Consider the following 54,760-nt stretch of genomic DNA (forward strand, 5'->3'; position numbering starts at 1 on the left):
GAAGTATTTCAGGACACTTATTCGAAATATATAATAGAGATTTTTTTTCTTTTCTTTTTTTTTTTTTTTTTTTGTGAGAGTGTACGTGTGTGTGTATGTGTGTGTACTCACATTCACACAGGGCCTAAACAAGCAATAGCAAGTTAGATGAGGGCTTCAACTCTTCAGAAAAATCTCATTATATGAAGAGTGAAGTGGCTCTGTAGGGAGCATTATGGAAATATCTGGGTTTGATTTAATGAGGCTCTTCACATTGGTGGAATATCAACTTAACAGAGAAAAGTCTACCCGGGGCGTCCAAGTTACCAAAATGAAAATTGGCAATTGAGATGATAAGAAAGTGGCTTTCTTGTGCGAAATCACTTCAGGTAACAGAGATAACATTAAATAACATACATTCTATGCACCAAGAACAATGTTTTATGTACCAAGTCTCTTATCTGTCTCTTCTAATGACTTCCCTTAGCGGGTTGTTAGTACTTGACAGCAGGTCTCTGTGCGGGGAACTTTTTTCCAATTCCACATTCAAAGGAGGTCCATCAGAGAACATGATTGGCAATTTTCGTCATAATCTGCACATTATTAGCATCAAAATTGACATGGCAGTAACACTGGTGGTTTTTGATGTGCCTTTCTTCAAGTTCAAGGAAGTCCCTCCAGTAGCAGTGGTTTGGTATAGCAGGTCTCAGTTACCCAGTGGTGGCTTTTCAGAGGCAAAGGCGCGATAGAGATGCGTGAGAAATAAATCCAAGAGCCGTTTTACCGGGAGGAGAGAGAGAGAGACGCTAAGAAAAAATAATTAAATTTAGAAAAGTGTCTGGAAGGTAAATGCTTCAGGACAACAGCCTACACCTAGAGAGATTCAAGTATTTCCCAGATAGCGTGGATTATGGTAGTTAGAAAGCGTGATCTTAAAAAATGCCTCTCCCCAATCCTGTCAATCTCACACTTCCCTTCCCGTTACTGGCCCGGCCGCGGCAGCCTCCTTAGCTACCTCTTGTCGTCCAGAAATACGCGAGACTTTTCCCATATAGTCGAACTCAAACCGAAATATTAATAATAATTAAAAAAAAAAAAAAAAAAAAAGCCAGAAACACATTCCCTTCCGCCGGCTCCCCCTCCCTGCACCCGCCGGCCCGGCCGCCCGCAGCCCCGCGGAGCCCGGCAGCGCCCACCGCGGGGCAGCCTCCGCGGGGGCGCAAGAGCCGCGGAGCGCCCTCCCGGCCGGGCCCCGCGCCCCTCCGCGGCGGGGCGGTCAGCAATAAAAAAATAGACGGAACTTTTCGGCCGAGCCCCGGGGGCGCCCCACGGCCCGGGCCTCCCCCCCCCCTCCCCGCCCCGGCCCCCCCCTTACAAAACGCCCCCCGCCCCCGGGCCCGGGCCGGGGTAGTTATCTGGTGAGCGGCGCCTCCTCCCGCTGGTCCGGCGAGGCGACGGCGGCCTTGCTGAGCACGGCGGCCGAGTAGGGCAGGAAGCCGCTCTCGGAGCGCTGCCCCGCCGCCGTGCAGGGGAAGTCGGCGGCGGCGGCGCCCCGCGAACCCAGCGCCGAGGCCGCCGCCGCCGCCGCCGCCGCCGTCTGGCTGCTGTGGCAGCTGAGGCAGGAGCAGGGCGCCGAGCCCCCCGGCGGCCCCGAGCCCGCCGCCGCCGCTGCCGCTGCCGCCGCCGCCGCCGCCGCCGAGGCGGCCGCGCTGCTGTTGAGGCCGGCGGCGGCGGCGGCCGGCGCCTGGTAGAGGCCGGGGTGTCGGAAGCTGCAGAGCAGCTCCGGGCGGGAGTAGGGGTGCGAGAGGGCGCGGAAGGTGTCCAGAGGGCGGATGGAGGTGGCGAAGGGCGCGGCGGCGGCCCCCGAGGCGGCGGCGGCGGCGGCGGCGGCGGTGACCCCGACGTGCGGGTAGTAGTGGAGCGGGACGTGGGAGTGGAAGGGGTAGGGCAGGCTGCCCGTGGCCGCCGCGTGGGTCATCATGTAGGTGTAGAAGCTGGGGTCGGCCGGGTGGGGCCAGGACATGGCCAGGCGCTGCCGCTTGTCCTTCATCCGCCGGTTCTGGAACCACACCTGCGCGGGGAGACAAGCACAGCGCGGCCTCAGCTCCGCGCCGCTCCGCGCCCCGCCTCACCCGCTCCTCACCGCCAGCACCGGCGGACGCCCACCGACACCCACCGCCGCCCACCGACACCGCGGCCTGAGGCTACGCCTCGGCCGCCTCCCTTGTAGGCGAGCCCGCTCCTGCTCGGAGCGATCGCCCGTGGCCTGGCCCGAGGGGAGCGGTGGGCACCGTCCCCCTCGGCCCCGGGAGGACCCCTCCGATCTGAATAAACGTTTTTCCCTTCGAGTCGTCCCTTTCCATCCCCTCCCCACCCAGGACTGTGACTTTACGGCGTTGACGAGCTCATCCCCCCGTGTTTAATAGCTGCGTTTATTTTCTCTCCCCTCTCCTCTTTAGGAAATACGCTAACGCGATAAAAACTGACGAGGAAAATAAATAATAATAACAACGACATTTAAAAAAAAAAAAAAAAAAAAAAAGAAAGTTTTCGGTGCGGAGGAGCAAACGGGCGCAAGGGAAGCTCACAGCTAAGGGCCCGGCGAGTCCTTCGCCCGGAGAGCGGAGCCAGCGGCCGGCCCGGGGGGGGGGGGGTGGGCCGGGCACCGCGGCGGGGCCGCGGCGGAGCGCGGAGCGCGGCGTACCTTGATGGTGGTCTCGGGGAGGTTGAGGGCGGCGGCCAGCTCGCAGCGCCGCGGCCGCGACACGTAGTTCTCCCGGTAGAACTCCTTCTCCAGGCGGGCGATCTGCTCGCGGGTGAAGGCGGTGCGGTACCGGCGGACCTGGTCGGCCCCCGCCGCCGAGCCGCCCAGCGCGCCGCCGCCGTGCAGGCTGCCGAGGCCGGCGGCGGGGGCGGCGGCGGCGGCGGGGGTGCTGGGCGCCGGGCTGCTCTCCGCGTAGCCTGCGGGGCGAGCGCACAGAGGTGAGAGCGGGCCCGTCCTTAAGGCCAGCTGTCATCCGTACAAATCGCTGCTGCTAACAGAATCGATAAAGTGGGATTTTGGGGGGCTGGCTGGGGGTTTGGGGGGGGGGGGTTGGGGTTTTTTGTTTCCCTTTTTTTTTTTTTTTTGAGTCACTTCATCACCGCGTTATTCACAGCAGATGGGGTGGGTTTGGTGATCGCAGGGCAGCCGAGCCCCGGGAAGAGCGGGCCAGGGCACGGCCCGGGGCTCGGCGCGGCTCCGCCAGGCTGCCGGGAGCCCGGGCTCGGTTCTAGCCTCTTCCCCGTCGACTGTGGTTCTTATTTTCGTTTGAGACGTACGAAATAAGAGCAGCCGTAAAAGCCTTTTTTTTTTTTTTTTTTTTTTTTTTTTCCTCCAGCGTTACGTCGAGGATCCCTTCCTTTCGCTGGCACATTTGACAAAAAAAGGCATGCACTGTGGCCCCTAGGAAATCCACCGCTCACCTGGCTCCCCCTCCCCAATTACAGCAATAATAACAGCCACCGTCCATCACCATACCCCACAAAGCCTAGGGAAGGAGATGAGGCCGTTTCAAACCCCCTGTTACAAGCAGAGGAAAAGTGAACAATGTCCAATTACACCGAGGTGGACACAGACGGTACGTTGCATATACACAGGACAGAGGAGTACACACGCAGACAAATATGAACAGTTTCCTCGCATTCCTCTCTCTCTCTCTCTCTCTCTCTCTCTCTAATTTAATCTATGTATGTATATACACACATATACAGTTGGAGAGCTCCAAGAGCACGAGGAAAAATAAGGAGAAAGCTTTCCCTAAATATAGGTGGGTGGATATTTGTGCCCACATATATTCTGAAGATATATCTTCATACCAATGGATTTGGGCATGCACACACACACACACACGCACGCACGCACCCGCACAGGAGCTGCCCGGGCAGTCTGTCTCGGCTATCGGGATAGCGCAGTAATTACAATAATATTTTACAGCCTGGAGCTCTATATTCGCAGAAAAGAGAGCGCCGGTGCAGAGGCGAGCAACTTTGGCCGTGGCCGTGGGTTTGCTTTGGTTTTTAAAGCCGGTTGGCAAAGTGCGGGGCTTAGATGGAGATGATAAAGGAAGAGTTACCTTTGTTACTGTTTTCCTTCAGCTGGGAGGAAGTCAGGCTGGCTGGGGAGCGGAGCGCGGAGCAGCCCACCTCCACATCACTGTTCATATCTGCCTCTTGAGCAACTTCGGAATAAAGGCTGATTTTCTTCCTGCTTTCCGACGGCGGGATTTCGGAGGAGACGGTGCTTTCACTGCTCGGGTGCTGAAGATTGAATAAAGTGTCTATTTCAAATTTGCCTTTGGTGGAGATGTCCCCTATAGCGCTGTGCAGGGAGGCGGCAGTCAGTCTCGGGCTGAGGCGACCACTGTGCGGAGAATTTTCAAGGGCCTCCAGCACCGCATTTCCAGCTGAGTCTGACAAATTCGAGAGCCTTTTGCCAGCTGTAGGGCTGTGCAGCCCTCTCTCCATCAGGATCATCTCTTTTCTTATTCTTTCCATCATCTCAGCTTTATAAAAAATGTCAAAGTTGCAGGGCTGGTCCTGTACTAATGATGAGCTGCAGCAGGGGCTAATTCACATTCAGCCCGGCAAGTGTCTCTAAATATTATTATCTCTTTTTGAGGGAGGCGTAAAAATTGTGGGATGCCAAAGCGAGGGAATGACTGGTCAAAATGACCCATACATCCTTTCTAGCCCGAAATGTCATTCATCAAAAAGTGGTGCTCGTCATTAAGGTACGAATGACGCTGTTCGAATAATCATTTATTGTAACAGGTTTATAAGCAAATAAATACAAGCTCCTGTCAGTGGATAATGAAGGCGGCTTCAGAGCAGACAAATATATCCAGGTGGAAAGAAAGAAAGACAAGAAGTGAGGAGTAAAGCTCTTGTCCTTAGCTTGATCAGATCTTGCTTGAATTGCTCTGGGGTTTGGCCTCTGGGGTGGAATTGACAGTCTGATTAATAAAATGAGCTGTGCAACATTTCCCCCTTCATTTAGGTGCATCATTATGCTCTGATTTTTGTTTTGTTGCCTTTTAGGTCCTAATGATGCAGCTTCTTTCTCATTTGTCCTCGGACAGAACTGCACGCTAAATATTAGATAATACTTTCCTTTATTATTATTTTTGAGGCGGATTTTAGATCACAACGCGAGGAAATGCTAGAAGGGGACCCGAGGACCGAGAACCTCCTGTCGCTGATATCTCTTTACTTTTCCCTCCCATTTCCAGACCACGTTAGTACTTTTATTTAGGAATTTATACTGACACCCCCACGTACCCCCTCACACGCGCGAACCTTATGCCCAGACTTTATAAGACTGCTGCTACCGGCACGCACCGACTCGAGTGCACCTACAGCAGTTGCCTGGAAATTAAAGTATTTATTACAATCTAGGATATTATAATTCTAATTTTTTTATTATTATTATTCGTTGCGTCCTTAAATGCGATCTCCTTTCTGCTTTCTATAATCCTGATTATCGACGAAGCTAGCCTGCTATTTTTCTCCCTTCTGGGACAATACTGGCTGTTGTGCGGCATGACGGCGGAGGGGGGGCGCGGAAATAACCGAAGGACGTTAAATATATTCGTGATTTAAAACACGCCGCGGCCGTGCCATTTCATCCTCTCGGCAGGTTTCTCTCCAGCCCTCTGTTTCTTCCCTCCCCACCGCCAATAAAGTCTACGCATTTAAATATTATAAAATAATAATAGAAATAAGTGATGGGGGTTTATTGCCTCCAGGCTCCGAGCTGGCAGAGACAGCACCTCTAGCACCCTCTCTCCAAAGTTACCTGTGGCTCAGTTAGCTCGTCCCTCTGCTCTTTGCCGGGTGCCGCGGGGCGCCGCGCCGCCGCGCTGCAGGGGACACGGGCTGCCGCGCTCGGCAGACGTGACAGTCGGAAAGTCTCCCTTCAATGATAACTTTGCTAGTAATAATGACGCTGACGGCAACCATTTAAACGAAGATAAATCCTTTGTCGTTAGCATCTCTGGAGTGCGCTTCAAGAGCTGCCCAACCTTTATTCTCGCCGCGATTTTTTTTCACCCACATCATCTAGTATTTAGATCCTGGGAATCTGAGTTTCATCGCCCGGAGAAACACCCCAATGTTTCCTGTGATTAAACGTGGGTTTGATTTTTTGCGAGGAGAGCTTGTCGTGCTCGTGTTAGTCACACACATCTCCTAAGTTCTTGTGCTCTTGCGCATGATTCATAGCTCGAAAATGGGATACTTGTCAGATTATTTTTTTTTTTAATAACGTGTTAAAGTCTCCCTAAACATTCCACCGAATATTTAGGAAACATTCTAGGCGTTGTTTGCAAAATCCAGCCTTCAATTAATGAGCGTTTTATGTCAGCCCTTTGAAATGTGAATTTAGACTGCAGTGTGGTGTCCTGCGTTTTACAGCCCCAAACCCAGACAAAAGTAAATATCAACTTCTCCTCGCCCGCGGGCGCGGCGGCGGAGCGGGGCGGCGCGGAGGGGAGCGGAGCGGGGCGCATACCGCGGAGCGCGGGGGCCTCCCCCCCCGCCCCTCGCCGGGCCGGGTACCGGGGCTTTGCGCGGCCCTCCCGGCGGGCCGGAGGGGGCCCCCACCGCTGCGACCCGGCTCGGGTTTTACTGAGCGTGGCCAAGCGGTCGCTCCGCGGGCGGCAGCGGCACCGGCCCGCCCGGGGGCCCGCAGCCCCGCAGCCCCGCAGCCCCGGAGCCCCGGAGCCCTGCCCGGCCCGCAGCCCCGCTGCCCCCGCCGCGCCGGGCTCCGCAGCAGCCGGCGGCCCCAGCAGCCAGGCCCGGCGGGGCGGGAGGCGGAGCGGAAGCCTGTGGCCGGGTTTATTGCTGTCGTTTGGCGCCCTCGTCTGTTTTCTTAAAGGCTGTAACAGGGCGAGCATCTTTCCCCCTGCTCTTTCGGAAACCGCAGCCGAGATACCACATCTCCGAGGCACTCGTGTGTGCACACAATCAAAGCCGGCACAGCTTTAGACTCCAGAAATGTTACGGCACCACTAAAAAGGAGGGAACGCTTTTTATGTTATGCAGAGAGGATGGAAAAGACTACATGAAAAGCCCCAATGTGAGAAAAATAAGTTACATGCAAGTGCGGCTGTGAATGATCTTTATTAGTGTTATGTTATATTTTGCACCTTTTAAATAATACTGATACCTTAGGTCATGTACAATGTCTCTTAAAATATAGCTACATTCGTATGCAAGGGAAATAACATGTTTTAAGAGCCGTTAATAATCTTCCACTAAGTAGATGTAACAAAACCGTTCCCTGCCATGCAGTTAATCAGTTCACCCCAAACCGTCAACCCACTAATAAACTAGTCATATAATATTTATATTCCCAGCAAACTAGATTAATTTACTGCATTTATGTTTATCGGGGTTGCTGTTGTTTTGATTTTTTTTCCAAAGCAATAGCACAACCTAAAAATCTCTCGGCATATGTTTATAGTTCTTCAAAATCAATAGCTCAGCCTAAAGAACCTCCAGCATTAGAATGACATGAGTGGGCAAAGGGGGAGGAAGTTACAGAGACCGCCGAAATATGCAAGGTTTTGTCAGAGGTTGTTTACTCAGTTGTTCTTGTAAGTTTAAATAGCTGCTTAGGCCTATGGCCAACTTAATTTCATTTTTACCTTGAAAGTTATTGCTCGAGACATCAAAGAATATTTCAGCGCTCGTTTATTAAATCTTACCCGGGAAAAAGAGGTCACGCAACTTAATTGAAATGAATTTCGTATTAAATCAGCCAAACAACATCTCGGCCAGCTTTTCACCACTCAGAGCGTGCTTGGGAAGATGGACAGGAATATCTGCTTCCCCCTCCCCGGCGGGGACGGCTGCCAGCAGGGGCCCGGGGCGGCGCGCAGCGCCAGCGGGCGATCCGCGGCAGCGCAAAGTCTACGGGAGGTGTCCCGCGGGGTGAGAGCAGGCGGCGGTGCGCTGGTGCCAGGCCCCGCGGGGAGTCGGCCCCGACGGGGGCCGGGGGACCCTGAGGCGCGGGGGGGGCCGCGCAGCGCCCGCGCAGTGCCCGCGGTAGCGCCGGCGGCAGGCACGGCGGCGCCACCTGGCGGCTCTGCGGCGGCACTGCGCGGCGGGGCGGCGGGAGCCGCCTGTCCTGCCCTGCCTGCCCTGCCCGCCCTGGCCTGCCCGTCCTGCCCTGCCTGCCCTGCCCGTCCTGCCCTGCCCGTCCTGCCCTGCCTGCCCTGCCCTGCCCTGCCCGCCCTGGCCTGCCTGCCCTGCCCGCCCTGGCCTGCCTGCCCTGCCCTGCCCGTCCTGCCCTGCCTGCCCTGCCCTGCCCGTCCTGCCCTGCCTGCCCGCCCTGCCCGCCCTGGCCTGCCTGCCTGCCCTGCCCGCCCTGCCCTGCCTGTCCTGCCCTGCCCGCCCTGCCCGCCGGGGGTCTCTTGGCAGCTCAGCTCCGCGCCCGCGCAGCGCCTGCACCCGCTCGCACTCAGCCCGGGCTCCCCTCTTCGCTTCAGGCTGTCTTATCAGTATCGAGTCGGTCTCGGGGCGTCTACCTGCGTGTTCAGCCCTAATTCTCCGTGAAATGTCACCGGAGAGCAGTGAAGGACACGAACGGAGAGTGTCCGAGTCACTCAGGCCCTTCGGCACCGTCTCACCCTACTCTACCCATGCTGAGATCCCGCGGGCGCTCGCTTTGCGCGGCTAATGATTACACAATGTCTTCTAGGGCTGCCTTTGCACACAAATATGTTTTAATTTAAACGACGGAGCGTTACTCCGGTCGGAAAGCGACTCGGTCGATGTTTCACCTTAGGTGGTAGCTGCAGCAGGTCGGCGAGCTCGTCCCAGGTCGGGGTCCCCGAGGTCCCCGTGCCGGTTCAGAGGGGAGGTGGGAGTCAGGGAGCGGCCAGCACCAGCCCGTGACCCGAGAGCTCAAGTTCAACAACGCCCGCGGTGCTCAGCCGCCCGTCAGCGCTGCACAGAGGCCACGCAAGGAGCCCCAAGAAAACTTTCTCCGACTCGATTTTTTAAGGCTAAAGTAAATAAAGAGATGAGAAGCTGTGGCACAGATCTGGAGGGGGAAAAAAAAGTTTTAACAATTTTTCCCGCGTTGCTGTTAAATCTTTTCATTATCGTAACTGGCTTTTTTTTTTTTTTTTTTTTTTAAAGGGGTAGGGGAAAATGAAAGCTCTTCTGTTCTGTTTAGCTATTAAAAGTCCACGCAAGTTAAAAGGTAACAACGGAACGCAGTGGGCATGGGGGAAGGTTTGGGGAAGTATAAATCGATTGGTTTTCTCTTCGTTTTTCTCCGTTTGTCCTGGACGACCTCTTCCTTTTGGGTTTGTCTGGGTTTTTTTTTCAGCAAACACTAACAGGAGAAGCAACTTCCTAAAGACATACTTACCATCGACAAATTCTGGCGAGAAAGCTGATGAAAAAACTGGGTTGTTTTCCCTGGGAGAGACCAGGCTTAGGACAGACAGCAAATACTAAAAGCCTGTACTAAAATCTTGAGTGGACTCCTAACTGTGTTAAATCATAGCAAATGCATTTGAGGAAATTAGATAATTTCAGGGCAAAAATCTTTTTTCGGGGGGAGATCACAGCCACTTTCGGCAGCGATGCTATCTAGCTCGTGTGTCACACAGATTCCAGGGCAATGTGTCAATGGAAAACGCGGTGCGGCTCCGCGGGGCTCCGCGGGGCCCTGGGCACCCGCGGAGCCGCTGCCGGGGCACGGCAAGGACTGTCGAGCTGGCAGAGGCCCGGCCAGCGCGGCACGGAGCCCTGCCTGCGGCGGAGCGGGGCCCCGGTGGGGACCGGCCAGGCCGGGCCGGGCCGGGCCGGGCCGGGCCGGGGAGGCGGCGGGCGGGTCCGCGCCGGGGCCGGGGCCAGGGCCGCAGCAGGGCCCCCGCATGGCCCTCTGGATCGAGGGTGCGGGACGCGTCCTGCCACTTGTAAACAGGGCGGATGCTCCCAGAGATCGGACCTCGGCTCATGAGCTCATTATTTTTATTCCTGTGCATAATATCCTGTCGTGCAAGGCAGTGCTGGTTTCTACACCCTCCACAAAACGGCTCATTATGGAATTGAAGTTCTTGGTCATAAACCCGCCCAAAGACAAGGTTTTCTGGGACACCGTGGGGCTCCCGCTGCAGCAGAGGTCTCGGCAGGGCTGAGATCCTCTACGGGCGTCTCTGCGGCTGCACCGTGGTTTGCTTTGATGTAACGGAACTCAAAAACCTCCGAACTCCTGTGCTTTAGGTGCTCCTTTCTTTCGGCGGCCTTATTTAAAATGTCGTGACGAGAGAGAAAATTTCACCGCATTTATTGCAAGAAGAATCACAGCGGGTGATGGGAACACAACTGGAAAGATGTCCGGAGAAATAAAGTCTCTCGTTCTCTGGACTTCACTGTGTTAGCAATGTTTTCACTAGGAAGCTGCGTGCAGGGACGTAAAAGGATGAGAAACTTGTGCCTCGACAAAGCGTCCTCCTAATTATGTAAGGTTTCATGTCCTGAGAGTAAATACTGATTAGGCTTATAACCCAGCGAAACACGTAATTACGTCTGGCTCACTTCTTAGCTGATTATGAAAGATTAATAGCAATTAAGTGGTTAGAGCTAATGAACGTGAACTCGTGCTTGCCATCCGGTTGTTGCTGTGACCACTGGCACCCGTTTGTCATTCCTCATCCCGCTCCCAGAAACGACCGGCTACAAAGCAGGGTTGAGGGACGGGCGGCTGCTGCGCGACCTGCCGCGCTCCCGCTCGGCCCCTCCGCGCCCGCGGCAGCTCAGCAGCCCGGCCCCCCCCCCCCCCCCCCGCTCCTGCCCGGGCAGCTCAGCAAGGGTAGCCCCGTCCCCGAAATCGTGTTAGCACCGACTTTCACCTCCACGGCGGCTGCCTCTCTTCTCTCCTGCGCCTGAACCTCCGCTGGGACAGTAAACACGGCCCCAGCCATGAGCTTTTCAGCGGGCGCGGAGTTTCCCTGCTCTTCTCAGCGGAGCTGCCGCCTTTCCCAGCAACTTGTTGCCCTCCGCGCCCGAGAGAGGGTTAAGTGACTGCAATAAACAACCACGGAGTCAGCCCAGAGGGGCAGGGGCTGGGGCTGGGGTTGGGGTTGGGACTCGTCTTCGGAGCTTTCTCCATTTCCAGCTCTTCTCGCTCCTGGAATTTCCATCCCGGCTCAGCGGGAGAGTCGAGAGAGACGACAGAAGGATTTGCCAAAGTCTTGGGAAGTCACCCCCAGAACAGCCGTCAGCATAAGCAAACGCTGCGTTTTAACTAGACTGCCTTACCACGACATGAGCTGACACTGCAAGGGGAAAAAAGCCACATCTAATGAGTGCCAGGTTTAGCATCTTGCGCTACTCACAAACCCTGTGCCTTTTCCTGGCTGGTAGTAATATCGGGGGGGGGGGGCTAAAGTTTGGGGGGGGGGGACTGTTTTCCGTGAACCGAGAGCTCAATGGAGCCAGGGGACTCCTTCTCCCCTATAACAAAGCCCTTCTACTCCATACCTCGCCGGGAAGGAGGGAGGTTGGGAGGATAGGACACAAAGACCGTGTCGGGATTTTCCCCCTGCCGCAGACACAACAATGAGCCGGGGAAGGTCGCGCCGGGGATCCGGTCAGACCCCTGCCCGCGGCTTCAAAAAGGGCCCCTGCCCGCGGCTTCAAAAGGGCCAGCGGAGGAGCTGCCCCTTTTGAAGCCGCGGGCAGGAGGAAGGGGGGATGAAAGCGACGGGGGCGAGGCTGGCCCGGAGGGGCATCACCGGCCGCCCAGCCCCTCCCTAGCGCCGGGGCCGCGGCGGGGCGGGAGCGCGGCGGCGGGGCGGGGGTGGGAAGGGGGGGGGGGAGCCGTCGGTGCGGACCGGGGGGCTGCGCGGCGAAAGGGGCAGTGCGGGCAGCGGGAGGGTCACATGTTCCGACGGCAGCCTATGAGCAGCCCCCCGGGCTGCGGCAAACTAATCTGGAGCCGGCCGCCCCCACCCCCGTCCCCCCTCCCAACCTGGACTTCGTTTTTATAAACGTACCGCCAGGATCCAACCTGTTGGAGGCAAATAACCATTTGCATCATGCCCGGCCGGGGACCGAGCCGCCGCCGCCGCCGCCCGCGATGTGCAAGGCCATGAGCAAAGCAGCGAGCTGGGAGATGGACGGACTGCGCGGCGACAGCAGCGGCGGCGGCGGCGGTGGCGGCGGCGGCGGCGGCGGCGGCAGCGGAGCCCCCGGGCAGTGCCGTAATTTTCTCTCCTCGCCCGTTTTCGGGGCGGCGCACACGGGCCGAGCGGCCGCCGCCGCCGCTGCCGCCGCCGCCGCCTCGGGGTTCGCCTACGCCGGCGGAGGGGAGCGCTCGGGGGCGACGGCGAGGCCCGACCCCCCGGCCAAGGACTGCCCGGGCTCCGCCGCGCCGGCCGCCGCCCCCGCGCTCGGCTATGGGTATCACTTTGGCAATGGATACTATAGCTGCAGGATGTCCCACGGGGTTGGGATACAGCAAAACGCCCTGAAGTCTCCCCCCCATGCCTCCATTGGCGGCTTTCCCGTGGAAAAGTACATGGACGTCTCCAGTCTGACCAGCACGAGTGTCCCTGCCAATGAAGTCTCCTCCAGGGCGAAGGAAGTGTCCTTCTACCAGGGCTATACAACCCCCTACCAGCACGTTCCTGGGTACATAGACATGGTCTCAACGTTTGGCTCTGGGGAACCGAGACACGAAACATACATATCAATGGAGGGCTATCAGTCTTGGACTCTGGCTAATGGCTGGAATAGTCAGGTTTACTGTGCCAAAGATCAGACACAGAGCTCACACTTCTGGAAATCGTCCTTTCCAGGTACGAGAGGGAGAGAAATGGTCTGACCTGAAACCCCCCCGCGCCTCCTCCGCCTGCCCGTCCCCTCCCCCGCCCCCCGGGCTGCAGGGGCGGCCTGCCGAGGTGGACACGCTGCACAGACACGCACAGAGCGGAGAGAGAGGGGGGGACGGTGGATTTTTCCTTTTTCCTTTCCCCCCCCCCCTCCCCCCCCCCCCCGCCCCTTACCCCCGAGGAAGCCTCACCCTCTGCTTTCCACCCCGCGGGACAGAGCCCAGAGCCCCCCCCCGGGGCCCCGGCCCGTGGGCTCCGGCCGCCCCGGGGCTCCTTCTCCTGCTGCTTCCCTCGGCGGCCGCGTTTGTATTCGCGTTTGCAGCTTGCAGGACGAAGGCTTGCGCTCCTCTGCCTCTCTGGCCGGCGAGTGACGCGGCCCCAGAGCACTTAAGAGACTGCGAGTAGTGAGGGCACAGAGGCACAAACCACATGCAAACAAACCCGGGGAAACACACACCAAAGCGATTTCTGTGTGTGCGCTGCCAGGACCGACCTGCTCCCGGCTCCCCAGCCAATGCCCCCGCCGTCCTGCGTGCTCGCTAGCGATGCATGCCTCAAAAGTGATGACAGTCCATCAAGGTTTTGGTGCTTTACTAACGGGCAAATAATGTGGCAGTGTAAATAATAATAAACTGTAAACAACCCGGCATTATTTATTTGCCCGTGAAAACCAGTGCCCAGCAAGTATCGGTTAAGCTTTAAACGCCTGTAATAAAATTCTAATTTTTCACCTAATGTCTTTTACAATAGGGGACGTTGCACTAAACCAGCCTGATATGTGTGTCTACCGGCGTGGGAGAAAGAAGCGAGTGCCGTACACAAAACTGCAGCTTAAAGAACTCGAGAATGAATATGCCATTAACAAGTTCATTAACAAGGACAAGAGGCGAAGGATATCCGCAGCCACAAACCTGTCTGAGAGACAAGTTACCATTTGGTTTCAGAACAGGAGGGTGAAGGATAAGAAAATAGTCTCCAAACTGAAAGACAATGTCTCTTGATCTATTAGTTGCGGACAGTGATGGATATATAAACTCAATTTACGACCAGCTAAAGACTTTTGGAAAGACTTGAAAATATATTTAATTTTTTTTTTCTCCTTCCAGCGGTGGCGAAATTTAGGGATTTGTTTTCCATGAAAGTCAGCGTTTTTCTCTCATTGGAAGGGAGTGTTGACAAATTTTGAATTATAGTTCTGTTTCTTCCTTTTGAAAAAATAATAATATTAATATTAATTATATTTTCTGTTCTTCCCTCTAGGCCAGTATAAACGAATTTAAATATGTTGAGCGGTTACAGTTATAACTTTCTTAAATGCTTAACTCTTTGGGGGGGTTTCTGTATTTTTTTTTTCTCTGAACAACAACCAGTGCCAAAAAGTGTCAGTTTTGATTTGGTATCGTAAACTTAAAAACACGCCGAGTGAAAAAAAAAAAAAAAAAAATCAATCGGAAGATGGAAGGAAGCCGGGGTCCGGACCCGTGGCAGCACCGGGCTGCAGTCAAAACCCGCCGAGCCCACCGGGACAGAATTGTGAATTGCGTGGAGGGGTAACGTCTGTAGCCGGATTTTTAATTGCTTTTCGAGAGAGGGAGAGTCTCTCTGAGCTGTTGCGGGGCACAACGCAGAGTCCCAGGCACGTAGCACCGCGCTCCCCGCTTCCGCAGGTTTGGGTTTGGCTTTTTGTTTGGGGCTTTTAGTTCTTTTTTTTTTTTTTTTTTTTTTTTTTTTTTTTTTTTTTTTTTTTTTTTTTTGCCACGGTCTCGTTTTCAGTGCAAGGATTTCATATTCCCCGGTTACAAAGGATCCGTCGGTTCCCGGGAAGGGCCGCTTCGAGCCCGGCTGGGCGCTGCCGGCCGCGGGGGCTGCGCGGCTGGGCGCTCCGCGGAGGCGCAGCTCGGGCACCTCGGGGAAGCTCCTTCGGCGGGTCCGCTGGACCGGGTCGTCCTGCAGCCGGGGGACAGGCCGACGCTGCAGAGGTGTGTATAAACCTGCGCAGACCTTGTGTAAAATGCCCGCTCTAGCGCTCTAGCCTGTTTATCCGGACAAGCACAAGATTCTTCTCCTTCCTCCCGCCACGGCGCTTAAAAAAAAAAAAAAACAAAAAAAAAACAAAAACCAACCAAAAAAAAACAACAAAAACACAACAAAAAACAACCTCCTGGTCGGAGAAGTGAAGTTCACCGCTAACTTTTAATTTACAAAAAATAAACGGGTGTTAATGACAGAAGCAATAAATAAGGAATTTCAAAAGATGCCATAATTTATATAGGCCGAAAGGCTATGATTTTGTCGATTTTTTTTATTATTTTAAACCTAGTGTGCATGTTATGATATACACAGGGTGATCAGACACGCTAGTCAACTACTAGGAGAGAGAAACGATATCCTCTCTGTTAATGTGCCTCGTCTAATTATTAAAATGTGTGTGTTCCGAACTAGTATTATTTATTATAATATACTATTGCTCTAAACACTTTGATTACCAGTGTATGTGGGTAAGACATACGGTAATACTATTTCTCCATAAACCATATCTTTTTCTTTTCTTGTCTTAAAGTCTGCTTTTACTTTGTGTTGGAAATATGGGCTGAACTTCCAAGCTGTTAACGATGTTGCCAAACTGTTCCCGAACCGTCTTTAATAAAACGATTTCTTTTCGATATATATAAAAAGAGAGGAAGAAAATCGCCTTCTTTTTGCAGCGGGGCGTTTCGCGGGCTCTGGGCTTGCCTGGGATGTTCCCAGGGCCACTTACAGGACGCGGTTCCTGGGTAAGGAGAGGTAGATACGATGCGAGACACGTTAAAGGAGGGAAAGACGTACCCGGGAGCGCCTTGCCGCTGGGGAAGGGGTTCTGGGGAGAGAGAAATGCTGCCGGCGAGAAAGACCCGGGCTGGCAGGCAGGGGAGGGTCTGCCTTCCCCCCCTCGCCCGGCCCTGCCACCCGCTGCCCGGTGGCCGAGGGCGGCCCGGCGCCCCTTTGTTTTCCCCTCCCAGCCCGGCGCGGCACTTGCCCGTGCCCCGGCGGGGCTCCGCGGCGGCGGGGGCGGCCGGCCCGGGGCAGCGCCCCTCCGTTCTCTCCGCAACCGGCAGGCTCCATTTGGGGATTATCTTCCTCCCCCCTCCCTTCTCCTTTCTCTTCCTTTTGCAGTTCACGGCTTTGGAGGCGTTTCTTTTCCCCGAACGGACGAAAAAAAGTAAATTTCGGAGCACTTTAGATTTTATCGCAAAGTGCATTTTTGTTTAATTCTGGGAAAAGAAAAGACTTGTGGGTCACATCATTTAAGTACCTGGAACAGCCCTCTCTGCTGATGCAGCCTTGTTTTCTCTGAATGTTTTAAATTCTTTTTTCCCCCCCCACCTTCCTTGGGACCTCCCCCCCCAACCACACATACTTCGGTCCTATTAATTCTGAAGAAGTTTTTCCTCCCAACGAGCCTCCCCGCAGAGGGAAGGCCGGGCACTGCCAGAGCTGTTGTGTTTCCCGGCCGCTTAGCTGTCGCGGGCTTTTCCCTTCCTCCTTCCAGGCTTAACCTTTGGCTTTGCCGGTCTCCGGGCTCTCAGAAGACTCAGCTTTGCCATGGCCAAAGCTCCCTTCCCAGGGCAGGAGGAAACTCGAACTGGCTGGCAAATCGGTACCAGATGGAGAGGAGTCGCCTTTTAATTTCGTAACAACGTGCAGAAACATTAAGAAACCAGCAGCTACAGCCAGGAGGAAGGCGAGGCCGAGGCTGCGGGCCGCGGCACATCGGCCCGCCCGCCTGCCAGTGCAGCTTCAAAGGGTTTTCCCATCCTGGAGCTGGGGCACTGACGAGCGTTATTCAAAATCCCCATGCCCCCAGCCTGAGCTCTGCGCAGGACCCGGGAGGGCCCCGGCGCTCCGCGCCCCCCTCTCCTCGCCCGCGGGCGCGCATCCAGGCCGCCGCCGCGCAGCCCCAGCCGCAGCCCGGCACAGCCGCCCGCGTTTAGAGCAAAGATCACAACGATTAGCCTGAAATGTAGCCGGCATTATTATGGATAATTAATATGTACCTCGACAAAGTGAACTGCAAATGCGCAGCGGCACAGTGATGCATTGCAGGCCGGGCGGACCGCCTGCCCGGCAGCTACCATGGAGCTCGGCTTCTGTCAGGCAGCGCGATTTCCCAGCCATGTCTGAGGCAATCCTGCCATCTCCTGGACAACCCCCGGCATAGGCAGGGGAAGCCTTCACCTCGCTCCAGGAGCCGCGTTTCCGAGTGATAAATGAGCGAGGGAGACTACTCGGTCACACGCAGAGCAGCCTTCGTCTGTAAACTGGAAGAATATGCCAGTGAAATTATAGCGTGTGGTCAGCTCTGATGCTCAGGCCGACCCGGCTGCCTATTTAAAACCAAACCAAAACAAGCAAACGAACAAAACAAACCAAAAAAAAGAAGAGCGGAAAGGAGCGTGTGAAAGCAGCCCTCCGGGTCGCTCTGTTCCTCAGCGGTGATATTTCCTGTACAGACACAGGCAGGGGGGACACCCGCGGCATTAAAACGCCGCCCCCCAAACCAGAAGCCGGCTGTGGCTGGAAAAACCAGCACAAATCCGTCCGAGGCTCTCCGCACCGCGGCAGCGGCCAGCCGCCCCTGGAACACGATGTTTCTGTCAGTTCTTTTCCCTACAGATTTAAACATAAACATCGCTTTCCGCAGCTGTGAGTGTCTCCAGCTACTCCAGATTTTGCTTTTCATATTTTTTCGCGGTATTAATTAGCAGTTACAGAATGAGTCGAGCATTAATTGAAAGCTCTGTTTTCTCTAACCCCATAAAAGTTAGTTTGAAGTGTCACCTTTCTTTCCGGTAACTGGGAACTCACATCCATTCCTTGTGTTTATTGCGGGCAAAAATATAGTCTTTGAACACAAAAATGTTCCTTCTGTCTTCCGAGAACCGAAAATCAGAATCAGCTTTTTGGTAAAAGACGGTTATGAAAATAAACTATTACCCATCCTCTTGGGGAGAAAGAAAGCAGAAAACAAGTAAACTAATAAGAGGGAGATTCAATTGGTAGACATAACTCAAACAATAAAAATTAAAGGCAGTGGTCAGTAATATCCTCCAGCGGTGCTTGTGTGGTCCTGTGTGGTCTAGGAGAGAGCAATCATTTAAAGATTTCTTCCAGGGCAATGAAATTACTGCAGAATTTACCCCAATTTCCCATTAAACAGAAAGATGAATTTGATTAGGAGAATGTCAGGAGGGGCAGCGTCTCTGATCTCGGCGTAGAAATAAAACCAAGATTAAAACTATGATTAACAGGACAATAACCCGGAAAAAATAACCCTACCTGTTAACTAGGTTCGAGGTTTTTTAACCGAGGTAATGAAAAGTGGCAAAGTGCGGGCACTAAGGCTATGCTTGAAGCGGGGCTCGCTCAGAACGGGGGCGATCCTCTTGGAGCAGAGGCCGAGGACAGGAATGCCCGGTCAGGGTGACCGGTGGGCCTCCCAAGTCTCCGGGGGAGCGGCGGGGAGCGCGGTGCCCACCACCGCCGCGAAGCTCGGCCGGGCTGTCGCGGGGGGCTCCTTCCCGGGACACCCAGCCGCTTGGCCCATCGCGGGTGCCTTTGGTTGCAGCTCAAGGAGCCCCGGCTTGCCTCCGTGAGAAGTCCACCGTCTCCCGACCTTCACGGTTTGGGCAAGGACACGAGAAACATCCTGTGAGGATGCTCTCACATATTATTTTCTTCGTACTTCACCCGGTGCTACGGGAAAAATGGGAGCTATAACGGAATAAGTGGGTTATTGTTTGATCTCTCAAAAATGTAAAAATATGTGTAAACCCCAAAAATAACACTGCAAGGGATAATTTTCTTGTCAGGGGAGAAAAAATTCTTTATACGCAACTTGGGAGAGAGCAGCAGGATACCCAGCTGAGGCTGACGCTCCTCTGCCCACTGCTGCACTCACATCCTCTCTGCTGCAGAGCAGGCTCGGACATTTTCTTCATTGCAGTCTATCGATTCCATTTATTTAACTATCTATTTATTTTTTATCTCGGCGGGTTTCCTCGAGTCATTTCTTGTTGTTGCTGTTATTCTCGGTTTGTTGACGTTTGTTTGTATTGTAAAGACAAACTAAACCCCGAGTTTTAGAAGCGTTGTTTAAAAACTTGTCTTCGGAGAGAAGATGAAAGGTAAAAGGGGTAAAAAGGGCAGACCTGCGGACCTAAGAGAATACTAGTCATTAGTGTACCAGAATGACGATCCTGGTAATATCCGATCAATTAAGATTTTAATTGCAAGCATATGCGGATGCATATCATGTTGCTGGCGATTAAAACAAACGCGTATATAAAACGGACAAAATACGCGTTCTGCGCACATGTACAAGGTGTACTCGTCTGTACAGAGGCAGAAATACACACGCGTGCCCTAACCAGTCCCATCTCCTTCCTCTTGGTGGGAAGGAGCCATCGTGGGTTATTCCCAGCCCGCAGTGCACAGTCTAATCGCGGGTGTAGTTTTCGCGTCGGCAGCTGCCCGGTGCGGGGCGGCTGGCCCTGAGGGTGCTGCCAGCCGGGAGCTGCCATGGCCCCTCGGCAACTCTGCAAAGGTTTGTTTTCCCCCCCATTCTTCCCTCAGCGCCGCAGCTTTGCCAGCCAGCCCCGGCCACTTTTATAGAAGAGGAGACCATGTTTTCCCCTCCCCCTTGCGATCTCGGCATTTTCATATTTCAAGTGCTATCATAAGACTTTTTAAAAGGGGGGGGGGGGGGGGGGGGGGGGGGGGAAGAGAAGCCAAAAAAAAAAAAAAAAGGGGGGGACTCTGTGGCTCGGTGGCTGGAGGCGGTGCTGAAATTACCGGCTTTGAAGAACCTGTCTGCAAAGTTTCGTCCAATCGTTTCAGCCTTTCCGCTTATTCCCTGTTGTAACTAAATACTGCTGTAAGAACAGCTGAAGTCCTTTGTTGGAAATGTGTGATCGCAGTCTCTACAGATCTGGCTACGTTGGTTCTCTCCTGAATTTGCAATCTCCAGATTCCTTTTATTTTCCTAATTTGCGGGCTAATGGCAGTCAATTGGCGGCTCTGCCCACCATTTCCTACCCCCGGAGCTCGATCCCGTGGACTTGCTCAAGTTCGTGCGCAGCCCAGCCGCAGAGCCACGCGTTCGGCGGCGCGGCGCAGCCGTACCTCCCCGGCTCCGTTCCAATCAACATCAGCTCCAACGGCAACAAAGAGTGCCTGGAAGACAACAATAAATATTACGCCCACGATGCGAGCTCCAAACAAGAGGAGAGATGCAGGCAGAGGCAATCTTTTGCAAATGACCCAACCGTTACTCACGCAGCCAACTTAAAGCCCGTAAAGTATGACCACTCGAGCCTGCAGAGAAGTTTGCATGGCTCGGCTGCTCTTTTTGAAGTGAATTCCTGCACTTCCAGCTTAAAGGAGGACATCAAGAATTCCGTCAACTTGAACCTGACAGTTCAGCCCGCAGCAGTCCAGTCATGCCTCAGACCTTCAGTGCAGGATGGTATGCCTTAAATATCTCGCTTTAGTTAGAGGCGACCTAGCGATATTTGCTTTCTAAGAGATGCCTGTAATTGCTTTGTAACCCCCCTGTAACCCATTCGGAGAGATAATCGCTTAATCCGACTCGGAGGTAGATAGAAATTGTGCTGTCAAATGTGCTTTGCCCGATTTGCCGACCTAGTTTACCCCTGTTATCTTGCGGGTTTTTTTGGTTTGTATTTTTTTTTTTTTCCCATATTCTCTTTAATACCCAGACCCGATCCACTAAATTATCGACGTGTTTGTTGTAGGTTTGCCTTGGTGCCCCACCCAGGGGAGATCAAGAAAGAAACGGAAACCTTACACAAAACAACAAATTGCTGAATTGGAAAACGAGTTTCTCCTCAATGAGTTTATTAACCGACAGAAGAGGAAAGAACTATCAAACAGACTGAATTTAAGCGATCAGCAAGTTAAAATTTGGTTTCAGAACCGGCGGATGAAAAAGAAAAGAGTAGTAATGCGAGAGCAGGCGCTTTCTATGTACTAGAGCAGAGTCCGCCCGTTCCTGCATTAACTTGTGCCTGGAGTGTTCGCCCCTAGAGTAGAGCGTATTCGCGAGTGTGTGTTTTTACCATTTAAACCAAGGTCTCGAAACGCGTAGGACCCCTGCGTAAATTGGCAAACGCTGAGTTCTTAGCCAAAATGAAGAAGACAAGCCGGACCAGCATGGAAACCTGTATTATCAGCTTTTTATCTTTCTTTCTCCATTTATATAGATTTTTCTCCTGCTTCTTACCCTCTCTTTGCCCGGAGAACGAGCGGTGCTAAACTAAAATCGATTTATTTTATCTGTATGTAAACACCATTTTGCAGCAAAATAAAGGAATAACGCCTAGTAAAGACGTCAGCTCTGTGAGTCCCGGCCGCTCCCTTCAGCTGCTGCCCTGCACGCCAGGGCGAGCCTGCGGCGCCGGCTTGTTTTGTGGTTTGGAGTAACCTGCTCGAGCAGCCACGGGGGAAAGTGGTTGACAAATAAACCTTTTTCTTTCTTTTTCTTTCTTCCTTTTTTTTAAAAAAAAAAAAAATTCTCCACACACACACACCCCACACACACACTCGGAGCTACAGATCGGGCCGCAGCCCAGCGGCGAGGGCACGTGACACCCGCGCAAGGCCTGCGCGTAACCTGCGCGCCGGCTCCGCGGTTGGCGGTGGCCGCTCCCGCGGCTCCGCGGGCGGCTGCCCGCCCCGACGGCAGGGGCGGGGGGGAGCCCTGTGTGCCCGCCGCCTCGGCGGGGGGGACGCCGCGGGCTGGGCTGCTCCCCGGGCCCAGCGGCGAGGTTGCCCTCCCGGGGGAGGGGGGGGAGCAGCCTTCTGCCCCCTTCCCCCGCCTGGCGGGCCCCGGGGCGGCGGAGGGGCCGCGGGTGGCCCTGGCGGCGCCGGTGCCGCCCCAGGTGGCCGGGCCGGGCTCTGCCCTTCCAGCGCCGCTGACTTTGGCCTTGTCCAAGCGCTGCCCCAAAAAAACAGGCGGAGGGGAGCGGGCGGTGCCGAGGCCGCGGCGGGCCGGGGCCGGGGCCGGGGCCGGGGCAAGGGCAGGGGCAAGGGCAGGGGCCCGGGCGGGGGCAGGGCTGGGGGGAGCAGGGGCCCCCCTCTCATCCCGAGGTGCTGCAGGACAGGAGAGGGGAGAGCCCGGAGGTTTTGGTGGGTTTGATTATTCTGTGAGACCGTCCCCAGGGCGGTTTCCGCAGAGGTTTTTATGAGGGAAAGGGGGGAACACTTTCGTTTTTTTGCCCAGATATAAACCTCAGAGGATAACCCGACCAGAGGGGCTGGGAGCATTGCCCAGGCCGTTTGATTATTGTTTTAGGACGAGAATTAAGTGGATTTTCCCCGCATGTTGCTGACAGGCTTTCTCTGCCGGGAGCCGCCAGCCTCTGCAGCACCAGAGCGGCCAGGCTGGCCGGAGCTGCGGAGCCAGGGGAAATGCTGGATATTGCCTTGGTCTGATATTTCAGAAAATAATAATAAAAAAAATCTCAGGGAATTTTAGGTCCGGATTAAAACTCCTTTTGGCTGCAATTTCCACCTAAATCTGTTTCTAATGAAGAGGCGTTTCCACACGCAAAACCTTGGGTTGCCTCTCCCAACAGTAACAATAATTACGTTGGCAGAGCCTGCGTTTTTTTCTGGTATATACAGTAGGCTCAGATATGGTTGTTCAGGGCGTATGCAACAAGGCTAAACAACCACAAGGAACGGCACAAAGCAGCTACCTATTCCTATTTACACGGGGCTATCGCCTTCCTGAAGGCAATAAACTCATTATTTCATAAAGAGGCATATTTGAACTTTGCTCCTACCCACTCCTTTGATTCCAAGTACTGCTCGCAAGGGCACAGTGGTCCAGATGATTTTGGAGGTAAACGTCGGATTTCTAGGAGGGCAGAAATGCAGCCATCTTCCCGAAGGCTTTCCAGAGAGCCCCAAAGGTAATGCTCGGCTGGTGTTTCGGGAGGGAGAAGGAAAACCAGCCCAACTTGGAGGCGCATTTCTCGCCGTCCAGGACGGCCACTCTTACCGCATTGCCCAATGCAGACAAAAACCTACCTCGCTCATGGCGGGGTGACTGCCAGTGGAAAAGTGGGGGCAAAGCCGCGCGGAGTGGGAGCCCCCCGGGGCCAGGGAGGCACACCTAGCCACCTACAGCCAGAGGCACCACCCCTGGGTCCCTCCAGATCTTCGAGGCATTCAGTCTCTGTGCTGGGAGCTGGCGCATTGCGGACAATAAAAGTCTCTTCACTCAGTAGCATTTCCCTAATTAAAAAAACTAGAAGCAACCCCAATGATGCAAGCCAGGAGAAAAGCAAAAAACAGATAAAGCCCCTTTTCTTATTCTTTCCTGGAATACTATTCAGCCGGATACAGTCCATGAGAAATGGACCCTTTATGCCGTCCTTCCCTGTCCTAACCCGCCCCAGTACAACCAGTTCCTTTATTAGATGGGTGATGTGAACTCCGAAGAGGAACCTCGGGTGAAAAGATGTGAAAGGCAATGTGTTATTTATTAAACGTGTCTGATCCACGACGATGGCTTATTGTAAAGCTTCTAGCCTAAATCGCCCAAGAAGGAGAAAAAAGAGAGGAGGTAGGATCTAAATTGGGACATAATGCGAAAGTATATGTGTTGTTTATCTCTGTGTGTGCCGGTACCTATATAGATGCACTTATTTCACCAGTGCCCGTTGTATGTAACCGTGTGTGCGTGCACACACACGTACGTATTTGCGGGCTCACACCCTGCGTAGACACACAGGCGGTAGAAAATGGTGCATGATTTCACGCGTGCCCACGCTTCAGGCTTCAGCCGTTGCTCTGAAGCAGCGGGCGACGACAGCGGCGCCGGTTCGGGTGTGTGGGGAGGCACACACGCGTGGGGCAGAGCTGCAGGCGCGGGGCGCGCCCTGCCTGCGCGGCTCTGCCTGCGCACACCCGCCTGAGCCGCCCCGTGGGCACATGTGTGCACACGCGTGTGCGGCACGCCGGGTGGGCGTGCAGGAGATGCACCCGAGTGAGGTGGATGTAACCCACGCCCTCTCTCCGGCTGGATTATTTCGGGTGTCCTTCCAGCTGTGTTTCGCCCCTTGCCCCGGCTTTGTGGGTGCATGCGGTGCGGAGTAGGGGGAGGGGGATGGGGAGCAGCGGGCACCCGCTTGCTGCGCCCACACCCGCGTCCCCCCGCGGGATGCAGGAGACCGTCCATCCCTTTATTTACTCCAACATAAACATCTTCGCATTCCGACCGCAGCCTAAACGTGATAAAGCCCTTCCGAGGGGGTTCTCCATTCCTCCTCGTTTGATAAGGCAGCAAACGCAACTCGGCTTGTTGGGAATGGCTCTGGATGCCTTTGTGCCTCCTAAAAGAGCATAAATAATTAAAGTTTGGCAGGGAGGAAAAGCTTTCTTGCAGAACTGTAGTGGCAATAAATGAAATGACTCAGAATCTCTTCTCCAGTCGGTTTTTACGAGAGCTGCCAGACAGTGTCTGTTCACGTTCTCCAGATACTAGGGGCGCCATAACAAAGTTAAGGTCAAGTTAGTGTCTTATCTTGGGTGGCACAAAAATACCGCATCTTCTCCAGCCGGACTGGGTATATTTTTAAACCCGAATGTTATGCAGGTCGCCTTAATTTCCACGGAGGGCTTTTGGAAATGTCACTTGGACCTGAATACTTGGTAATTCCAGGCAACGGTTGCAGATGTTTCAAGACGCCTAACGGTAAAGTATTCGCCTGACTGTGTACATGATGTGTATTTATGTTTCGATGCTGTTTAATCTGTGTAAGGAAAAAAAAAAAAAAAAAAAAAAGGAAGAAAAAAAAAGGGGAGCGGGGAGATATGTAATGCTCAGAGCTGGGCTGGGAACCGACCCCAGGGTAAAAATGCTCTGGCAGGCGGGGACCCCCAGCTCTGCCTTGTTCCAGCGGGGTCTCTGCTGCGATATTGGTCTCCCATTCCCCACATTAGATCGTTTTTAAGGGACTGTTTCCTAAAAGGGCTGTTTTCGTATTAACAAATCGTCGCCATGTCTTTGAACTTGAATTAGTTGAAACCGGTTGGCTCCTGCGCCAAAATTTAATGGATGCTAAGCTTGCTGCATCGAAAGGAAGGTGAAGGATTCTGGCTAAGGCGTAATTAGTTGTTTGAATGGTAAAGAAAATGAAGCTTCATAGATTCCCAGAGCCATCTCTCCTGATGAGATAGGCGATCAGAAACCTGGGGGCACAATCCAAACGGATCCCTGCCCTGCTCTGCTGCGAGCTCAGGGTGGTAAGTGACACAGGAGCCATTTTAACTGCGCAGGCATCATTTTTAGGAGGTTGTTCATGTGTTGCAGCAGAATCGAGAGGGCTTGAAAGTTACCGGTAGAAGGAGGGAATGGTGGTTTTGTGCCTTGATTTCTAGTGATACCTTGCGAGGCTATCTGCTGAGAGCAATGTGTGGTGTTTGAGGTGGTTTGCGAGGGAGGCATCAAGGCAAAAATATAACCACAGTGTACAAAGAAAAGAAAAAGGAAAGAAAGGGGGGGGGGGGGCGGGGAGGGAGGGAAAAAAGAAAAAAAAAAAATCATGTTTTTCATCTTATCTGCCTGGCTTTGGTGTTTTACTGCTTAGAACGGGCAAGCTGGGCTGCGGTGTGGAAGCCCCTTGGGCAGCCCTCGCCTGCCCTGGGGGGCTGGGGGCCGCAGGAGGGGCCGTGCCGGCGGCGGCGGGGCGGGGGACAGGGTGCGGGGCGCAGCCCGGGCTGCGGGGCTCCCGCCCCCGGCTCCTCTCCGCAACGCGGAGCCGGGGGCGCGCAGGAGGCGCCTGTGGCGGCGGGGCCGCGGGGCGCGCAGCCTGCGCCTGGGCGAGCCCTCCGCGGGCACCGCCGCTTCGCAGAGCTGGGGCTCCCCCGGGCCTTCCCCCCTACTTGCCTGCGGCGCTTTGGGGCCGGTTCCCTACCTGCCGGGCTCTCTGCTTGCTGTGGGATTTGGAGGCTGCCTTTTTGGAGGTGTCTTGGGGCCTGCCGCCGGGCCAGAGCGCCCGGGGGTTGCCTGGGTGGCAGGGGGCGACCCTGCTCGGCATGGCGAGCTCCCCCAGATTTCGAGTTTAATTGGAGAGCGGCATGTGGCGGGGCTACTCTGGCTATGCTGTACAGTGGCGGAAAAAAAGGCATTCCCATAGAGAGCTGGCAAACGTTTCTGGAATGAGGAATTGCTCGAGCATAGGGCTATTGCTGGCGCGTATTACTTGTTCTCCTCTCTTTTCAGCCTTTTTGACTCGGCTTGTGCTCGTCTATGTAAAATCATATTTCAAGGAGAACAGGAAAATTGGCAAAAAGGAGCCCTCGAAGGCAGGGCGGCCGCGGGGCTGGCGGGTGTTGTGCGTGTCGCCCGCTCCCAAGCCTGCTTTTCCCTTCCAATGAAAATGAACATTTTGGTGGGAGTTGGAGGCACGGGAACAGAGGTCACTTTGTGCGCTGCTCCGCTTCCCAAGGAAACCGTGCTTGGTGGACCTCTCTTCCTGCCCTAGCCCTTTGCTTTCCAGAACAGCCCGAAAGTGTCTCCCTTTCTTAAAACCGGCTACCGAGAGATGCTCAGTTGGCTTATTTCTCATTTCAGTTTGTCTCTGGCGCCCTGACACAAGCGCGCAGTGTCGGGGCTTGCATAGCGAGGGAAAGCGAGGTGATCGGGACTCAGGCTTTGAATTCCGTGGCCGGTTTGGATGCCAACTGTGGATTGCTGGAGCCGGGCGGGCAGAGCCACTCGTACCCTCGGGCGTGTGACTGGGACTTGGCTTTCCCGGGCGAGCCGTCACCCGCGCATCATCTGCGTGAACGGCGGCCGGCGAGCATCGCCGCCTCTAACGAGGAGCGACCACGTTCCCGAGCCGAGGGTGCCCGGCCGGGAGCCCGCACCCCGCTCTCCGAGGGCGACCCTGCCCCGACGGCGGCCGTGTGTCCCCCCCCCCGGCTGCCCGCGGAGGCCGGGAGAGCTGGGCGGCGATGCGGGCGGGGGCTGCGCGCCGCGGGGCTCCGCGCCGGGCTGCGGCGGTGGGCAGGCGCCCGCCCGGGCGGCGCGGCCCCAGGTGATTACAGCCGCACCACCTACGTGTGCCTCACCGCCCGGGGAAAGGATGAGGGGAAAAAACCGGCTGTGTTTGTAGAAACGCTGCGCTCGCCTCTCCGTGCTGGGAGGGCTCTTTGGAGAGATCTTAGGAGCCTTTCCGAGGGGCTGATATAGATATAAGGACATTTCTACATCGCGTCACGTGACATAATTACCACTAGAATCAATCAAGATGAATTGCACGTCAGCACACGGTGGGGATTTTTTCTTAGTTGATCCTGTCCAAACCCTCTTGTGCAATAGATGGATCTTGTTCAATGCATTGAAGCCTCCTGGTTGCTTGCAATCGCAAAAAGGAAGACATGACTGAGTTTGACGATTGCAGTCACGGCACATCCAATATGTATCTGCCAGGGTGCGCTTATTACGTCTCACCCTCAGATTTCTCGACGAAACCCTCTTTTTTGTCGCAGTCGTCGTCCTGTCAAATGACTTTTCCTTATTCTTCTAATTTACCTCATGTCCAACCTGTGCGTGAAGTAGCATTCAGGGAATACGGATTAGAGCGCAGCAAATGGCAGTATAGGGGCAGTTATGCTCCTTATTACTCAGCTGAAGAGGTGATGCACAGAGACTTTCTGCAGCCTGCGAACAGGAGGACGGAAATGTTATTCAAAACGGACCCTGTCTGCGGCCACCACGGACCGTCTCCCGCCGCCTCCAACTTCTACAGCTCGGTGGGGAGGAACGGCATCCTGCCGCAAGGCTTCGACCAGTTTTACGAGACAGCCCCCGGACCCCCGTACCAGCAGCACTCCGAGGGCGAGGGGGACGCGGACAAGAGCGACTTGAAAGCCCAGAACAGCACTTGCAGTAAAACACCTTCCAGCCAAGAGAAGAAAGTGACACCAGCAAACAGCGCCGATTCCCCTTCTGGTGAGGCTGTTGCAGAGAAGAGCAACAGTTCAGGTAGGTATCAGTAGTAAATTGGGGGCAAGAGTACAAGGCCAACACTTTGTCAAGCCGCATTTTATGTGCAATTTTATAAGCATCCAAAGGATTTTATATATCCTATAAGATTTCCTTTACCGTTGTAAAGCGTGTTTACGATAGGAAACCAATTTAGGTGGGCTTAAGGTATTCTTGGAAGAGGATATTAATTGTTATTAAATTGTTGATTTGGCGGGGGGGAGACGGGGAGATTTCACAGGTAGTGCTCAGAGCTGCCTTCGGTTTAGAGCTTAAGATCTTCGTTTGTTTGGGGCGGGGGGGGGGGTGTGGGTGAGAGGAGTTTGAGAAACTTGGAATTTTTCCAGCCCATTTAAATATCTCTCTGTATTGCTCGAAGTGCTCTCTTTTAAGGAGAAGTTGGGAAATATTCGCTTTTTTGCTAAGTCACCCAGAGAGTAAAAGCCCCAGGAATATTTTTTTGAACTGCTAGAGGGCTGCTTTCCAGGCAATGGGATATTGTCAAAGTCTCTGATCTCTTCCTAGCTGAGCATGTTCGTAGCAGCGGCATAAATCAGTTTATTCTCTCTTTAATTTCAGCAATTCCCCAGCGATCAAGGAAAAAGAGGTGTCCCTATACCAAATATCAGATAAGAGAACTGGAACGGGAGTTTTTCTTCAACGTGTACATAAACAAAGAGAAAAGACTGCAGTTGTCCAGAATGCTTAACCTCACTGACCGGCAAGTTAAAATCTGGTTCCAGAATCGAAGGATGAAAGAAAAGAAACTGAACAGAGATCGACTCCAATACTTCACTGGGAATCCCTTGTTTTGAAAAAAAAAAAAAAAAAAAAAAAAAAAAAAGGAAAAAAAAATAAAAGAGAGAGAGAGAGAGCAAGAGAGAAGGAAGAAAGGAGAAAAACAAAAAGTATCTCGGTCTCTCTGACCTGCCATCTGAATGAAAAGTATATTGGTTTACATGACACATCCACCCTGCGGAACTGAAAGTTTCATTTTCATGTGCAACTCCACACACTGAATGGCCACTGGAGATTTCGGGGCTTGGCGGAGCAGATTCCTGATAAGGGGAAACTAGGGTAAATCCAACTGTCCACTCTCAAGTGTTTCTCGCCAAAGGTGCTTTTTTTTCCTCTCCCACAGTACCAGCAATGGACCTGCAGTGTGTCTGGTAGTTTTTGCTTACAATTCATTGAGTGCGGGGGGGCTCTGTTGCTTTTGAGCTAGGGTAACACTTTCCTCTTTAAGTGAATGCGGTTTATTTAAGAGATGGTAAATGTACGTTCGCTATATATAAAATATATATATATATGTTTCTATTGTCATCCAAAAGCATGGGCCACTGTCTTTTTCATGTGAATAAATGGTTTCTAGTAAAGTTAAGGTTATAACTTCCGTGCACTGTATGGATTTGCATCTCCGAAGGATCCTAGCGTTTCCCGGGCTAGAGCCAAGTTCAGTTAAATAATAACGGGAGGAAGCCTAGTCGGGTTATTTAAAATGCATTTTAAACAAATACTAGTTTAGATGTCTAACTGTCCCTTTGTAGGTATGCATAACCTTCCTTGTTCGCTGTGAGGCAGAGCCAACATGGCTGTCTGCAGACCATCACTTCTGATGGTGCTACAATTTCTATAAACAACGAAAAAGGCTTTTTTTAAAACTGATCAGGCTCCCAGTAAGCCAGAGTTCCCAGCGCCAATGATTGTTTACTTGTTAGTGAAGAGCAAGGCAGAAAGAGCGAGGGCTCGGAGCGAGTCAGACAAGAGGGAGCTATAAACAATTGGCACTAGTCGGGGGGGGGGGGGGGGGTTGGGGGGGCTAAAAAAAAAAAAAAAAAAAAAAAAAACGAAAAGGAAAAAAACTTTGGAGGCAGAGGGGTGGATCTCTTAAATATCGTCCCTCGGCAGGCGAGCGGGGCGCGGCGCTCGGCCGGCAGCGCAGCGCGGAGCCCCGGCGGCGGCCGCGGGCCCTGCGCGGGGCCGGCATCCGGCGGAGCTCCGCGCCGCTCCGCGCCGCTTTATCTTGCGTGACCTGGCTGGGCTGTTTACAAAACCTTGAACTGTCTAGACAACACCATAAAACCCGAGGTTCTAAACAGCTTAATTGGGTTATATTATACACCTTCTGGTGGGTGAAAAAGAGATTTCCGCAGTGTGCAATAAAGGCGAGGAGTGAGAAAAGAATTTGCCTTTTTTGAATAGGACGAAGCGGCTCTCGCTACGCTCGCACGCAGGGAAGGCAAAAGTGCCCAAATAAGTCAGGAAAAGCCCGAGAATTCAAAAAATCAAGAAATGGAAGCGGAGGGAGGCATGACTAAAAAAATTTTTTTAAAACCCTTTAGCAAGAAAAACATAAGTGTATGCCTTTGAACTTCCAAAATGTCAAGGTCATCACCTTTAACCTTTCTGAATAATTAGGCGCCTTAAGGTTCTTCTGTTATTTTCAACCACCACCCACTCTCTCTCTCTCTCTCTCTCAGTCTCCGTCTCCCTCCCTCTCTCTCTCACACACACACACACGCACAACCACACACACACTTATTACCGCATAGCTGGCCATATTATCAAATGCATCATAACGCAAAGAAAATCCCAGCTGGGTCGAGGTGAGCCTCTCCGCGGCGTGCGGGGAGCATGCCCCGCTCCGGTCCCCGCCAACCGGAGCACGGCGGGCTCCCCGCTTCCCTCGCCTTTCTCTTCCGCGCCCCGGGAATTCGTCCTAAACCTCCTTTTTTGTTGTTGTTTTTTTCTTTTTTTTTTTTTTTTTTTTTTTTTTTTTTTAGCTCTTAAGGAAAAAAAAAAAAGCGTTTTTTCTCTCAAAAAAAATATGCGTGGGCTGTAGGAAATGTTTGTTTCGTAATTTAGGGAGAAAGATGGTATTTCTATGCAGCTTTTCTGCGGATCTGCGTTTCCCCACAAAGCCCATTAATTAGAAATGCGCGAAGTCGCGGGGAATTTCTCAAAGCATTTCGCCTGACCTTATCGCGAAATTCTCGCGTCTCTCCCGAGCCTTAATCCACAGGGCGAGAACGAGTCGTTTGATTTTCTGTTCCCTGCCGTGCTTTAACACTCTATTTTAGCGGATTAATACGCCTTTAAAATGCTCAGGCACCGCAAAAGAGGACCGCGGAAAGCGAAACACCCTAGTATTAATCTTGCATAAACGCTCCCTGATAGCAGTTTTAAGTTTCTCTTCGGAAAGAAAGGAAGAAACCCATGACCGGGAGCGAACCGAGCTGAGGAGGCAGACCCGGGAGAGGAGGCAGGTCCCGCGTGCCTGGCGGCCGGCGGCCACAGGGGGGCGCGCCCACGCGCGACAGCCCCGTGCCCGGCCGCTTCCCCTCATCAGCATTCCGCTGCTAATAAAATATCTAATATATAAGTAACGATAAGATTTCAGGGCCTTCCAAATGAGAAAATAAAGCATCAAAAAGATTTATTAAACAAATAACCCATAACCGTGACGTGCGGGAGAAATATGCCACTTTAAAAGATTTTTTTTTTGGGGGGGGGGGGGGGAATCGTAATCTTTTATAATGCATCCGAGCTTTAAAAAAAAATCCCATAATTTTGAGAAAGGAAAAAAAAAAATAAAAAACACCAAGCCGGTCATATTCAGAGTTCGTTCCCTAGAACGAAAATCTATTTGCTTCTTTAAGGACAGACTTAACGCGGATGGAACAAAAGTAATATAAAAGCCATGCGTTTCCACAGTTTATCTCGATTCTTATTCGAGGCTTTTCTTAAATAAACCTCTAGGTACAGAAAGCGTAATTTTAAAACCGTATTTTATTTAAAGGTGAGATTAACGTTAGATCCTGAGAGTGCTTATTTTTTGAAAGAAAGAGAGACTAAAGCGTAAAGAAGATATTTTTAATATCCGAACATCACCTTGCCAAGGCATTGCTGAATGAAATTCCTCTCCCTAAAAGTACTATGGAGATCTATTAAAATGAAACTAGAGATTAGAAAATTAAAGTGAAGCTTATGAATTTCCTGGACGCTCGCCAGTGACCGAGCATGTTCCGTTTTTCTGGTTTTCTGTTTTATTTTTTCCCTCCAGTGCTCACTTTTGGTCAGAATCTGAGGAAAGAAATGGCTTCGCTGCTTTCTGCTTATTTGCAGAATTCATCGAAATCTATTTCACGTTGGCTCAGCCATATTCCGCATTTTTAAAAGCCCCGTCTCTCGTGAAAGCATTTGTTGGCACTTTGTCTACTAGGCTGTTGGGGTTGGGTTGTTTTGATTCTGTTTTGTTTTTTTTTTTTTGGGTTTTTTTTTTTTTTTTAGAAGTTCATTGTTAACACTTTCCTAGAAATAGCCTTTCCGTCGGTAATAAAATGGCATTGTACAATCTGAAATCCTTGGGATCCCTGACGCCAAAGGTAGCCCTTGCAGGCGCGGCTGGAGCCCGAAGGAAAATCCCTTGGTCTCTCGGTGGAGATACCCATTTCGAGAGGGAAACGTTTAGCGAAGTTTTTGTGTGTGTTTGTTTTCCTTGGCATGAGAGTGCTCCTTGTGAGAGCTCACACCAACCCCAAACCCATTAGGCTTCGTACGAGGTGCTTTAACCCCTCGCAAATTACAGTGAGGCCGATCTCAGCGAACGTGAACGAGTGATGGGAGCCAGGATGTGTTGGTAATTAAAAAAAAAAAAATATACCGAAATATGGAAATGCTGGTTTATTCTTTTTTGAATCATCGTGTAAATGTGATGGTTCTGTGCGAGTCCATAATCTCTTTTTTTTTTTTTTTTTTTTTTTTTTTTTTTTACCCATTTCTCTGTTTTATTCCTTTAGACAGAAAAGGCTGTGAGCGATTTCCAGATGTCTTTGGGCTTGTCCTTTAAGGAGAACAAAAAGGGCATTTGCTTATTTTCTGATTAAACTACAAATGCGGCAGGAATCTGCCGAAAGATAAATGTGCAGCCCAAATACCGAGGCTGAGGGCTGCATCGGTGACCAAACCACACGCTAAAATCTCATCATTCCAGATATGCACTTCTGTGTGCACAGAAATATAGAAATACAATAGAGGAAGGGGTGAGGCTTCGGGCGAAGCTGGGAGTACAGTCAGTGCTACTGTGCGATCCCCACGCTCAGAAATAACACCTTTGAAGAAACGGCCAGCGTGCTATTTTGTTTATTTTATAAGCTTTCATATTTAGGAAAAGTCATAATGTCGTCAGTATGATCCCCCACCCCCCCTTCCCCCGCCCTCAGTCAAAATAATCCAGGGAATCTGAGCCCTCAGTCCAGACGCCGACTCTTTCTATGAAAATATGGCACATAGAAATCTGGGCAGCGTGACAGTTGCATTATTAAAAGAAGAAAGGACACGATATCGTAGCCAATTTTTATTTTCTTAAATAAAAACTACTCTTCAATCTCTCTGCAATATAACAGCGTGGCATAAAATATACAAACCACTCTTTTAAAGACACCCTAAATAAAATGATGAAATCGAGTAAATGAAAGGAATTTTACTAAAAGCTTCCTGGGTTCCAGCCTGTTTTTAAAATAAGATATTTGCAGCAATACCTTTGTTACTGAAGGCATCTGCAAAATATCTAGCCTCTTTCGTACCTCCCATCCCCCTCCCATAATGAGACACAAACACAGCAAATTGCAGCTGTGAGAATCCTCAGAACAGCCGAGAGAAAAAATAATCATATCACCAGTAATAAGGTTTAGGGAGATAAGGCAGTGAAAATTAAGCCCTGCTGCCACGTCTGGTAACCTCAAGTTTTTAGCCCTGACATTTGCTAAAGGAGAAAACTGTAATGTCCACCTATGCTTTATTACAAACAGTAATTTACATCTGCATGGACCCATTGGTTGGTTTTTTTTTTTTTCCTTCCCTCGTTCGGAAAAATATGGGGCTCTGAGAGCAAAACCTTTATATTAATGTAGATTGTATATCTCATTTATTGCACAATATTGATTTATTTATTAATGTTAATTACTTGATTCCATTTTAATATGATTTAAAAGAAGAGTGACATTAAATGCCCAGAGCCTAAGTCCCCAGTTCCCCGGTGGCTCTCGCATGTTTATTCAACTTCTATTTACATCAAACTTAAACTTTCCTACTGTTCATTTTCAAGAAAAAATTGCAGCCCGTTTTTAAAAACCCTCATGATTTATCGCGAGCGAAGGGTCTTACGGAGCCGCTTGCCAGTCCTGAGTAGGATATTTAAATCATTATCCTCACAGCCATCATCTGCGTATCCGTCTAGTGACATGCAAGAAATTCATATTTTCAATTAAAAAAAATCAAAGCGCCCTCATGTCTAATCAGGAGCCAAGAAGTCAGCTCCTCCAGCACCAGCCGGGCTGGCGTGGAAGGAAAGCAGCTCAGCATTTGCTTATTGTTTTAACTTTACTGTTGGGCAAAACCGGCTGCAAACCTCTGGGCGAATACTTCAGCTGGGATATATATTTCTGGGACCCCCTTTTCTTAAAGTGTAAATAAAGATTATGAAAGAGCCATTTGATGGGCATAAAATTCCTGATTAGATTTAACAGTCGAGGCTTAAACTGCGTCAAGGAAAATAGTATTTTGTTTCTTTAAACTCGGTGGGTTGTCCGGGCTGTTGTTGAAGAAGAGGAAATTGCTAGAAAGCGCGGGGGGGACCGCCGCGCTCGGAGGGAGCGTCGTGGGCTCCGCCGCAGCTTCTCCCCGGCTCAGGCAAATCTTAGCAATGGCTCTGATAATGATCTTAAACAGCCAGCTCGGCGGAGAGCCCCTTCCTCTGCTCAGCCCTCGGCGGCGGGGAAGCATGCCCGGAGAGGGCAGGGGGCTGCGCCAGGCGCAGGGATGCTGCGGACAGAGCTTGAAAGCAGCGAATATCACGAAGGTAATATTTAAACTCCCCGGCACCCCAGAAGCTGGAGGCTGCAGCTATAAAAGACACTGGCTCTTAACCTGACAATGATGTTGTATTTGAACAGCTGCGATAAGGTTTTAAAAGGTCTGTCTCATTGCCACAGCGAAATTTTAAATAGGGTTATTGTTTCCAGCAGTGTAAAGTGTACGGTAAAGTGCAAAACAGCCAAATGCCAGGAAACAGGGGAAAATTCAAATCCACGCGGGTGCAAAACGCATGGTTTCAACTGTGCGAAAGACGCATTTAAATTTTTTAAAATCCTTTCACGTGCTCGCCTGCTCTTGGGGATCTGAAAGGGTGTTTTGGTGGTAGAAAGGCCCAAAATAAACAGACGGATGGATCCGAAAGAAAAATTATCAACAAGTTCACTTTGTGTGCGTGAGAGTCCTTGACAGCATTAGTCCCAGAGAAGAAATACTCCAGTTTGAGAACAGTTGGGGGGGTGTGTGGGATAGAAATAAAGAAAAAGAGAAAATAAAAATAAAGAAAAGGAAAGGAAGGGAAAAGAAAGAGAGTGTTAACCAGTTTGTACCATCATTATTTAAAATGTAATAGCTCCGGGTGTAAATATGGGTACGGAGAGGGGGGGAAAACAGTGAAATACGTTTAAAATGTTGGGACTGAAAAATCTGATTTGCCATACAGACAGTTACTGTTGCCTTCGGTGGTTTGTTTTTTGTTTGTTTTTAATAATACAGATGCATTTATCATTCTTCTTCTTTAAAAAAAAAAAAAAAAAAAAAAAAGGAAAGGAAAAGTTGCTCGAAGAGGAGTTGCAGTGAGGATATGAGTTTCTGTATGTTTTTTAATGAGCAACAGTACAGAAGGAGAAATTATCTTTATGACGGTTTCCAGGGCAAGTGAAAAACCCACTTTTTTTTCCCAGGCGGTCGGGAGAGAGCATTGTAAAATAATTTTAGGAATGTAGCCTCCCTATAAAACTCGAGTTATGACAAAAGTCTAGCTTTTAATATTTGACGATTTGTGTTAAAACAAAAATTGACCTTCTTGGTTAGCAGCGAGGGAAAAAATCAATAGTATAATTTTCAATAATTCATAACGCGAACGCCATTATGCTAAATCTTAACTATTAATCTTATCCTTTACAAAGTCTCGATTGATTTGTTAATAAAATATCTTCCCGTGCGCGGCAACAGAGGGTATAACTCTTGAAAAAGCTTCAGAAGCAAGAAAATTACCAAGTAGCCCAAGAATGTAGATGAGGCTTTTATTGATCGCCCCTGATTCTCCTTAATACGCATTAATAAATCCCGCAACCTTTTGTCCCCGCACTTGTCAGGAGCGGGGCTTTTACAGGAGCCATCGGGGGCAGGCGCGGTTTTTCCGCCGGCCGCGCCGCCCGGGGCGGGGGGGTGTGTGTGTAGGGGGGGGGGGGGTGTGGGGGGGAGGATGTTCCGCGGGCTGAGGGACGTGTGTGCGTGTGTGTGTGTGGAAGGGGTGTGTGGGGTGTGTGTGTGTGTGTGTGTGTGTGCGCGCTGGGGGGGGGGGGCGGCGCGGCGGGGCCCGGCGCGGTGCCGCAGCGCGGGCGCGGGCGCGGCGGGGCGGGCCGGGGCGGTGCGGTGCCGGCGCGGCGCCTAGGGGGCGCTGTTGACCGCGGCGGGGCGCGGCGGGGCGGCGCGGCGGGGCGCGTCAGCGGCGGGGCGGCGGGGCGCGGGGGCGGCGGGCGCTGCCATTGGCCCGCCTGTCATGTGGTCGCGCGGAGGCATCCGCAATTACACGGGAATGTTTTCCTAGAGATGTCAGCCTACAAAGGACACAATCTCTCTTCCTCAAATTCCGCCCCAAAATGTCCTTTCCCAACAGCTCTCCTGCCGCTAATACTTTTTTAGTAGATTCTCTCATCAGTGCGTGCAGGAGTGACAGTTTCTACTCCAACAGCGCCAGCATGTATATGCCACCTAGCACAGACATTGGGACGTATGGGATGCAAACCTGTGGACTCCTTCCGTCTCTGGCTAAAAGAGAAGTTAATCACCAAAATATGGGTATGAATGTACATCCTTATATACCTCAAGTAGACACTTGGACAGACCCGAACAGATCTTGTCGAATAGAGCAACCTGTTACACAGCAGGTCCCCACTTGTTCCTTCACTACAAATATTAAAGAAGAAAGCAATTGCTGCATGTATTCCGATAAGAGATCCAAACTCATTTCTGCAGACGTCCCTTCCTACCAGAGGCTGGTGTCTGAATCATGCCCCATTGAGAACCCCGAGGTTCCCGTCCCAGGATATTTTAGACTGAGCCAGACCTACGCCACTGGGAAAACCCAAGAGTACAATAATAGCCCTGAAACGAGTTCAACTGTAATGTTACAGTTAAACCCTCGCGGCAGCTCCAAACCGCAGATATCTGCTCAACTTCAGCTGGAAAAGAAAATGAATGAAAACCCGACCAACCAAGACAGCACCGCTAAAGTCTCTCAAGTGGAAAGTCCCGAGCCCAAGTCCACGTTGCAAGACGAGCGGAGCTGCCTGCCCGAAGGCTCCGTGTCCAGCCCAGAAGTCCAGGAGAAGGAGAGTAAAGGTCTGTATTACCGAGTTTAAGCCGTGCCGTGGTGTAACTCCAACACGCCAGCACCATAAAGCACGCTCGAATATACTAACGAGCATCACAGCCATCACATTTAATGATAAGGAGTATCGGGCTGCAGGTGCTGTTGTCTCTGAAGATTTTGGCAGGCAAAAATGCCACACAAAAGGGTCCAAAGATTTTCTGTAGAGATCTGCCTCTCTCGTGCATGCAGACCGCCTCTGTGATGCGGGGAATATAGCCGTGTGCTCCTTAATGCGCTGCAGCAGCCAAAAGCAGCCCCATACCTCTAAAAAAGCAGGTCTGGAGGTTGTAAAATACGACCAGCTCAACTTTCTCTTGTAATATTTCGCTGATTTTTTTTTTTTTTTCCACTGAGCCTTACTGCGGTTTGATTGCATTTAAAGTTAATTACGATCCTATTAAAATAGGTGAGGAATAGGTGCTACCAGGTTGGGTAAAGTTGGAAACAAATGCACAATGAAAACAGCAGCCCGCTAACTGCCTGGTCCAAAGGTGGAATATTTCAATGTGGTGCTTTAGATAACCTTGGGTTGGTCTCCAAAAGTGCAACAGTATTTTGAAATGCGTTTGAAAGCTAAAGGTGGTGGTAATCTGAATTTATTTTTCCTTTAAAAGTGCACTAAAGCCTTCCTTTCGAACGGCGTGTCTCAAAGAATCCCAAAACGGGAAATTTTCTCCTAGCAAAATGTACTTTGCAACCTCTAGGTCGATTTATACCATACGTGTGCATGGAGACTCTCTTTATCTCAATTATATTTAACTGCCCAGGTCTAGGTTGATGTGGGGCAGATTTCTTTCTGGTGGGGGGAAAAAAAAATTCTGAAAGGAAAATGGAAAGAAAAAAAAAAAAAATCCGAGGCAGAGGGTGTTAATTTCTTCTGTATCTTTTTTGGCTGCGAAAACGTCTATGTCTGCTCCTAGGTGTGCTTGTGTAATTCAGCTGATGGATGGGGGGATGCTGCTTTAAAATACAGTGCGAGGGTATTTTGTAATGGGGATATTTTCGTAGCAAGTGTCGTGGAAGCCCGAGGCGGCCATGGCGAGACTAGACCCGTTAAAATGTGGCCATGGGGCTGATGGCAGGTCAAATCTTGTTGAAATGCTAAACGCCAGCTGAGAACTGGAGAGCCCGTTTCTGGCAGGGGCAGGGTGCCGTGCGGCGGGGCCGGGGCGCCCAGCCTGGCAGCAGGTCCCTCGCTGTGCCCACACCTCACCCCAGCTGTGTTTCATGCCAACATCCACCATATCTGCCAGACACTGCAGAGGAGGGGTCATGGCCAAGGGTACACTCTAACAGCCTGAGGTATTTTTGATTTTTTTTTTCTTCTTCTTTGATTTTGATAGAGGAAATCAAGTCTGATACTCCAACAAGCAATTGGCTAACTGCAAAGAGTGGCAGAAAGAAGAGGTGTCCTTATACTAAACACCAAACACTGGAATTAGAGAAAGAGTTCTTATTCAATATGTATCTCACTCGAGAGCGCCGTCTAGAGATCAGTAAGAGCGTAAACCTCACTGACAGGCAGGTCAAGATTTGGTTTCAAAACCGCAGAATGAAGCTCAAGAAGATGAGCAGGGAGAACCGAATCCGGGAACTGACCGCTAATCTGACCTTCTCTTAAACCCTAACCCCGGGGGGGGCACCAGTGAGGAATGGGCACAGCACCGCCACTTGCTAAAGGCAGGAGAGACTCTGGCAAAACCCGGCATTTTCCAGTTTTGTTTTGTTTTTGGTTTTGTTTTTGTTTTGTTTTGTTTTGTTTTTCTGATAGAATGTGACTCTTCGTCCTTCTTTTAGCGCTGCAAGTGAATATGTATTACTATGACGAGTATATATAAAACCTAGCACGTGTAATTTATTTTTGTTCTCATCGTAATGCAGGGTAACTATTATTGAATATTATCATTTGGTCTTAACTTATTGGAACTGTCGAACATCCAAGCAATGTGACTTTTTCATGTTTTTACTAACAAAATGGTATTTATGTGGGGCTGTTACACGGGCCATAACGTTTTGAGTACATTCAATACTTTAAGAAAAAAAGGGGGGGGGGAAACTTCGGGGGCGGGGGGAAAGAGAAGCACATTATAATGTAACTATCCTCTCAAATGAACTTAGAGATTGTCCTTCGTAAAATGGAATATTTCCTTCTTCTCCATTGTAGACATTTCCTTGTGGTGCATATGTGGAATAGTAGTCGTTCAGCAGCAATATGTCCTTCTTGTGCATGTTCTGTTCGCATGTATAATGCAATAAACTCTGTAAACTACTGCGGTTCCTTTGGTTTTCTACAAATGTTTAAAGTACGGATGCAGGATGGCCTCCTGATCTCTCTCTATCAGCAGCTCTTTGGAATGATGTACCTTCTTTGCCATTTTCTGGTCTTTGTGTGTGTCTGCCTGGTTTTCTTTCTTTCTTTCCCCCCTTTTTCTTTTTTTTCCCCCCCCTTCCTTTTTTTTAGGGGTGGGGTGGAGACTGGGGCGGGAAATGATGTAAACCTAATTCATTTATAATTGTGCCTGTAAACAGATGATTAATTGATAAAATGTTGTGTGATGTTCGCAGTCTGACAAAGTGAATGCAAAAAAAAAAAAAAAAAAAAAAAAAAAAGAGAGAGAGAAAGGAAAAAAAAAAAAAAGAAAGAAAAACGCAGTAAAATATTATGACCTAAACTGGACATCCTCATCCAATCAACTCATAAATGGTAAGTGATAAAAAAAAATCTTTCTACTACAAGCTGTCAGCAATATGTGTGTCATTTTATTTGACGTTCGTATGTTGATCTAAAAAATATCAGTCACTGAGTGCTTACAATGTGTAGACTTTGATTTCTTGTCTTTACTCGCTTAAAAAACCCCTATCGTACCAATGCAAATCTGGGTGGAAGTAGATGTTAGTGAGTTCGGTTCTTGGTCAGCTCAAGAGCTTTCAGAAGATGGTGGATGGGAAAATATTCCCTCAAACATCTGGCAAGGTTGTCTTTTTTGAGCAGAAACGCTCCCAAGCTGCTTACAAAAGTGCACCAGCCTCTTCAGACCTACTTTTGTCACCCTGCACCGTTTCTGTTTGCTCAGAGATCGTTTTATTTCGCGCAATTCCATTTTAGTAGCACACAACCAGATAATGAAGTTCACGACTCTTAACCCTTTCTGTACATAGCTGAAAAATGTTATTAGTAGGGCTCTGCACTGGAAGCTGAGGAAGGGCGTGTGTGCATGAGAGAGAGCGGGTGAGTGCCTGTGTGAGCAGAAATACTAAGCAGAACTGCAAATGGCTTGCAAATGAACATGACTCCAAATTGAAGTGCAAATACTTGGGCATACTTTCACCTTCAAACAGTACTGGAAAAATAGCCTGGCTACTGTTTGCGCTGGGAAACCAGCTTGCTCACAATCAACTCCCATTCCTCCCCTAAGCAGTTTCTAAATCAAGAAATGAAATGCAAGATAGTGCCAATGTTGTCTGACTTGGTGACACTGATACTGCTTATATTGCAGCTGGTGGCGTTGAAATTTGCTCTCTTTTTGCTCGTTGATATTTAATTTAAGCCAATGCTTTCTCATGTGCACGTTTACTCGTAAGGCAGAGATATATTTTCCTCAAATCAAAGAATCATCATTTTGAAGCTGCGGGAGCCGCAAGCACGTAGGTATGTTGTGCTTGCTCTCGTTTTGAAAGCAAACAACAAAACGGTGCTCAAAAAAAATCCTCTTTGCATATTGCGTACATTTAAACCGTCTTTTCTTTTCCTTTAAAGATACGCGCTACATCACCAAAGAAGTTTCAGCAGTGGGAAGTAATTAGCTGGCTCCATACTAAGTGTTTAACGTATATAAAATAGGAGGCTCACTCTAGCCTGCCTGCTTTATCAATTTATATCTGTGTGAAGCGAGGGGCAATTCTTCGCCATACCACAAACCTTGCTTCTAGAGAAAAATATAAGAGAATCATGAAAACGCAAAGGAAAATACTAAAGTGAGATGACAAAAAAAAAAGTGGAAAAAAAAAAAAAAAAAACCCAGAAGGAAAAAAACCCGAGAGAAGAAAAAAGGAAGAAAACAACCTGAGAGAGTAATAAATCATTAAATAAACAGGAATTTCAGTCCCTTCCTCATAACGGCCCGCGGTAGGAAGTGCCTGCTCGGCGCCGCTGCCCGTGCCCCGGCGGGCTGTGCTGCGGGTCCCACTAACTCTGTGCGTTTCCTCCAGATCCCGACACAGCCACCGGCCCCCGCTCGGGAGAGCAGGCGTGGGCAGAAGACCGTGGGTAATCGAGTTTTCCGTACTAACCGGGCACGGCTTGGCTCGGGGAAGGATAACCGGGCCGGGAGGGAGGGGAGGAGAGGGGAGGGGAGGAAAAGAAAGCAAAGCGGGCAAAAATCTCACGTAGGCATTGAACGTGGCCAGCGCGGCCCGGCCCGGCTCGTCCTGAACTAGGGGCGGAGGAGGCAGCTCTTGGCGGCGAGCGGGGGGCAGCGGGAGCTCCGCGCCCTCCCGCGGGCCGGAGCGCGCCCGCCCGCCCGCCTCCGCTCCTCCGGGCAGCGTTTGCCCGCGTCCCCTCCCGGGCCGCGCCGGGCACCAGAAGGGGGGCTGTGTTGGAGCTGCGTAGCCCCAAAGTTTCGCAGATACAGGAGCATGTGTTCAGCCACACGTCAGTAGAGCTCGGAGACACAGTCTTTGCTGTTTCCATCCGTCCATTTTATTAGGGACACATTAATCTATAATCAAATACACCTCATAAAATTTTTATTGAAAGGCATAAAATCATTACAGAGGTCTTCCACCTGTTTTAAAAACAACACAATGGGCATCTCTTTTAAAAAGTGTATCCTTTCCATGGAAACTTTCTGTCCGGGGGTGGGGGGAGCGGATAATAATACCCGCACATGCTCTGAAATATGGAAGTACCGCAATGTGCTTTTACTGTAACATTTTCCTGTTTTATGAGAAGTCGTTACAGTCCCAGCTTGCGATGGTTTGTTTTTACAGGCAAGAATCCCCCTTTCCCAGCGGGTTTCCTCAGCAGCTTGGAGTGTGATTAGCAAGCCAAGGCTGTTGGATTTATTTAAACACCCTGCCTCTCATTGATTAAGAAATGAATGGCAGAAATCACCCAAAGGAGGTGAAGAAATAGTCCGCGCCCGCCGCGGCCGTGGGCTGCCAGCGCGGCCACGCCCGCCGCGCCCCGGGCAGGCAGGGCGGGCAGGCGGGCAGCGAAGGCGGGCAGGGCAGGCGGGCAAGCAGGGCGAGCAGGAGGGCGGGCGGGCGGGCAAAGCGGACGGGCAGGGCGAGCGGGCGGGCAGGGCGGGCAGGGCGGGCGGGCGGCCCCGGCGCTGTCCGGGCGCGCAGCCGGCGCGGCGCGCTGTGCGGGGCCGTTGTTGATGATGATTTTTTTTTTAATCACAGCAGCCCCAGTTTAGCGGATTGATTTACTCGCAGTATTGGTAAATATGATCACGTGGGCCCCGCAACCAATGGTTGAGGGTTGCAGTCTGCAAAATACTACGATTGTTCTCCGGGAGGGTATCATATACAGTTAACAGTGTAACCTTTTATATGACTAAGAGGGGAGCCTAAAATGTCGTCTAGTGGCACCATAAGTAACTATTATGTCGATTCTCTCATAGGCCATGAAAGCGAAGAAGTTTACGGGAGTAGATTCGTCCAGGGAGGTCACAGTGCGACCTCCAGGCCATCAGGTGTTGCAGAGAGTTCAGATTTTTCCTCCTGTAGCTTTGCACCAAAATCCACCGTGTTCTCCACCTCCTGGTCCACGGTTCACCCTCAGCCGTCTGCGGCAATGACCGGGATCTACCACCCCTACATGCACCAGCCCCACTTAGGGGCAGCCGACGCCGGCCGCTACGTGCGCTCCTGGATCGAGCCCTTCCCGGGCTTCCCGGGCGGCGGCGGCGGCGGCGGCGGCGGCAGCGGCGGCTCCGCGTCCAGCTCCGGCTCCTCCAACGGGCGCCACTACGGGATAAAGCCGGAGACGGGAGCAGCCGCCTCCTCGTCTTCCTCCTCCTCCTCCTCCTCCTCCAAAAGGACTGAGTGCTCCTCGTCCCGGGAGTCCCAGGGGATCGGTGTGCCCGAGTACACGTGCAGCTCCTTCCTCCAGGAGCCCCGGGAGAAGGCGGCTGCCGGCAGCTCCAAGGACCCCGCCGCCTGCAGCCACAACCCCAGCCCGAGCAGCGATCTGAAGGAGGAGAAACAGCAGCAACTTGACCCAAGTAAGTAAAAAAAAAAAAAAAAAAAAAAAAAAAAAAAGGGGGGGAGAGAGAGAGGGAGAGAGGCAGAGAGAGGGGCAGAGAGAGAGGGAGAGAAAGAAAGAAAGAAAGAAAGAAGAAAGAAAGAAAGAAATTGCCCCTTTGATTTATTGCCGAAACCTGTAAGGCTCGAATGTGCAAAACTGATAGTTTTACTAACCTATAAAAACGTCTAGACGCCTACCCCAGCGCAAGCAGCAACAAGCACCCATAAAAGACTCCACATAACCACCTACCATCAAGACATCATTTGTACAGTAAACAGACTGGGGCATTAAGGCTTTTATGATAATTCCTCCAAAGTTGTGAAAACAGTCCATCCTTCGTTAAATTAATTTAACGACCTTTCTCTCCCCCCCGCCCCCCGTTCCCTATATACCTCCCTTCTTCTAGATAACCCTGCAGCAAACTGGATCCACGCTCGTTCAACGAGGAAAAAGCGTTGTCCCTACACAAAGTATCAAACTCTGGAACTGGAAAAGGAATTCCTCTTTAACATGTACCTCACCCGAGACCGCCGTTACGAAGTAGCTAGGATTTTAAATCTCACAGAGAGACAGGTCAAAATCTGGTTTCAGAACAGAAGAATGAAAATGAAAAAGATGAACAAGGAGAAAGGCAATAAAGGAGACTAACGCTGGGGTAGAAAAGCAGTTGGGGGATATTGTTTTAGTTTTGAGTTTGGGGCTTTTGGGTTTTGTTTTGGGTTTGGGTTTTTGGTTGTTGGGTTTTTGGTCTGGTTTGGTTTGTTGTTTTTCTGGCTTTTTTTTTTTTTTTTTTTTTTTTGGTTGGCTTGATTTTATTCTTCCTCTGCCCCCTCAGTCCCCATACGTTTCTCCTCCTTCTCCCGTGCCCCCCACCCCAGGACCTTTAAATCAATCTGGTCTTTTTTTTTTTTTTTTTTTTTTTTTAGATAGAAGTGAAACGTGGTCTATGTCAGGTATTTTGGGAAATTTTGTCTTGCTCGCCAACGTGTTTTGCAGAGTCGCTTCATCCCCCCCTCCTCCTTCCCAGACCGTTTGGTTGGTGATATTGTGAGTGCACGTTAGCTTTGGGAACTCTATCTGATGTTAAATGTTTGACATGTTTCTTAAAAGTGATGTAGTCTAGGTAGTTACTTTGCCAAAATTAAGGTAAGGAAATTAATTACAATTACGATAATAAAATATACATTAAATTACAGTTGCTTAAATCAGTGGGGGTGCTGTGTTGTCCACGATTTACTAAGAGGAAACCTTACCCAAAACCTCTGCTTTCTAGGTCTGAATTTCGCTCCTTCGCAATAGATGCCACAGCGAGGCCACGAGCTATTCCCCCCCTTTAGTGCACTATTAGGAGGTTGTCTCATCCTTGAAGCCGTTCGCAATAGGCCTAACGTCTCCCGGTCCCCCGGCTAGCTGGCGTCCCTGCCCCCGGTGACTGTTGTATTAATTAACCACCCCGTGTCTCGAACTACGGACCTGTTGTAATTGTTGTCAGTTATTACACAATAAAGTCTGCCGTGACCGAACGACAGCGCTGCGGTGAGAGGAGAAATCTGTGCGTCCCTCGCGATGCCCTCTGCGCCGCCGACCCCACCGCGCAGCCCCCGCGGAGCCCCCGCGGAGCATGCCGCGGGCCGAGGGAAAGCCCGGCCGCGATGCCGGGCCAGCAGCACCTCTGGCAGCCACAAAGGCCGGAGAAAAATCATCCCCCCCCCCCCCCCCCGAAAAAACCCCCCGACATCTGCTGCTGGAGGTCAGTGGCGAGAGGCCGGCCGCGGCCGCGCAGTGTAGGTGCGCTGCTGCCCCGCAGCTCCCGAGCGCCCTGAGTGCTTTTGTCTTTGCAACATCAGCAATCTCTTGGGATAATTTAGGAAATATTTCCCCCCTGACCCTCCAGAGCCAATGGAGCAAAACGATGTCTATTCACTTAAACCTTTTTCTTTTATTTTTGTTGGTGTTTTTTGTTTTTTTGTTTTTTTTTTTTTTTTGGGGGGGGGGTGGAGGGTGTCTTTTCTAACCTCTGGGCTCTGTAATCTGAAGGTTGGGAAGCTCTGGGGGGACAAGGCTGCTTCCAAATCTTCGGCTTTGTTGGCTCATTTAACAACGCGTCTCATGCCTTCTGCATTTATAAACACACATGACTTTATCAAGATAATTGAGATGAAGTTCATTGTAAAAAATGCTTTGTTTAAAGAGCAACCATTAAAATGAAGGACCCGTAAATATTTACGAGCAGTTCGGTTAATTCAAGATTAGGGGGAGAGCTGAGAGACCTGGTGTTTAATGTTTTTTACCTCTGTTAAAAAAAAAAAAAAAAAAAAAGGCAAAAGCATGCAGTGCCAGGAAAAGGTGTTGCATTGCTTCCCATCCATTGTCGAGAAGATACCTATAATTCTTTTAAAACAGGAAGAACCGTGGTATAATAAAACCATTGAGATGGCTAGACGTCTGGACCTAATGAGTTTACGATATGCTATGGCGCTTTTCTTTGAAACCACCTTATTTTGATGTTTGTGTTTGTTAGAGAGGAAAAAAAACCCAAAAAATGCAGACAAACCAGGTCTTAAAATCTTGGACTATAAATTTCAATATGTCACCGTTGGGCCAAGGCAACAGATTCAAAAAAGACCCGAAGGTCACGAAACTGAGAGATTTTACAAAGTGCACTGATTTGTTGAAATGCATTTTAATTAATATTCTACTGCGATGAATTTCACGATGTTAGCTTCCGTATTTTCGAAAATAACCATGGAGGGGGGGTAATGTATAACTATCAACAAGGCAACAATATTCTTGCCAAACACTCTATTATGTTGATTCCAGGAGAGGCTCTGGTAAGAAATTGTCACCCAGCCCACACAAGCTCTTTTTAATATTTTATTTCAGGCAGATTGACAGATTTTTATCTTGTTTTTTTTTTTTTTTTTTTTTTTGTCCCCTTTGTTTACCTATTTCTAATGTTGTGTGCGTTTATTTCAAAATGGCAGAAAGAAAACCAAATGTCTCGAAAGACGAAATGCAGTTCTTCCATGGAAATTACTTTAGTGTCAAACTGAACAATAATTTAATTCCTACCCGTTGGTTGTGTTAATATATGTTTGTACATATGCACAGTCGCGTGCACACGCACACGCATTATACCGAATAATTCACAGGCATGTGTGATGAATGGGGGAGGTGAACAAAGATTCATCTTTACTTTCGTTTACATAAATCAATCCATAAATACATAAATGCATGGGCAAACAAAATAACATGTTCAAGACAAAAACGTATAACTCTGAGACTACCACACATGGAGAATTCTTGGTGTAATATGTGGGGAAACATGATCGAAAACGCGATAGCAGCTCTCTTCAAAGCTCAGGCGTCTTTCCTGGCTGCCATGTGTAAACGAGGCGCATTCTTTGTATGCAGTTAATTATAGCACTGGCAAAAAAAAAAAAGAGGGTCACCGAAATGTGCGAAGAAAATGGCACTGTAAACTCCGACCGACCAAAGGAAAAAAAAAAAAAAAAAAAAGGAAAAAAAAGAAAGATAAAGGAAGAAAACCCACCCAAACCCAGAAAGCAAAGGAAGAGCCGCTCACCACGGAGCGCCCCGGCGGAGCCGTGCGGAGCTTCTGGCGGAACCGCCGAGGGGGCGGCGGGCCCGCGGGCCGCGCGCGCAGCGCGGGGCGGGAGGGCGCTGCCTGCTGCCGCCGCCGCGCGCCGCCAGAGGGCGCCCGCGCTCCACCCTAGCGCCGCCGCCGCGCCCCGCTCCGCGCCCCGCGCCCCGCTCCGCGCCCCTGGCCGCGCGGAACCGCTGGCGCCGCAGCCCCACGCGGGTGGCGGTGCTGGCCTGTGGGACAGGCGCCCCGGCGGGATGAGGATGGGGAGGGGCGGGGGGGTGGTGCTGCACTGGCGCGGATGCGGGAAGCAGCCGCTGCCCCTCCGCGCCCCTCCGCAGGGTGAGGCGGTGTTTCTCTGTCGCCGCACCCCCCCCACCCGCCCCGCCTGGCCTCCTACCTTCCCGCTGCTCTCTTGCCAGGGGCTTTTGCTGCCGTCTGTCCCTGTCTACCAAAAACCCGTGTGCCTCCCCCGGGCCTTTCCCACCCCCACGCCTACCCCCGGGCTGCGCGGGGGTCCCTGGGCGTCCCGCCGGCTCCCCAATGGCGTGTGCCCGGGGCGCTCGTGTGCGGGGCAGCCGCGCTGCTCACCTGGACAGAGCGGGTTAATTGGTATTTGAGAGGAGGGGGTGGCGGAAGGGGGGCGAGGGGGAGCGCCGTGTGATGGAGAAGGAGCCTGCGATGCCTTTTATGTAACCACAAGTATTTTTTGTCAATTCACACCAGACGGTCACACGTGGCTCTGGCGGGGCCCGTATTATATTTCACCTACATTTTTCGTCTCTCTTCAGAATAGGGCGGACTCGAGCTCCTCGGTGTGTCTGTCCGAAAAGCCGGTTCCCACTGCAGGACGAAGCAGGGACGAGAGGACTGGAGACGGCGCTTCTCGGAGTGCGGGGAGCGCTCCCTCCGCGCAGGCGGCCGGGCCGCGCTCCCCCCGCGGGGGGCGGCTGGCCGAGGAGCCGGGGCAGCGCCGGGCCTGCCGGGCAGCGCCTTCCTTCCTTCCTCCCGGAGAACAGGGCTCGCTTATTTCGGACCGCGTCCCCGAGCGGTGCTAACCGTTCACCCACACATTTTTTTTTACTATTTTTTTTTCCTCCCTCTTTCTGCCTCGGTAATGACGTCCACCAAGAGTGAAATGATGGAAAGTATATTCATAGGCATGATTTCCATTAAGTATCAATTAACCTGGAGCCTCAGCCATGCGTGCACGGCGTCAAGGGTAAATGTGCATCTCATTTCCCAGCGTTCTGCTCGCCTGCAAGGAAATGCCCCGGAGGGCCCGCTGGCACCGGGGCTCGGCCGCTGCACGCTGCCGCCCTTCGGACCCCCCCAGCTGCCCTCGCCGACACCCCCGGCTCCCTGCACCGGGCAGCGGCTGCCTCGGCGGGGCTCTGCCCTCCCCGGCCGGCGGAGCAGGCCCCCGCCGCAGTGCTCAGCCGCGGCCCCGAGCCCCGGGCAGCGCGCCCGCGGTTATCGCGCGGGATCTGCGCGGCCGCCTCGCCCCTGCGCGACGGGGGTTTCGGCGGCTCCTGGCGAGCGCGCACCGGCGGGGGGGAGCGGGGGCGCGGCGGCTGGGGTGGATCCGGGCAGGGCTGGGCCGGGTTTTTTTCTTGCCTGAGGAGCGGCACATGTAAACTGAAGCCAAAAGTCCCCCCTGAGCTCATGAGCGTGTGTGTGTGTGTGTGTGTGTGTGCGCGCGTGTGCGTGCGCGGGCTGCTGTGTGCCTAATAGGAAATAGTAAAAGCAGTGAGGCAGGTCATTTTGGGAGCGATTATATTCCAGTCCTGGTCACCACATACACGGAGAGCAGGAGCGGGGAGAGCACAGGCGAGCGGCGGCGGCATGAGCGCGGCGTAGAGGCACCGGCGGCGGCGGCGGCGGCGGCGGCGGGAGCAGCGCCCCGTGCCCGCGCCCGCGCCCCCGCCCGCCGCTGCCCCCTCCCCGATGAGCTCCTACTTTGTCAACCCGCTGTACTCCAAGTACAAGGCGGCGGCGGCGGCGGCTGCGGCGGCGGCGGCGGGGGAGCCCATCAATCCCCCGTACTACGACTGTCACTTCGCGCCCGAGGTGAGCGGCCGCCACGCCGCCGCCGCCGCCGCCGCTGCCGCCGCCCTGCTCTACGGGAACGGCGCGGCCGCCGCCGGCTTCCCGCACCCCGCGCCCGGCGGGGCGGGGGGCGGCGGCGGCGCGGCCGCGGACTTTTACCACCCGGCCGGGGGGAGCCCCACGGCCGCCTACCAGCCGCCTCCTCCTCCCCCCGCCGCGCCTCCGCCTCCTGCCCCCTGCAGCGGGGTTACCTGTCACGGGGAGCCCGCTAAATTTTACGGATACGATAACTTACAGAGACAGCAGATTTTTACGACACAGCAAGAGGCCGAGCTGGTACAATATCCTGACTGTAAATCGTCCAGTGCTAATATTGGCGAGGAACCAGACCACTTAAATCAGAGCTCGTCTCCTGCTCAAATGTTTCCCTGGATGAGACCACAAGGTTGGACGCAGTCAAAAATTTGCTTCCATCTCACGTCTGAGTTTGAAACTTTCTTTTCCTCCTCCCGCTTCTTTCTCGCTGCCTCTCGCTCCCTGCCTCTGCCTCCCTTCTCTCCCTGCCTCTCTCCCCGCGATTCCGATCACCGCGGTGCCTTGCGATAATAAAGCGATACAGTGAGCAAACAGAAACCTCTGCAGAAGGTGGCTGCCACCCCAAGAGTCGCCTTAAAGTTGCCTCTCGGACTCAGCGGCGGAGGGGACACTCTCGCCCCGCTCCCGCCGCCACTGCCGGCGCGGGAAGGGCGCTGGGCCGGGGGGGTGCCGGTTACCGGATAATAAAGTGACCCTGTAAACTCGGTCCCGTAAACCCCGGCGCGGGGGAAGAGCTGAGGCCCTTTGTGCATCTGCTAGCGCTATTTTTCCCGCACTTATGCGCAAAGCTGTGGGCTCCTCCGTGCCCCCTGCTTTCTCTCCCTGCTTTTCCGGGGGGCTTCTCTCGAGGGATTTCCAGAGGGATCCGAGCCCCGCTCCCCGCCTGCGCCTTGTTTTGAACGACCACACCAACCTGCAAAACCCTGTGTTTTTGTTTTAAACAGCAGCGCCGGGTAGGAGGAGAGGAAGACAAACATACAGCCGATTCCAGACTCTAGAGCTGGAAAAGGAGTTCCTCTTTAACCCCTATCTGACCAGGAAGAGGAGGATCGAGGTGTCCCACGCACTAGGACTCACCGAGAGGCAGGTAAAGATCTGGTTTCAGAACAGGAGGATGAAATGGAAAAAAGAGAACAACAAGGACAAATTCCCCGCTTCCAGACAGGAGGGAAAGGAAGGGGAGGCCAAAAAGGAAGCACATGATCTGGAAGAAGACAGAGCTGAAGGCCAGACGAATTAAATTTTGCCCTAAAAGCCTTTATGAAAGGCTATCAAAAATAACCAGTGCCATAGCCCGACATCTTGGCCCGCTTCCCCCTGTACATGGTCCTGCCGTGGGACGAGTGACTCCGTGTCCCTCCGCTTGACATTTCTCTGCTTCGGGTGCTTCAGTTGTTTGTGGTTTTGTTTTATTGTTTGTTTTTAACCGTATCCGGAACAATCTCTAGATTTAACAGTTCACCTACTTCTTTTGCAAATTTGATACAGAGTTTGTAGCAATACATTTCTAATGATATATATAGAAATATATATTTTTTTCAATCTTAAAAGACAGTGATTGCGGGAAACGACATAAAATTTCGAATAATAAATACCAATAAGCAAGACATTTAACAATGCTTTATTAATCAAGACAAGTGCACTTGTACTATTTTAATTCTTGTTCTTATCTTATGTGGAGTAAATTAAATAAATTTAATAAATTTGAAGAAAAGATCTTAGAAATATATTTAACCTTCTGCTATTGATATTTGATTAAAATAAACCAAATTTATTAAAATATAAAATGCATCGGCTTCCCGATATTCTTTTTGTATTCCACTCCTTCAGTAATCTTCAGAGCCACCCTGCGTCTGGACTAACTCCCGCCTTTCCCCCGTCCTTCCTCCGATGCTGGGTGTTCCTGCGGGATCTGGGAATAGCACATTGGGCACAAAACCTGGGTTTCTCTCCCTGCCGCCTGCACACTCCCTGCCACCACCATTTCGGGGGCCACCGGCCACGGACTCTGCGGGCCCGCGGTCGAAGCAGCGGCCAGCGGGGACTTCGGCCCCACCTGCGGCCCGAGCCCACGCTGCGGCCCGGCCCTGGCAGCCCCCTCGACGTGTTCGCCTGGGCGCTGCCTTGGCCTTTTCCTAAGCCCGCCCCACCCCCGACCCAGGGGGGCCGGGGCCGGCACACGCTGCCCGTTACCCCCGCGGAGCCGTTCGCTGCCAGCCGCGCTGGGGCCCCCGCCGGGCCCCCGCCGGCCCCGAGGGCTGCTCCCACCCGTGTGGGGCTTCCAGCCCGGCCACGCAAACCGCGGCCAAACCGGGCCTAGCCTCCCCCTCAGATGGCGAACGAGCAGAAACGCAAAGCTTTTGTGGCCTTGCGTGGGGATTTCTCAGAAGCTGGAATGCTTAGCGGTCCGAAACCACGCTTAAACGGAGAGAAAGGCATTTCCCTCCCTCCTCCTTCCTCCCCCCCCCCCCCCCCCCCCCCCCCCCCCCCCAAATATTGTTGCACGGCTTGGGTGCGTTTCCCAGAGGAGGCCGCAGCCGGCGAGGGCAGAGCCTGCCTCATGGTTCCCCGCAGCCACGGCAAGAGAAGTCCGCTCTGATCAGTAAAACGGTTTAATTTATCTCCCCCTCTCCTCTCCCTCCCCTTTCTCCCGCTCCGCGGCGGGGTCCCGCAGACCGCGGTATCTGAGAGGGCGGCCGAGTGCAGTGCTTTTTAGGAACAGCAGGCAGAGGGCTGAGGTATGAAGTATACATCCCTACCAAGATTTCTGCGTCATTTTTTCCCCACCGCCTCACGCCCCCTTAAGTGATGGTTCCGTGAAGGGAACCGCAGGGACCCGCCAGCCGCTGCGACAAAAACGAAGAATTTATATGATCTGCCCTAGAAACGACAGTGTTCCCGACAGAGCAGGGACCGAGACGGGGCCCCGCTCGGATACACACAGCCAGGGGCCTGGGGAGGTGCCGGCCGCAGCCGTGCCCGCCCGGCGCTGGGGCTCTGCTCCCGCACCCACCGCCCCGTTACCGGGAACACGCCCGGCCCGGCGGGAACCTCCGTCCCCGGGGTCGGGATTTGTACGGCCGGTTTGGTTCATTTCGTTTCCCTTCCACTTCCCCCCTCCCTGCCACCGAGTCAGGCACGCTTCCACTCCTGCAAAGCGCCAGCTCTAGAGGGAGGCACAAGCAAGCGGAGCTATTGTTCTCGGTTTATTTTAATCGCGTAGTTGGTTAAAGGTTGTAAACGGGGGGGAAACTGCAGCAAAGCGGGGAAGTAAACATTTTGCTGCATGGATTTGCATAAACACACCGGTACGCCCAGTGTCCGGGAAGGATGGGGGGTTGGTGGCGGCGCGCTTAAGGAAACCTAGTCGCTTGATGCGTAAAAAACCCTCGCTTTTTCAAAATAATACCCGTTGCCGGTTGCACCGGCATGTTGGATGTCCGGGAAGGGAAAAAGCCTCTTTCTTGTGCTGCGCTTGCGGCCGAGCCTCGGCCGCAGCGGGGTCTCGGCAGGTCCTGCCCTGGGGGGAGCGGGTCTGGGGCCACCCGCTGCACACCCGCGGGGGGAACGCAGACCAGAGACCTTCACATCAGAGCGGAACACTTTCTGGTCTAATATTTGTCCGGGAAAGAGCTGCTGCCGTATTTGGTTTTAATTTCCAGACAAAGAGAATAAAATTAAAATATTCCTGAAGAAGTTTCCGTTAGCGTCGCTCTCCCTGGGCCGCCTGGGAACGCAGCCATGCAGGCAAAAACTGACTTCCTTGTGCGCACATCATTTGCGAAGGCCTAGTGGTAACTGGGGAGCGTCCCTGATTTATTTATGAAGAAAAACAAAAAATCGCTGTAGTTGTTAAGGTATTTTCCCCAGTAGGCTGTCAGCTGAACCTCTCCCTCGTTCGTACTTGGAGTCTTGCTAAGAAAAAGAAAAGCGGGCCAGAAATTGGCCCGGGCGGTCAGTAAGACGCCGGTAAAAACGGAGCCATCGAGCTCCGGAGCAGACAGCGGTATTTTGGCAGGGAAAAGTCGCAGCTGAGTGGGTCGCGGAGGCAGCGGCGGTGAGAAGCCCCCTGCGACGGCCGCAGCGCGGATGTACCGCGCCTTTGGTTTCTGCGGAATTTCTCCGTTCCCATGCCGAGCTGCTCTGCGCGGCCACGGGTGCCGCAGAGTCACCGCGGAAGGTGCCGGTGCCTCGGCCGGGGAACGCGCTGCACGCGTGTGATATTCACGGGTGTGCAACTGCCTGAAGCAGCGTGTTAAAAATACCCCACATATTTAGGAGTGTTTATTTTTGTTAGCTGTGTTTTCGAGGCAGGTACAAGCAACACAGAGGCCGCTGACGGAGGACTCTGGCTACTCTTTGAAACAAAAGTTGGGCAAGAAGCACAATATTCCGTCTCCGAGCCAAGAATTCCCTGTGGACACGGGGCCGTGTTTTAAGCTTTTCGAGTACTTTCTAAGAATCGGATTTTCCCTGGTGGTGCCCCAGGTCCGAGCGCCTCCGGGAAGGTTTTCTCGGGGGCGGAGGCAGCTGCGCCCGGGGTGGCTGCGGGCGGCGGGGGCGCGATGGCAGCGCCCGGCGCAACCTGTGGGAACCGCACACCGGGAGGGGGGGAGAAGCGGCTCGGACTATTTTTAGGCCGGCGACGTCTTCGGCTTCTGTAGTGGGCGCTAAAGGAAATGCGGTTTCTTTTAGGGCCCGGCGGACGGGGGGGGGGGGGGGGGGGGGCGGGAAGCGGGTAAAGCCCCCTTTCGTTGGGGCAAGACACGGAGCCACCGGCACAGCACGGTCCCCCCCTTTGTGTGGATCCGCGACAGCTACGCGGGGGCTCGCCCCGTTTTCCGCTCCCCGCGCGGATCTTCCGCTCCCCGGACGTGCCCGCGGGGCCCCTCCACCGCGCTCGGGGAGGCAGGCCGCGGGCAGGCGGGACCGAGGATTCAGTAAAAGCGCAGAGCGCAGGCGAAAGAAACATGGCGCTGAGAAGCAGTATGTGCAAAATCCGCAAGGAATTGCAGTAAATTCCTTTTTGTTTGAAGAAAATTTACAACTTGGTAATAGACCTTTTTATGACCTATTTGGGCTCGTCATTGGCTGCGGCTGGTCATGTGCAGGCAGCGAGCGCTTTCATGGCCTTTTCCTGATTTCCCTGGCGAATTTCCCCCTGCATTCTGCCTTCAGAGAGCCTCAGCCCCTCTTTTTCTAACCTTTGTCTAGACTGAGGTGTATGGCAGTCGCCCTCATGTTTGTGTCCCGCGCCCCGAAACCCGCGGCCGGTCCCGCCGCCACCTCTCTGACACGTCCCCGGCCCTGCGCCGTCTCCTCTCCCGCGCCCGCGGGGGGATGCGCGGAGCCCCGCGCC

The 54,760-nt window shown here is 52.3% G+C and overlaps 7 protein-coding genes across 8 annotated transcripts; 6 read left to right on the forward strand and 1 right to left on the reverse strand.

The window, feature by feature from the left end:
* Positions 1–1,390: 1,390 nt before the first annotated feature.
* On the reverse strand, positions 1,391–4,567 carry EVX2 (even-skipped homeobox 2). The gene is made up of 3 exons (XM_032989708.2): positions 4,095–4,567; positions 2,684–2,940; positions 1,391–2,050 (listed from the first exon to the last, which is right to left on the reverse strand). Exons 1-3 carry the CDS (start codon positions 4,516–4,518, stop codon positions 1,391–1,393), a joined length of 1,341 nt encoding a protein of 446 aa, XP_032845599.2. The 5' UTR covers positions 4,519–4,567.
* Positions 4,568–12,118: 7,551 nt separating this feature from the next.
* On the forward strand, positions 12,119–15,552 carry HOXD13 (homeobox D13). Its single transcript, XM_032989757.2, has 2 exons — positions 12,119–12,839; positions 13,623–15,552. Exons 1-2 carry the CDS (start codon positions 12,119–12,121, stop codon positions 13,871–13,873), a joined length of 972 nt encoding a protein of 323 aa, XP_032845648.2. The 3' UTR covers positions 13,874–15,552.
* A 4,187-nt stretch (positions 15,553–19,739) lies between these two features.
* HOXD12 (homeobox D12) lies at positions 19,740–21,401 on the forward strand. The gene is made up of 2 exons (XM_032989774.1): positions 19,740–20,376; positions 20,666–21,401. The coding sequence occupies exons 1-2, from the start codon at positions 19,815–19,817 to the stop codon at positions 20,902–20,904; spliced, it is 801 nt and encodes a 266-aa protein (XP_032845665.1). The 5' UTR covers positions 19,740–19,814; the 3' UTR covers positions 20,905–21,401.
* Positions 21,402–27,245: 5,844 nt separating this feature from the next.
* Positions 27,246–29,001, forward strand: HOXD11 (homeobox D11). The gene is made up of 2 exons (XM_032989759.2): positions 27,246–27,930; positions 28,510–29,001. Exons 1-2 carry the CDS (start codon positions 27,324–27,326, stop codon positions 28,743–28,745), a joined length of 843 nt encoding a protein of 280 aa, XP_032845650.1. The 5' UTR covers positions 27,246–27,323; the 3' UTR covers positions 28,746–29,001.
* A 7,625-nt stretch (positions 29,002–36,626) lies between these two features.
* On the forward strand, positions 36,627–39,184 carry HOXD10 (homeobox D10). Its single transcript, XM_032989758.2, has 2 exons — positions 36,627–37,368; positions 38,743–39,184. Exons 1-2 carry the CDS (start codon positions 36,627–36,629, stop codon positions 39,018–39,020), a joined length of 1,020 nt encoding a protein of 339 aa, XP_032845649.1. The 3' UTR covers positions 39,021–39,184.
* A 3,607-nt stretch (positions 39,185–42,791) lies between these two features.
* On the forward strand, positions 42,792–44,410 carry HOXD9 (homeobox D9). Its single transcript, XM_032989760.2, has 2 exons — positions 42,792–43,629; positions 44,059–44,410. Exons 1-2 carry the CDS (start codon positions 42,978–42,980, stop codon positions 44,298–44,300), a joined length of 894 nt encoding a protein of 297 aa, XP_032845651.2. The 5' UTR covers positions 42,792–42,977; the 3' UTR covers positions 44,301–44,410.
* A 4,477-nt stretch (positions 44,411–48,887) lies between these two features.
* HOXD8 (homeobox D8) lies at positions 48,888–51,136 on the forward strand. 2 transcript variants are annotated; one of them, XM_032990125.2, is made up of 2 exons: positions 48,888–49,750; positions 50,346–51,136. In XM_032990125.2, exons 1-2 carry the CDS (start codon positions 49,204–49,206, stop codon positions 50,639–50,641), a joined length of 843 nt encoding a protein of 280 aa, XP_032846016.2. In that variant the 5' UTR covers positions 48,888–49,203; the 3' UTR covers positions 50,642–51,136. The 2 variants fall into 2 exon arrangements, with proteins under 2 accessions (XP_032846016.2, XP_042640033.1); XM_042784099.1 differs by having other exon boundaries at positions 50,349–51,136.
* Positions 51,137–54,760: the final 3,624 nt, after the last annotated feature.

Source organism: Tyto alba, unplaced genomic scaffold, assembly GCF_018691265.1.
Source record: "Tyto alba isolate M040663 unplaced genomic scaffold, T.alba_DEE_v4.0 Super-Scaffold_7, whole genome shotgun sequence".
Taxonomy (NCBI): Eukaryota; Metazoa; Chordata; class Aves; order Strigiformes; family Tytonidae; genus Tyto; species Tyto alba.

Bases quoted from the DNA above. Each gene is read 5' to 3' on its own strand.
- EVX2 (XM_032989708.2), bottom strand. From the start codon at position 4,518: ATGATGGAAAGAATAAGAAAAGAGATGATCCTGATGGAGAGAGGGCTG. The intron at 2,941-4,094 runs GTAACTCTTCCT...CTCGCCCCGCAG, and splicing joins GAAGGAAAACAGTAACAAAG to GCTACGCGGAGAGCAGCCCG. The intron at 2,051-2,683 runs GTACGCCGCGCT...CTCCCCGCGCAG, and splicing joins TCCCCGAGACCACCATCAAG to GTGTGGTTCCAGAACCGGCG.
- HOXD13 (XM_032989757.2), top strand. From the start codon at position 12,119: ATGTGCAAGGCCATGAGCAAAGCAGCGAGCTGGGAGATGGACGGACTG. The intron at 12,840-13,622 runs GTACGAGAGGGA...CTTTTACAATAG, and splicing joins CTGGAAATCGTCCTTTCCAG to GGGACGTTGCACTAAACCAG.
- HOXD12 (XM_032989774.1), top strand. From the start codon at position 19,815: ATGTGTGATCGCAGTCTCTACAGATCTGGCTACGTTGGTTCTCTCCTG. The intron at 20,377-20,665 runs GTATGCCTTAAA...TGTTTGTTGTAG, and splicing joins CAGACCTTCAGTGCAGGATG to GTTTGCCTTGGTGCCCCACC.
- HOXD11 (XM_032989759.2), top strand. From the start codon at position 27,324: ATGACTGAGTTTGACGATTGCAGTCACGGCACATCCAATATGTATCTG. The intron at 27,931-28,509 runs GTAGGTATCAGT...CTTTAATTTCAG, and splicing joins AGAGAAGAGCAACAGTTCAG to CAATTCCCCAGCGATCAAGG.
- HOXD10 (XM_032989758.2), top strand. From the start codon at position 36,627: ATGTCCTTTCCCAACAGCTCTCCTGCCGCTAATACTTTTTTAGTAGAT. The intron at 37,369-38,742 runs GTCTGTATTACC...TGATTTTGATAG, and splicing joins CCAGGAGAAGGAGAGTAAAG to AGGAAATCAAGTCTGATACT.
- HOXD9 (XM_032989760.2), top strand. From the start codon at position 42,978: ATGTCGTCTAGTGGCACCATAAGTAACTATTATGTCGATTCTCTCATA. The intron at 43,630-44,058 runs GTAAGTAAAAAA...CCCTTCTTCTAG, and splicing joins ACAGCAGCAACTTGACCCAA to ATAACCCTGCAGCAAACTGG.
- HOXD8 (XM_032990125.2), top strand. From the start codon at position 49,204: ATGAGCTCCTACTTTGTCAACCCGCTGTACTCCAAGTACAAGGCGGCG. The intron at 49,751-50,345 runs GTTGGACGCAGT...TGTTTTAAACAG, and splicing joins TCCCTGGATGAGACCACAAG to CAGCGCCGGGTAGGAGGAGA.